The sequence below is a fragment of the Nymphaea colorata genome, chromosome 1, assembly GCF_008831285.2.
Source record: "Nymphaea colorata isolate Beijing-Zhang1983 chromosome 1, ASM883128v2, whole genome shotgun sequence".
NCBI classification, from domain to species: domain Eukaryota; kingdom Viridiplantae; phylum Streptophyta; class Magnoliopsida; order Nymphaeales; family Nymphaeaceae; genus Nymphaea; species Nymphaea colorata.
This window is the reverse complement of record NC_045138.2, coordinates 22,472,224-22,544,312: the sequence shown is the minus strand read 5'-3', so window position 1 is coordinate 22,544,312 and position 72,089 is coordinate 22,472,224. Positions and strand designations below refer to the sequence as shown.

The 72,089-nt window shown below is 37.5% G+C and overlaps 2 protein-coding genes across 2 annotated transcripts; both read left to right on the top strand.

Moving 5' to 3' along the window:
- The first annotated feature begins 9,112 nt into the window (after window positions 1-9,112).
- Window positions 9,113-16,045, top strand: LOC116256300 (uncharacterized). The gene is made up of 7 exons (XM_031632636.1): window positions 9,113-12,007; window positions 12,100-12,258; window positions 12,358-12,537; window positions 12,629-12,823; window positions 14,627-14,725; window positions 14,811-15,422; window positions 15,540-16,045. Exons 1-7 carry the CDS (start codon window positions 9,557-9,559, stop codon window positions 15,873-15,875), a joined length of 4,032 nt encoding a protein of 1,343 aa, XP_031488496.1. The 5' UTR covers window positions 9,113-9,556; the 3' UTR covers window positions 15,876-16,045.
- A 23,954-nt stretch (window positions 16,046-39,999) lies between these two features.
- Window positions 40,000-44,348, top strand: LOC116248784 (subtilisin-like serine-protease S). Its single transcript, XM_031621792.2, has 11 exons — window positions 40,000-40,450; window positions 40,566-40,660; window positions 40,760-40,857; window positions 40,953-41,111; window positions 41,454-41,565; window positions 41,651-42,200; window positions 42,284-42,378; window positions 42,473-42,715; window positions 42,811-42,925; window positions 43,213-43,399; window positions 43,526-44,348. Exons 1-11 carry the CDS (start codon window positions 40,376-40,378, stop codon window positions 44,089-44,091), a joined length of 2,295 nt encoding a protein of 764 aa, XP_031477652.1. The 5' UTR covers window positions 40,000-40,375; the 3' UTR covers window positions 44,092-44,348.
- The last annotated feature ends 27,741 nt before the right edge of the window (window positions 44,349-72,089 follow it).

The window sequence follows — 72,089 nt, the reverse complement described above, 5'->3', positions numbered from 1 at the left end:
TTGTCTAAATGCTTGCATCACACCACATGTGATGCTTATTAGCTGTTGGGGAGTTGGAGACGCGGCGTGTTTTGTTGTGAACAGTTCATCTACTCAACCCTTCTTACGCCAATTCCATCCTGACCAAGAAAAGAAGAAAAAGTTGACCAAGCCAAAGTCTGGCCACGCGTAATTAATTGGACCTAGTCGTCGTACCTTTATGGGCTGTTTAGTAACAGTAACATTATGTTATTGAGCCCACACGCTAAACTCAAAAGTTGATTAAATTCATCGGACACTTCAATAAAAAAATGTTTTATGAGTGTGCCTATTTTTTTTTAGAGTAGATTCATGGAACATTGATAATGCGTTAACTGAAGAGGTCATTTTGCAATTGGAACACTATGTGACTGTTTTATGAATCTGTCCCAAAGATTGAAATAAATTAATGAAAGAATTAGATATCCATGAATCTGCCCTATAAATTTTAAGACAGATTCATAAAACACACACAAAGTGTAACGTTTGCCAAACAACCAAAGGTCCGTTTGGCATCAGTGACAAGCTGTTGCTGTTCTATGAGTCAGCCCCAAAGATTAGAGCACATTCATAGGATACTATGTTGCCATAGTCCATGAATCTGCCTCAATCTTTATAGTAGATCGACAGTAACAATTTGTTAGTGTTACCACACATGCTCTTAATATATTTAGCACCTGTTTTCACGGCTGGTTTTCCCTTATCTAAGATGCTAAGAGGTTGGTTGGTACTTTAGTTTCTGATATCATTAATGATGCTCCCTTCAAGGGCTTTTATTTAGCATCAGAGTTCGCACCAGTAGTAGTAATCCCTGTCTTCAATTGGCATATCCCTCTATTGCTTAAATTTTTTTAAATTAGGAGATATTAATTTTTTAAAAAAATCAGTTTGAGCCTGATCTTAGATCCAAGTATTATAAAAGCAGGACTGACGGTTGATGACAAAATTCTGATCCTTGCTTTCCTAGTGTCATTTTACCTACTTGTTTTGCACATGCAATCAGCAATTTCAAGAGGATAAATAGTAGGTTTACTTCCTTTGATTTTTCACATAGGCTGCACAATGAGTCGAGCCAGCTAGAACTTGACTCAAACTCGCTCATCAAAACTTGATACAAGCTCAAGTCGTTTATGAACGAATCAAGCTCGAATTCAAATGTATGCACGAAAGGTTAAACAAGTCAAGTTTGAGTTTTAAGAACTCGACTTGTTTAAACTCAACACAGCTGAAGTACATGATAAATGTTGAATTATAATGAAAAAATAGTTAAATGAGACAAATTAACGAGTTAAAATAGTTAAAAGAAATGAGACACGCTTAATTAAATGTGTTAAACAAGCTGAGTTCGAGCTTGATGTTGTATTGTCGAGTCAAGCTTTAGCTCATTCTATCGACCTTGACTAGGCTCGTATGCAGACCTACACACACACACACGTGTGTGTGTGTGTGTATATATATATATATATATATATATATATTGAAATGGCTGTCAGATGTTGTCAAATTGCTAATTTTTTAAAAGCTAGCTGAAAGTAAATGCAACATAAACTGTCTCTAAAAACAGTATAAACTGTTATTTTACCATAAGCCATTGTTTGTTCTTCTATCGCATTGGCGTTTTTAACGATGATTTTTAAATATTTTGTCATAAACAGTATAAACTGTTCTTTTACCATAAGGCATTGTTTGTTCTTCCATTGCATTGGTGTTTTTGACGATGATTTTTAAATATTGTGTCATCTACTAACATCCGGCAGCCGGTTGGTTTCAATTCTTCTTCTTCTTCTTCTCTCTCTCTCTCTCTCCCTCTTTCTCTACGAATGATTGAAATTTGCTGAATGCTTCTTAAAAACTGTGTCTAAATACAATATGAAAGCACACACTAACGCGCACATATATAAATTGAAAACAGCCAGCCACCTTTGTTGCCGGATGACATTTTTAAATTTTGTGATGCAAAAACCATTGCAAAAAAGTACATTCCGTCAATAAAAACTGAGGCCAGGAAAGTGTCATCCCAGATATATTTTGGGATGGTTTTTACCGACACTATATAGTGACCGTTTTTTAAGGGCATTTTTTTTGATCTGCATCATTTTTGCTCTTGTAGGGAGAGTCTTCTATTAAGCTAATAAGGGTATTTTTTGTCTTTTCCATCCCATAACAGTGGTCCCTTGTTATGAGGCATAATATCACTTGCTCCGGTCCCCCCTCTCACCCCAAAACGATTTCTGCGTTATGTTCTAAGACAGAAAACCTCCATTTACTCATTAGCAGCATTTTGGATATTTTAATTCATTACACATGGTCCTTTATTATGCTTAGTTCTTCATCAAATATCGGTTTGTCACAAAATGCTTATGTTGCCTTGAGTTTTTTATTTTGCAAGTCTACAAAAATTCTTCGAATCCAATAGCTTGACATGCAGTTGCAGTTGCAACAACATATTCTACTTTATAAGATAATAGAGCCACAGTTGTTTTTTTTTTTTTACTACAAATAAAAATATCATCATTAGTCTGTTTAATTTGAGGTCTAAGAAAATAAAGGAATAATCTCAGATCTGACATCTGACATTTCGAATTCACACATCATGCATGTCTTTTTAGTGAGACTACTAGATGAACATATATCATTGACATCATCTACATAGGCACATACTATTAGAACATCATTATATGTTTTCTTCACACATAATGTGGGTTCACTTTCACTTTTGTAAAAATCATTGTAAAATATGTGTCTAATATCTTGTGTCAAGGTCATGTACATCTTTTCCTCTTGTCCATTAGTAACAAATTCTTGTGGTTGGCAAACATAAGTTTGTTTTTCTTAAAATCCATTAAAGAATGTTGACTATACATCAAATTAAAAAATTGACCATTTCATATGCTAATAACAAAAATAATTCTAACAGTTTCAAACGTGCAGTAGGGATAAAAATCTAACCCATATTCTTGAGCATACCCTTTCACAATAAGTTTTACTTTGTATTTTTGCATGCACCAATCAACATTATACTTTACTTTATAAACACATTTAATACTGATAACATTTTGGACATTTGGTAGGCCTACAAGTTGTTAAGCGTCATTCCTTTCAATGACTATGATTTTTTCTTCTATAGATTTGTCACATTTTTGTTGTTCACAAGCATCAATTCTGAGACCATCAAAACAAGTGCACCATTATAAATATCATCGATTCTTTTAAACATTCGTGGAGGACTAGCGCTGTCCATAGTAGATCTAACATCCTGGTCCCATATTGAATTTTCAATGAAAGTGATGTCCTTGGTGGAGGTTGAGATACATCTCATTTTTTAGACTCATTTATCTCATTTGTGTCGTTCTCGATGACCAAATGTTCATCTTTATTATCTCATTTTCAAAAACTACTTTTATAAAAAATAAAATTTTGTCAAATATTAAGGTTTTGGTGTCAGGGTTATACAATTGATATCCTTTTGTAATATCTCAATATTCCACAAATATACATTTTATACTTATTTATCCAACTTAGTATGCTCACTTGAATCAATTAAACATAGAAAATACACCAAAAAACTTGTAAATTGCTTACATCATGTTTGTGTTTCCATCAAGTCTCATAAGATGTTCGATTGCGAACTACTTTTAGTGAGATGTTAAGAAAATAAATTGCAGTAGTCATTGCTTCTACTCAAAAGTCATTTGAAAGATGGTTTTCACTCAACATGCTTCTAGCCATTTCTACAATGGTTCTATTTTTTCACTCAGCTACACCATTTTACTAAGACATCTTCTTTATTGTTAAATGTTCGAGAATTCCACTTTTTGTAAAAAGCATCAAAATCATTAGTAAAAAAATTCTCCTATTCTATCTATGTGCATATGACATGATTCCTGACTTTTTCTAACAAAACCTTGAACTCTTGAAAATTTTCAGGAGTTTGTGACTTTTAGGTAAAAGAAAATCTATGCAATTCATATGAGTAAAATCATTAATAAATAACAGAAGCTATCTGTTCAAGAAAAGAGGAATTTCATGGGCCCACAGTTGCATGGATTAGTTCAAGAGGTTTCTTGACCCTTCATGCCTTTTCGATAGAAAAAGACATATAATGTTGCTTTTCATATAGGCATCTTTCACAAATCTCATCACTACATGTGATGTGGGGTAAACCTAAAACCATGTCCTTATTTTCTTAATAATTTTAGCCCATATAACATAAATGTCCATATCTTAAATGTCAAAACTGAAAGACTTTGTCAACATTAATTACTAAAGCAACTTCACATATATGCGAAAAATCAAGAGGAACCATTCTTTTTGGAGTCATTTTCACGGTAATGAAAGACTTACCATCTCATTTTTCTTTTGATTTCACATGTTCTACAATGAAAATTAGGTATAATAGCCATTTTTAAGAAATTGTTCAACAGTAAATCAATTGTAATTAAACTAGGTATATAATAAACATCATTGATTAACTTCTTACTACCTAATTTAATCTTAACTTCAATAGCTTTTTTGCCTTCACTTTGCATTTGTTTGTTATTTTAAAATGGTACATATACTTGCACAGACTCATCAATATGGTGGAAAAGATTTTTTTTTTTTTCATTTGTTATGTGGTTATTACAACCATTATCTAGAAGCCACACATGATCAAGCTTAGCTCCCAAATTGAGAATGAAAAGGCTACCATGATTACTTTTTTTTTTAGTAATATTGACTTGTTTTTTTGCCTTCTCCCAGCACTTTGCTTCGATGAACCCATTTTTTTTTTAAAAATAACATTGTTTGTCCTTATAATTTGACCTTTGATTACTTCTATTGTCAGCATTTTGCTAATCTCCACCAAATCTCCTATGGCCATGACCATGACCATGATATACACCTTTGCCTCTTCGTGTACCTGCATATTTGCTCTCTAATGTACCTTTGCAATCTTTTTTCTTGTTACAAATTTTTGCCTTAGCTTGAAATGCATGCTTAACTTTTCTTTTTTTGGATGATATGCTTATCTTGGTTTCATGTGTTAAAAGAGAACTCATCAATTCATTAGTAGAATAAACATTCATATTCTTAGATTCCTCTATATCCATTACAACATGATCAAACCTTGACTACAAACTTTGCAAGATTTTCTCTACTACCCTTTTTATCTTCTGTTGTTTCTCTAAAGGGTTTCATTTAATTTATAATAATAGACATTTCTAGAGAAGAAAATTTAAATAGATTGATTTTCCTTCATTTCAGTGTCTCAAGTTCTCTATGTAGAGTTTGAAGTTTTATTGTCATTACCTTGTTATCCCCATGATAAGCTTTTTTCAAAGTGTTCTAAGCTTCACTTGACTTGGTCGCTGTTGTGGCGTAAGCGATGATGCTTTTAGTCACAACTTACTGCAAAACAAGGAGAGTGTTTGCATCCTTTTTGTGTGTTTTCTTTGCTTCATTTGAAGATATTTCCACATCATTTTCAACTAAATCCTAAAAATCTTGTGATATGAAAAATGTATTTATTTTAATGCTTTAAAATTCACAATTTTTTTCGTTAAAAATATGTACCGAAGTGTGTGAAAGGTTGAAAGTATTATCCAAATCCCTATCATTGGATGAGATAATTCAACTAGGTGTTTACGAACAACCTTAAAAAAATTTGCTTCATCAATAATTTGCATGACATACAAATGCATCCTAACGAATACACCCAACTTGATCGAGCCTAAGCTCTGATATCACAATGTTGAAAGAAATAATAAAAGAAACACTTAGCAGATGTTGTACACGATGGAATTGTAAACAATTTTTGTATCTGAGCAGAAAGGCAACACTCAAGCAACTCACAGACACCAACAAACTCTATCTTAGTACACACTACACTTGGCTCACTTGACATCTATTTACAGGACCTCAATATGACCTATAACCTCCATCATAAGGATGGCATAACTCATGACTTGAATTCCAATACATTCATGACATTTAAGAAAACATTAAAACATGTTATAAAAACTGCAATGGCCATTTACCATAACATTAAAATCATTCATAGCATGGTCATTAAAATTAAAAAAAAAATTGTCACATGACATCACCACCACCTCATGCATTTATGGCATATGCTTTTGGACTTCTCACATTTGCATCACATTTTTCTGATCAGGAATGCCATTGAAAGTTGCTGCATTATTGGCTGTAGGCAATGGCAAAAATGGAGTTTGGGAATGGGGCTTTTGTGAAAGGGACTGGCCTCCTCCATAGGATGGATGTGGTAGAGCAGAAGCTCCTTTTGGCTGTGTTTTTTTGTAAATGAATCTTTGTTTTTCGGCTTTCTGTAACGCATATCCTGTGAATAGGACCCCATTCGTTCATTTTGTAAGTGTGTGTGTCTTATATATACATATATATATATATATATATATATATATATATATATATATATATATTATCAATAATATTGTGGTGATCCCCTTCTGATGAGTTTTCCTAATAGTTAAAGGCTGACTGAGATAATGGTAATTCCAAAGTTCTTTTTTTCGGAGGAAAAATAGAGATGTCTCCTAAGCTATACTGTAATATATGAAAAAAAAGTATCAACATAATACCATAGTCATTCGGTGAAGAATAGTAAGTCAGGTGGAAAGAATGAGAGACCTAAAATATAACAAATTGTAGGAAGAGTGATCGGGCATATTAGTTTGAGTTCTTATTTGTTCACTCATTTAAACTTCATCTTGCAGTTACAAATTAGATTAATTTGACTAAGTTACATCGAGGTACTAGTCAAATGGTTGCGAATTAATTTATCAATATACATTCAACAGTTGAACATGTTTCTGAAAATACTGACAGGTACTGACATTGTCAAAGGCTGCCTCTTCGTAAGTTGAACACGATTTTGGCCTCAAAAGCTACCAATGGAAGTCAGCTTTACAAGCACATGACCTTTTAATACTATGGTTTTATGAAGCACTGCTTTTGTGCATAATAGGACTTTCTCTCGGGCACCAAATCTGTCTAGCTGACTGACATGTAAGCCCACGTTCTTAGTTTGATTCTTGAAGGACACTATCCTGATGGTATTAAGGAGAGTTAACTTGGGGTGAGAGTTGCAGATTGGTAGATAATGTGCAGCGTTCGAGCTCAATGACATGTAAGCCCACGTTCTTAGTTTGATTCTTGAAGGGCGCTATCCTGATGGTATTCAGGAGTGTTAACTTAGGTTGAGAGTTGCGGATTGGTGGCCGATGTGTGGTGTTCTCTCCGCTTTTCTCATCCTTGAACAAATACCAATAAAATTACCTTGTAACTCCTTTTGTTTTTTGCAATAAGAAGGTTATTAACGAGATTGAGCTAATCCCAAAAGCATCCTAATTTGAGAAAAAAAAATGTTCAACCGCCCTAGTCTCTCTCTCTCAACCCAAACAATCAAACCATATCCACGCGGGGCCATAGATATTCTTTTGGGAATTTTTTAATGAGATTTCAAATCCAACAATCATGTGGGGCTCCCTCCTCTTCTTGAATATCCTTTTAAAGCTTTGACCTTCTTTTTAAGAGATCGACTTCACATTATAAGCAAAAGAGATTAAATTAGAGAGCTCAACCCACGTTGTGGAGTCTCCATAAAGCTACCAACAATCTCATAGTCAATGGTGTGAATGCGCCAATTCCGCCTCAACCCCGAGGGTCACGCGTCCGTGGGAAACCATGCTGAAACGCGACCAACTTCACGAACTTGGGAACTCCACGACGCGAAGCTCGACCAAGTTCAAGATCGATCGAGTTCTCGAACTTGGTCGCGCTTCCGCGTGCAAAACCCGTCAATTGAAGCGGGGCGGGGTTCGCGAGTTCGGATTTGATCCTGTGGATCCGTTATCGGTGCTGGGGAGGAGGAGGACCACGATTCAGAGGCTTTTGGCGCATGCCCTTCCTTCCGTCGTCCCCAAACGTGGGAAAAAGCTGTGTGCGCCCCAAAGCCGGAGAACGTGGAAACCCTCATAAGCACTGGGGCTCTTGATAGCCGCTGGTCCCACGAACTCCAATGAAAACTCTGCTCTGCGGCGGTAAAGGAGTCCCACCTACCTGCAAGCCAAACCGACACAAACAAAAACAAAATTGGATCTCAAAAAAAATTTTACAACCAACAAACATCATCATGCAAATGCTTAGATTCGCTTCCATTCAATTCAATTAAGCATGGTCTAGTTGGTTCGATCGAAGAATCGATGAAAGCATCGTCATCAGTTTGATTTTCATGAGCATTATTTCGTTGAAGTGTGCCGCTTTCAAGAAGCTCTCGCTTGTTTTAGAGTACTGGTTTTTAATTAATTCTTTTTAAATATGTCAAATTCATTTAAGTTTTTAATTAGTTATATATATATATATATATATTATTTAAAATGTAACTATTTTTTAGCTTATTTACAGCCAGCCGAATGCATGAACCGGCCGTTTCAACAAGTGGGCTATATATATATATATTACCTTCTTAAGGCCTCTTTTCACAATAGCAGCATAAAATTACGGGTCGCAAAGAAAAGATCATCTCGACTGTTCAAACCTCCAGCTTTGTCACGGGCCTCATGGCTTGCCGCATTACGCAGAAACCCCCAAAATCCAACCAAAATTCGAAGCACCCCACCGACAATTCATTGAAAAGAAAGACTCGTGGTTAAGAGTGGAATGGGAATACCAAAGCAGAGATTCCTAGTTACTATTACTTGTAATTAAATAAATAATTCATGTTTCTGCGTGAAATCAACTTCGGAAAGGTTTGCAAGCAACATTGTTTTAAAAAATTGCTTTATATGTTTAAGAAATGAATGAAGGATAACATCTCTTTCCGTGAAAGAAGGAGAGAAATGCGATCGGAAAAGGAAAAACAAGTAAGACATTTGCAGTAGGAATTTATCTTGTGCGACATTTTAGAATTTGTATGTTCCTGCTTCCAATTAGAAAGCCGAATCGATTTAAGGCATGTTTTTTGAAAAGTTTTGATTGCGGTAACAACCGTAAAAACAAGTCTGTACTGGTACTCCATATTTAGACAAATGAAATAAATTCGAACGAAATTTCAAAAAAAAAAAAAAAAAAAAAAAAAAAACTGAGTTACAGGGAGAGAGAGAGAGAAGGCGGGGCGAGGGAAGGCTTACCTTCTCTGGTTCTCTATTTCCTCGGTTTCCCGCTGCCTCTCACCCTCCTCCTATTTGCTTCTCTGCTTTCGCCATTACCTTGATTCGTCCGTCCGGCCACCGGAATTTCGGATGATCAACCGTGTCGTCGACTCAATCCGGCTTCTCCGACGGTGATCTGGTTGCGCGATCGCGCCTCCCCGGCGTCTCGGCCGTTGGATCAGATCTCTTGCGAGCCGTGCGGGCTAGGGGGTTTTCGCTTCTCCGGTGAGTCGTTCGCTGCTTTCAACGGCTGTTCACTTGCAAATAGGATAGATCTACCGTATTAGCGAGTGTCTTCTCTTTTCCGGCTTCTCCCTACTTTTGCGTCCTTCTTTTTGGGCTCCATTGTTATCGTTCTACTGTGCGGAGTTCATATGACGGCCGATTTTCGCGAGATGGATGCGGGTAAAGTTGAATTTGAGGGCAAACGGGAGTCTACCGAGGGCCATAAATCTGCCGGTGGTGGTGACCGTATTGTTGTGGGTGAGGAGGAGGAGCTGATGGACGATTCATACGTTTATGTTGACAAAGAGCTGCAAGAGCAGTCGGAAATTGTGGCTTCCGGCGAAAAGGTGGACAGTGATCGAATCTCCGAGTGCCCGGTGGAGCCGATCAAGAATGCGGAGCTTGAGGGCGTGGTAGGAGATGGTGAAGATCTGAATTCAGATGTTGCGGGCGACGCAGTGAGTGAGGTTGCGGACGCGACGCATGTAGATCGTGTTTCAGCCTTGAATGCAGGAGGAGGGGATTCGAATTCTGATGGTCAGGTTCATGAAGTGACGGTGATTGAATCTTCATTGACAGTGGAACATGGGTTGGAAACCGATGCCGTTGATGGCAGTTTGAATTCCAACGATCGAGTATTTGAGAGGAAGGACCATGAGTCTCCTGCATCAGCTCACATTTGTTTGGATTCAAAAAATGAGGGGGTAGAAGAGAAGTTTGAGGTTCGGGCGAGCGAGACGAAGTGTAATGAACTTCCTGGGCTTGTGGATCATATTCCGCATCCTAGAGACGGGGGAATGAGTTTGGATGATACGAAAGAGAGTGAATCTCCTGTCCTTCTAGATCATGGTCTGAATGCGGAATCGGATGGTGAGATCATTGGTTATAGTTCAGAGGAGAGAAAGGATCTCGGATCTTCAGTATCCACAGACGACAATACGGTAGTAAATTCCGAGAGTGGAGGGAAGAATTCTGGCGATGGGATGGACGAGGTGAAGGACGTTAAATCCTCGCTGGTGAACCAAGAATCAAACTGTGAGGTCGGGGTTCCCTGTTTCGTTGGAAAAGAGAGTGAACTGGTGGAGATTGAATCTGTGGAACATGCGGCCGAAGTTCAGGAAATTCATGCTGACCCTGAGATTCTGGATGCAGACGTTCCACCAGATGCCACGAACGCTACTGAGTTCATTGAAACTTTTGAGTCCCGTTCTGAAACCAGAGATTTGGATCTCGATGATTGCACCATTAGTAAAGAGATTGTGTCTCTTGATCTCGTGGACGGAGTTTTAAAATCAGATGTACTCACGGAAGATAAAGTTAGTGGGGCTGACGATGGTAAATCAGTTCCAGCAGACGACGTTTCCGCATCCATGCTTGAGCCTCATTTAGCGGAGCCAGAACAGGTTGAGGAGAACAATCAAATTGAGCAGGGTGGTGATACACATGTGCACGGCGTGCTTGGCCCAGGATTGAATGTTGAGAAACCAATTAGCGAGCAGATTGAAGAGCCTCTTTACGAGAATATGGAAGATGTGACAATTTTTAAGGTTCCTCATCATGCCTCTGAGAAACGGGATTGCTCTCTGGAAATTAAGTTGGAAAAAGAATCGCAAGAAAAGTCTTTCACCGTCGAGTTGGAAAAAGAAGCGGAAGAAAATTCTTTCATCGTCGAAGGATCTGAACATGTTGAACGTGCTCAGTTGGTCCATAACTCAAAAGCTCTCCCGAGTAGCGGTAGCACAATTGCGGTGGAATCAGCATCTACATCTGGTCCACCCAGCAATGTAGTGGTTAATTCTCTTGACGACCATGATAAAGAACCAGTAGATGTTGATGCAGAAGGGGATCGGCGTATGGAAAGAGAGAGAAAACAAGATTTGAATGTCACTGAGGAATCGGCATGCAAAGGGACCATGCTACCCTGTTCTGCTTCTGTTTCTTCGTCTGAACTACATGAAGGGAAGCCCACATCACCTGTTGGTAACTGCAACTGTCCGTCTGACATATCTGTTGCTACTAACGTCAATGATGGTTCAACTTTCAATCCCGAGGAAGCTGAAAGTTTGGTTTCATCATCCCAAGTTGGTAAAAACATAGACAAAAATACTGCAAGAATATCCATGCCACATGATTCTGTTTCTGCTGTTTCCTCAAACAAGTCAGGTGAAGAGGTTCAAGTAAATGGTGTCTTGCCATATATTCCTGAATGCTCTGTTATTTTTGGTTCCTTCTCTCATTTAGGTGGAGCAGTTACTATTAATGGTATATCACCTCAGCCTGAAAGGTCCAGCACTTCCAGCTTGTCCGGACAGTCAGATGAAGGGGCTCATTCTAGTGGAACTGCTTCCAATGTTGATGCTGATGTTTGTAATTGCTCCCCATCTTCATCTCATTTGGTTGACGAAACTACTACTACTAGCACTGCGTCAGATGGACAGAAACTTGATTCTCAGCCAGGAAGGAAGCCAGTGTATGCAATTATTAGAATTCCAAGACCTGTTGATAACAAGCTCAAGGAACAAATAAGACAAGCACAATTGCAGGTCGATGACCTAACTCAAAAGAGAGATGCTATAAATGCATTGGTGCATTCAAAACAGGTAAATATTTTCATATTACTGTCTACTTTGGCATTCTTATCAATGATCATAGGTATATTGTCTAATTGACTATAAACTTTTCTTGTTTTGAGGGAGCGCGTCATGAAATCTGGGAAAAATTACGGGCAGCAAGATCTGAACTTAGAGCTGCAAGGGATTCACAACAAGCCAAACGTAAGGAAATGGAATCTATTCAATCAGTAATGAGCAGAATGAAGACCGCAACTTCAGTTGAAGAGTATGATGAGAGGGTAAAAATAGTCCCTAATTTTTCAGTTATTTTTGTCTGCCTAAATTTTGTAAACTATGGAACTTATTTTGTGGTAATGATCTGTGGGATCTGGGAACAGATATTCTCTATGCAACACAGGTTGGAACATGAAACTGTGCCTTTGAAAGAGGAAAAACAACTAATACGTGAGATCAAGCAGTTGAAGCTCGCCCGCGATAAACTTAGCATAGATATGGGAGGGCAGTCTGAACTTGATGAGGCATTTGATCGCAAAGATGAGATTGAAGGAAATCTTAAGGTATTTTTTACTCTAAGTCTAAGGGATGACACTTTATGTGATTCCCTTCTTGTTGTTTTGTCAAATTACTGATCCACACTGTTGTATTTAGCTCCTGGAACAGGAATTTGACACTATCAGAAAGGAGCTAGCACGAACTGATGCACAGACCAAAGCCATTGAGAAAGAATTGCATAGTTTGGATGAAGAAGTTAATCAATTGCGGGCTCAAGTTGCTTCTGCAAATGATGTCCGGCAAGAGGCATATCTTAGCCTGAGGAATCTCAAGAAGCAAGAGTATGAAAAAGTATGTAGAAGAAAACAATTTAGAGTTTTTTGTTTTATTTGGCTAAATTGAGTTTTCATTACTGGTAGGCTTGATTTGGCAGTTTCTTATTCTCATTAAATATTCTTCTAGAGTTTATCATGAAAATACTTTTTTGTGTTTATAAGAAGAATTTCAAAGGCTTCATGTTTGAGTCCTTTCATCTTTTTGCATGAAGGAAGGTTATTTTCACTGTGCTGGTGCAATTTGACTACTGCTTTGACTATTGGGATCACATTCTTTCTCTGCAATAGCCTTACTTGTTTCTTTCTTTTTCAGAACACATACGTATTTGAACCTATGAGAATTCATGTTTATTGTTAGTGTATGTTAGCTAATCCAGCTGAGAAGCTTGACATGGTCACACGTGTTTGACATAACCACCATTGTCTGAAATTCCTTAATACTTCCCTCGCAGAGCTTCTCCACTTTTCTCAGAGGACCATATGTGGGTCAGATCTATTGTTGAATTAGTATTGGCCCTGCTCTAGGTTGAACTAAACATATCCATTGAGAGAGGTCTCTATTACTGAGAAGAACAGTTCCATTTGTTCTTTGCATGTGATCGGCCATTCGGTCAAGAAGCTTTGAAAAGAAGATAAAATTGCCAAAAATCAAAGTGGTCCTGCTGTATTCTGCTTTTTTTCCTATGTACTGTTGAGTTGGTGACAAAATGTCACTGGACATTATGCATTGACTGCTAAGTGGCTGCAGGAAGCACAAGAATGCTTTCTCCCTTGACAAACTTGTGTATCTGATGATTTTCTGTTATGTTTCATAAAATATAGGGATAGTTCAACTTCAACATTTTTCCGGACTTACATGCGGCTGACATCCATTCCCTACCTTGTTGTAATTAACATCCGTGATGCTTGCACCTCTAGGATCTGTCATTTTGTTACATGAACAATTTAACCATGGCAACTTATAATGGATGCATATTTATCCAAGCGGGTTTATGTGTGAAAGATACTGCATATCATTTTACTTTCTCATTCCTCCTCCTTTTTATTGGTGATTGTGTCATTCAATTGAATAAAAAAGCAATTTGAGTTGAATAATTTGCCCTTTCTAGTGAAACCTTTCTGAGATCATTATCTGTGTCCTTAATTTTTTACTCTGATATGTGGAAAATATTTGGCATAACCAGACAAAACCAATGGTTAATCTGGAATAGTTGAGTGAAAGGCAGGGATTGACTGGACTAGCAATATATAGGTTTGAATTTGTCAATTGTCTATTCGTCAAAGATGAATTTAAAGAAAAATATAAAAATAAATTTTTTAAAACCATGTTTCAACATTGTAAATGTTCTTTTACAGGTAGAAGTAGCTCTGTGCTTTTCTCCTCATAGTTGATTTGGCAGTTCTATGGAATTACTGTCAGAGTCTCTAGTCTTTGATTTTGATATGTTGTCAAATATTTGCAAGTTTAAATGTAAATATTCCATGCTGTTGGTTTGTCATGTTTTCATTGTCCTCATCAACGCGATAGTTTGTAACTAATGGTTCTCCCTGAACAGACTCTCTCTCTCTCTCTCTCTCTCTCTTTGTGTCTGTAATTCACTTGATGCTCACTGCTACATTGTGGTTTTTCCATGACCTGAACAATATGATTGTAACCTCGGTATTAAATTGAGGTGGATTTCTGTTTTCTTGGGGAACTACAAGCACCTTCAATAATCCATTCCTTAATAAGATAAAAGTGTATTCTCAAAGTGCATTTTCAATACTAAAGACATTCTGAATCCGTCTTTTGACTTCTCTAATTTACATGTCCGTGCAGAATACTCTGTTTTATCAGAACAGAACAGATATCCAGATTGCTCACCAACATGCCAATATGAAGGACCGGGAAGCAGTTGCATCACATTGTCTTGATCAGGTGAATAATTTGACTTTCTTTTTTGTTACTTCTGAAAGCCCCCTGGCTTGTTCTTGTGTGACAGATGTCTCATTAAATAATTCAGGTGGAACGAATGATGGACCTGTGGAATAACAATGATGATTTCCGAAGAGAGTACATAAAAAACAATGAGTTCAGCACTTTGAGAAGGCTCGGGACTCCTGATGGGAGAGCACTGGGTCCTGACGAGGAGTCACTCTTACTGAAAAGGCGTACAGAAAATGAGAGCAGTGTCAACCAACTGACTCTTGCTGAGAAAGTTGCTGTTTTTCCTAGTACTGCAGCAGAAACATTGGTTGGAGGTGACAGGCATGCCACAGATATGAATACCGGTGCAGAAGTCCGTGAGGAGAAAGTAAATCAGAAGAATTCTTCGTCCAAAACCAGAAAGTCTAGCAAGTCAGCTCGTCCAGAAAGCATACCAACATTGTTGGTTGATGAACTGGAAGAGCAGCCAGAGAGAGAAGAGAAAAAACTGTCGGAGGAAGAATTGCAGCGGTTGAGACAAGAAGAAGAGCAGCGAAAGGAAGAGGCTGCTGCCAGATTGAAAGAACAACGTCGGCTGGAGGAGATTGCCAAAGCCAAGGAGGCAGAGACACGGAAACGTCGGAATGCCGAGAAGGCTAAGGCCAGGGCTGAAGCGAGAGCCCAAAAGGAGTCTGACCGCAGAGAAAAGGTAGTGCAACTTATTTCAAGTCTCAGCAAATTCTAAGTTTTAGAGTACTATTTTTCATTAAAATGAGATGCCGAACATGTGTGTGATTGATTGCCTCGTGATGTAAACAATGTCCAGGAGCGTGAGAAGAGAGCAAGGAAAAAGGCAACAGCTGCAGCAGCAACGGCCCATGGTGGTGCCAATGGTGAATGTGCAGAGTCCTTAGACAAACACGTCGCAGAAGGTAGCTCAGCTTTGGAATTCGACACGAAAGAGAGGCAAGAGTCCTCAGCTGTAGCAGCTAACAAGCCACCTAGATCATATACGATGTCGAAATCAAATAGACCGAAGACATTAGTTCCCCCTCCGTTGAGGAAGAATAGGAGAAAAATGCAACCATGGATGTATGCGCTTCTACTAGGAGGTCTAGTCACGTTTTTGTTTGCTTTTATGGTGCAGCGCCTTTACTTTTAAAATAGGGCTCTGCCATAATCAGCAGTAGTTATAGGCGGTTTGGGCGTGTTACGTCTCTTTCTTCCCTCTCTCTCATTTTAATAGTCTTATTTGATTGCTTATAGTGTAACGAACTGAACAATGGTTTTCCCTCAAAATTTAATAAAATAATTGCATTATTTTGCCAATGACGATTCGTGTCAGCTTCCAAGATAATGAGGGATTTCAAGTTCGCAGTGACGTTTGTTTTAACTCAAACCAGGGGATCTATTTTGCGCATTGCTGCATATGCTCTTCTCTAGCCTGCCATCTTACCTCAACATGGTGCCGAGGGGGTTAGATGGTCATCCATTCGACTACCATCCCTCATATGGATGGATCTTCTTTTCTGAGCTTCCATTGTACTCCAGAAAAGGAAAATCGTAGTTGAAAATTCTTCGCTTGATCCAAATTATGAGATGTGAATATCATTGATTACTTGAAGAAGCTTATATCAGTTGGAACTGTTCTTGGTGTCAACCTGCGTTTTTTTCCAAAATGTCAACATCTATAGTTGCATCAATGAAGAACTCTAGTCCTTTAGTAAAATGATTCAAGCTAACACATATTTAGCAAATAAATAAACAGGAAACAAGTATAACGGTCTAGATTGAGCTGAAAACCCTTTTGCACTTTCTTGGTGGTGTGGTCGACGGGTAATGGTGAATTTCCACCGGCGTCATGATTCCTTCCATTCTGGCCGTCAACATGAGCCCGCTTGTTTGTCACCAGGAAGAATCCATCGACCTGACCAAATGCTGCTTCTTCTTTGGACCAGAGCATGCCGCTGGGTGCCCAGAGCTATGGGCGGACTTGTCTCGTCCCCTCGTTCACTTTCTGTAAACACATGAAACGGAAACCTGCAAGAACGATGAAGAAAACAAGAAAATACAGGCACCTGACAAAACTTGACTCCATTGCTGCTTGACAACGGGGCTGTATTATAATTGTATATAGCTTCTCATGCGCCAATAAAAGTTTATAATTATGACCTTTTACAAAGGTCCACTCTATCATAATGACGGGTGTATTAAATTATATTTATCCCCACTATTGGCCACATTCAGTACTCCATTTCTCTCCACCCTTTACCCATAAACATGACACCACTGCTCTTAATCATTACTACCATTTCATAAAGACACATGACCATGTTAACACAAACTAAGAATATCAAGAGACTATTCAACTCTTGAATAAACCATATTTTTGATGGAAATATGAGTCTAATCAGCTATACCATGCCCAAAATGCTTATTTCAAGCCATACATGGCTTTCTTCAACTTGTATACTTTTTTCTTTTCTTGCGAGCAACAACAAAACCTTGGGATTGATCAATATAACAATTTCATTTAAATAACAATTTAAAAAATCTGATTTAACATCAAACTGAAAAAACTTGCCAACCCTTTTGTGCAACCATTGCAAGAGCCAATCTAACAATTTCAAATCTGGTCACAAAAGAACACGTTTCAAAAAAATCAACTTCCTATTTTTAAACATATCATGTCGCTGCGAACCTAGATTTATATTTTTTTACATTTCCACCTTGTCATATTTTACTTTATAAACCCATTTTAAACCAATGGGAAATTTTCCAGGTTGTAAATATGTTAGTTTTCATGTATCAATTTCCTCAATGGCATGTAGCAAATGCACATTTATAAATATCTTATAGAAAACGTATCTTTTTGGTGGTGTTTCCTCATTGCTTGATTCTTCACCATCATTGCCTGGTGACCTTGTAGAGCTAGATGAGGGTTGTTCCTATTAGGGCTGAACACGAGCCGAGTCGAGCCCGAGCTTGGCCAGCTCGAACTCGGCTCGACTAAGTAAGACCTCGAGCTCGAAAATAGCTCGACTACACTAGCTCGAACTTGACTCGATAGTCATGTGTCGAGCTCGAGCTCGACTCGACTAAGCTCGATAAACTCGTTTGAGACTACTCATCCTTCCTTGTTGAACTCGAGCTCGATTAAGGCTCGATAAACTCGTTTGGGACTACTCATCCTTATCGAGCTTGATTAAGGCTCGATTAACTCGTTACCAAGGAACACAAAACAAAAACTTATCTATTGCAACAGAAACAAGATTTTGGTAACAAAGGAAAACAAAAACTAAACTTATCACATCCATGACAATTTACAGAATCACATTCCAGCCCCCCAACACTTACAAAGACATATAAATCAACTATTTATTGGCAGGCGTGTAAAAGATGATCTAGCGGAGTCTTCCCTTCCTGCAAAAACATTGTCATATTCGTATCTCCTACAAAACAAAACCAACTGGCAAAATTTCCTTCTTAAAAGTAGTAGGTCATACATTATCAGTAGCACTGCAATTGTAAGTGAGCAACACCTCCACAGTTGCAAAGTCTTTAGATTGAAGAGAATGCCAAACAGCTAGATGCATGTAGGCCCTTCCCAATCCATAAACCTCCAGCTTTTTTCGCTATTCCAATTAAACTTGCACGAATTTGTCCAATTTTGTTCTATTTGCTCCAGAATGAAATCCTCATTCTATGAACAAGATTCTTTCACTGAAACATCATACATAAGTCCCCTTCACTTTTTCATGCAATTTCTTTTGCCCGACTTTTCTCTTCTACTCCTTGTATTCACAACCTAAAGAACATTTTTGTTACCTTAATATGCCATGAGACATATCATCAAATCCTTGACCTCCTTCAGCTTGACAGCTAAAATGGCTTCCCAGCCAGGAGTACAGTGCAACTGACAGTGTTTCAGAAGACTTGAACTAAATGGAGAAATGGATAAGAATTGGACCCAGGGTTTATAAATTGGGACCCAGGGTATATAAATAGGAACTTCCTATTTACCTTGAAAAAATGTTTTTTCATCAAATAACAATTGCTTAGAATCATTTTTGCTTTATTTTCATTTACTACTTTCATAAAAAGCTAAATCACAACAGACGATTGACTTTTTTGAAACGGGATTCTATAAGAGATGACCTTTAGATTCATCGCTATAACTAACAAAAATACATTTTTTGTTCTTTTTGTCTAACTTAGAGTATTTATATGCATTAATCAATGCATAAGTAGTGCAATAAAAAATGTTCAAATTACTTACAAGAGGTTTTCTCATGATCCATGCAACATATGAGGTTTTGTTTTGTACCACATTTATTTGTAAGATATTCAACAAATAAACTGAGGTAGCTACAACTTTTACCTAAAAATTCAAAGGAAGATACTTGACAAACATCCTATGAGCCACTTTCATAACTGTTATATTATTTCTTTCAGTGACAGCATTTTGTTTAGATGTCTTTCTAATCGTCAGTTACAAACCTTTTTTTTTACAAAAATATTAGAATTATCAGATAATAATTCTCACCCACACATAAAATTTTGATATTGTGATCAATTTGTTTTTCAAGAAGAGCTTTGAACTTTTTAAAATTTTAGAAAGTTTCATATCCGTGGAGAGAGAAAATAAACCCATCTCATGCGAGAAGAGTCATCAGTGAATAACAAAATATATTTATTATTATTATTATTCATTGATCACATCCTCATTAAACTAATTCTAATGGTTGACAAGGTCTTCAAGCCTAGCAACTTAAAAATGACAATTGATGTTGCTTCCCATACACACAACCTTCACAAACTTTATTACGTTGTACAATAAAAGGCAACATCAAAACCAATTTTTTAATAAGTAATTTCAATCCATTAAAATGCAAATGTTCATTCTTAGGTGCCAAAGAGTAGACATCTCATCATCTTTAGCAACTAAAGTGTGATTGTCAAAACAGTAAGGTTCGAGAGGAAACATACAATTTTGCGCCATATCAATTTTAGCAATTATTTCTTCAGCCTCTCTTATCTCACATGCACTATCTTTGAGAATAACTAAACGACTACTTTGTATAAGTAGTACTTCGCTTAGCAATTTTTTGTGCTAAGCCGGTTACATAATGCACATCTTCCATGAGTTTTCTTTCACCAGATTCAAATGTTGCATCAACAATGTATTTTCTCATAATCTGAATTTCACAAACTCATTAATACTTCTAAATGAACTTTTCCAACAAGTTATGTGGTTACTAAAACTACTGTCCAAAAACCACACATTTTAGATACTGATGTTTAATTTTGTACTTGTGAGAAAGAGATTTACTTTCTTCTTTCACAAAATTTGCATGTTGTTTGACTTTTTCAAAACAGTTTGCTTCCAAGTGACTAATTTTTTTACAAAAATAACATTGTTTACCTTTTGAATTTTGGTAGCTTGAATTGTTTCTCTCACCCTGATTGTAATTTTGATAGTTTGACCTTTTGTGGCCTCTTTCTAGTCTACACAACCACCTCAATAGCGTCCACATCTATGGCTTTGTTCACTGCAATTAGCTTTTAATGAAAAAACGTGTTCAGTCATGCTTTCCATACTTCTATTCAACCGTTGTTCATGTGCCAACAAGGAGCCCATTAGTGTGTTCAAAGTACAAGAAAAAAGGTCTTTAAATTCTTATACGACTGTAAGGATATGATCAAATTTTGGTGGCAAACTTCTCAAGACTTTATTGACTACCTTTTGATCAGTGATAGTTTTCCTAAATGTCCTCTTTTGATTAACAATGATAGCAAGTCTAGAAATTGAAGTTGAAATAGACTCACCACCTTTCATAGAGAATGTTTCAAATTCTGTCAATGGAGATTAAAACTTTACTATAGTGATTTTTTTGTCACCTTAAAATTCTTGCCTTAATATAGTCCATGCTTCATTCCATTTAGTCACATTTGCAATCCATGGAATTATGGAATCTGATTGTAGCACCAACAATGCCTTGATATCTTTTCTTTTCGTTGTTCTCTAACATCACTTAGTTTTGTACCCTTTCCTTATGATTTGGAGGATTCTACTTCTACATATCAAGTCTCAACAAGATCCTGTAATTCTTGTGAAATGAAAAAGGTTTTCATTTTTATACTCCAAAATTCATAATTCTTCTCACACTACAAGAACTTAGGGGTATAGTAACATTGGTTTTTAAAGAGTCATTATTTCAAAAAAAAAACATCTCACATTATTAAAAGTGGGCGCCGGAAATGAAATTTTCCTAACCCTGCCCATCTATTTTCTTTCTCATTTCAAGTTCGTCTCCTCGCCCTCCAAACTCGTCTCCTCTCTCAATCTCTCTCTGTCTTTGCGTGTGTCTCTCTCTCTCTCCATTCCCGCCTCTCTCTGTCTCCCTCTCTCTTGTCTTGTCCTACCTCTTTGGTCCTTATTGCTTCTCTCTCTCTCTCTCTCTCTCTCAATCGTTTCCTTCACCTCTCCATTTTGCTCCTCTTTCTCACTGATAGATTGCATATTTCTTCACCAATGGAACTCAAGGCCTTCATACCATTAGGATGTGCAGATGATGTGGAAGATTTCTGACTTTGGTATGGTTGGAATCTTTAGTGGAGATAATGGCCAAGAGCCACCAATATCATTGTTGGAACTCAGTATGTATAAGATTGGTGTCGGTTCAATTCCACAATTTTCATCTTTTGGTCGGTTAAAGTTCTATAAAATGTCAGTAGATAATCCAGTTTCACCTAGGCAAACTTAACTGTTCATTGGGTTCTATTTAGAATTTTTAACTTCCTGCAAAGTCTTGCGTTCTTGTTCAATTGATCATACTCTAGTCCAATTTCTTTTTTCTCGTTATGTATTTTCTGTTGTCCAGATAAACATTTCAATTCTGAGCATATCAAGGTTAGCCATATATATATATATATATATATATATAATATAATATATATATATATAAGCACCTTTCCAGTCTAGAAAATGTAATTAAAGTTAAGCATTGTGAGATTCTGTTGCTAAGATCTAACGGTAGAAAAGAGTATCAGCAGCAACTAACTGTCGTGTAGGTACAGAAAAGAGACCATCACATGTTTAGATTCTAGGCTTGGAAGTCAATGGAACCACCTTATTGGAGGTTGTCCTTCATACGCTTCATTCAATAGAACAAAGAAAACGTATACGCAAAAAGAGAGCAAAACAAAGAATAAGAGAAATCAAACAGAGCAAGAGCCTCTTGGTTCTAAAGCATTAATCAATAAAATTTTAATTTTAATGTAAACCTGAAGACAATGAAGATCTAAATTTAGTTTTACTGTTGCATTTTTTCTTTTTATGGGCAATTTCTTTTGTGCCACTAAAGGCGTTTCTTTGTATTATACTCTAGGTAAAATGGTTATTCCTCCTGGGGATCGACGTGTAGTGAATTATGGTTCTTTTCTTCGCAAAGTGTTCTGCTCCAGACACCAGTAATGGATGCGATAATTGTTTCTCCTTATGGCACGGAACAGTTCCAACACTTGGAGAAAGGGCAGCCAGTGTGGTTTCTATCTTATGCCAGGCAAACAATTCCACCAGTAAATTATATCTTTTGTTTGTATGCAGACACAACGACGAGATTGACCTGAGTTGATAAGATGAAATCAGGGAATCCATAGTAGAGAATTTCCAACCAATTTGGTGCACTGATCACTATCTTCTGATTTTTCCAACACTTTTTTCACGTCGTCGTACCATTTACTATGAGTTTAACATAATAAATTCTGTCCTTAATCATAATTATATTTCTAATTATTGTGCAATTACGCTAAAGATTTTAGGACTTATGATGCTCTCTGTAATTGCTGATCTTTGTTTGATGCTACTGTAGACTTTTCTTTGGGCTTCTAAGGCTAACTAGAGTTTGTTGTCGCTATTTCATGGGTCATCATTTTAGTATACACTAGAGTTATCATTGACACTTACTGATCAAGTTTGAAAGTGTAGATGGAGGTGTATGTATTATCTTCATTTACTCAATTCTTGATATGTAAAATATGACTACTCTCTTTCTATTTATTTGTATACTCTTAGCATTTTCGTGGTTGATTAGTGTCATTTACCTCAATACTTGATATGTGAACTGTGTATTTTTTATGTGTTAGGAATAATTGGTATTGATATTGTTATTTAAAAAAATAATAATTTATTTCGTAACGCGGTGAGAGCCTTACTTATGATCAAGCTGCACGTTACGCCTTCCAGGAGACATGACTTGTCCTTCTGTAATGCAGATCCTGATAATTTGTAACGTTGCATGTTACAAAGTGTATCGTCAGTAACGTTGTCAGTTTTTGTTATCAAAGGAATCCAAAACATAATGTTCGGTAGCGCACATGGTAACGTTAAGGCTGCCTTACGAAATACAATTACATGTCTTCAACAACACTAAATGTTAAATTTCTTGTAATGCCATTAACAATGGGCAAAAGGGACTGCAACAAATTCAACATATTGAGATTTGTGGCCATTAGATTACATGGATGGGCTTCAACTTTCTCAACATAAGTAACTCACTTCAATAGAACTTCCCAAAGAAATTAAAGGTATTTGATGAGTGTCCCCACCAAAAAAAAAAAATTCTGGCTCTCCTAGTGCTTCAAACCTTTAGATCCGAACCTGACAACACTGATACCAAAGATTGTTGGACTTCCTTAAACATATTAAATTTTAACCTGCAAGAAAGATAAAACAAAATGAGAAGAATAGAAAAGAGAGAAGCATGTAACAAGACTTCACTTCATTGGTGATTGTTGACTGACAAGTGGAGTACATATAGCATCCCATGCACTCACCTTACAAGGAATAAAATGTTTACAATTACGACCTTTTACAACGGCCCAATTCCTCATAATGATGAGCCAATTGAATTACATTTATCACCACTACTCTAAAACGAATGAGCACATTCGATACTCCATCTCTCTCTATCCTCTACCCATAAACATGACAGCACCACTCTTAATCACTATCACTATTCTATAAAGACACTTGTCTACGGTAACCATACCTAAGAATATCAACAGACTTTTTAACTCTTGCATGAACCATTACTAACATTACCACAACACTATAAACACGTATATATTACAACCACCATGTTTTAAATGTCCACTAACATCATAACGGCGCATGCCCTTCATGTTCAACACATCAACTCACACTTTCCGAATGTTCAAATTTTGAGAGGAGATTTTAACTGCCTGCTCTCATGTGATGATGCTAATCCCCCTACACAGTCAAGCCCATCTAAATTCCAGGAGTTCGTGCAGGCCAATCAGCTCCACCCGCTCCCCACATATGGTACACAGTACTCTTGGTGGAACAATAGGACCGCTCTTTCAAAGAAGTTGTTAGACAGGGCGTTTATCTCCATTGGGGCATTGGATTTATTTCCTTTCATTGTAGCAATATTATCTGCTAGGTCCATTTTTGGATCATGCAATGCTCATCATCTCATGGAAACTGACTCCTAGGCCTGCATGTCAGTTCATGTTTGAATAGTGGTGGCTACGCATGCGAGGGTTTAAGGAGCTCTACTAGCAAACATTGTCCTCTTTGCTCCGTGATTGGCGGGTGAGCTCTCCAATGTTGTAAAGGTCATTGTGGCCTACTTAACCCAATACCAGGCCAACAAGTTCGGTCAGATCAATGCTTGGGAGCAGGAGGTGGCACAGCTATTTAGGTCCCAGGAGTCCTCTTTAGACCTTGATTCAGATGAGGTGTTGGCCATGGCACGGCATATCACTGATCTTTCCATCCTTATTTCTGAATGGAGGATGAAGGATGAAATTAGATGGAAGGCAAGATCAAGTCTCACTCGGCTATATGTCAGGGACAGAGATAACAAATTCGTTTACAAAATGGCTACATCTAATCTTTCTAAGAATTGCATTCAGGCAATTTTCATGGACGGGTGTCAGTGGGAAGGAGCTCTAGCATTACGGCCATCACACAATATTTTATGAATCAAAGCATGTGGCATATGGTGAATGTTAAGTGCCGGCCCCTGGAGTTGATGGCAGGCCATTAAATCGAATTTCTTGCAGCTCTACCGGAAGGCCATGTTTTCGACAAAACTGAACATTGATAATTTAATCCTTATTACCAAGAAGGTTGGTTCTATAGATATATTCTTCCTTCCGGCCTGTCTTTGTGTTGGGAGTGTTTTACCGAGTTGTTAGCAAGGTTCTTGCTAATAGACTGTTGCAGTTGATGCCCAGGCTTATTGGGTCCATGCAATTCGCCTTCATACGGTGCAGAGTAAAGAGGTGACAACTAAGTAAAGGAATGACAAAGAAAAGAAGTTGGAGGAGACAAGATCAATTACGTCGTTCGATTCCGATGAGGAACCTACGTCCATGGGGAAGGTTTATATAGTGTCATTTATGGTGAGCCAGCACACTGGCTTTTGGTGGTAGAAATACAGTCCTGCAACTTTTCTATTGCATTTGTATTCAGTAAAGAAGAAATTTTACGCTGCTCAATACACAAATCGGAACCTGTGCTTCTGTTGTGTATATTCTGAAAATTCTGCTTGTTGACTTCCTTTTTCTCAGATTCATGATGGCAGGCCTCTTTCTCATAGTCAGGTCTCCATTCTTGTGTGTTGCTATCTAAGGCAATAACGTAAACACAGAGGAATACAACTTAGTTGTGTCCTGATACCCGACCCATTTTCGCGTTAAAGATAGATTTCACTAAGAATTACGACACTGCTTGATGTAACATAGTATTTCAAATATTATAATACACGGACTTTGGTGATAGGTGACGCAGATGGGACTGACTCGGCTGTTCTTTAATCGTGATTCGGCTGATCAACTCCGTGACTTAGACCATGTTATGTTAACTATTTCTCTTTGAAGAAATAACAATGTATAACTTGTCTTCTACATATAGAAAGATAGTAAAATGATATCATTTTCCGCATATTATTCAAAAAGAAGTCAAATTAACATCAAGTGGAGTCACAAGACTTGCAACTAAGTTATATTTATTCATGTATTACTAAAAAGTAAAAACTGTGCAATTACAACATTGATCAAACTACTGTTGCCACTTTATAATCGCACACTTCAATATAATTGAATAATATCAACTATCAAATATCAATACATCGATTAACAACAATGTAACACAAGCATTAAAATCAATCTATTCAACATGCCATTATGTATATGCTCTAAAAATTGAAATAAATACATAAGCATACTTGAAATCCAGCATAATTAACTTTAATTTTACTCATAATATGTAAATTTAATAAGTGAACAATAATGCTAAATTTTTGTGTTCGAATAGAATAGGTAGAAGCATAGAATCATAAAAGATTCACATTTCACATCAATAATTAAGTAACAATATTGAACTGGGTCAAATTGATATACAAAAATCAATTTTCAAACTAATATTGCAAGACAATATCTCAAAGGTCAAAACTGAAATCGCTATCCATCACTAGTTAAGAATCAGTATCCAAATTGTCTTCAAACTTGAACCACAATCTCCAATGATTAACTTGTGGACTTCATTTCATGACTTGACAATGGAGGTAAATAGCACAATTGGAGTTGAAGTAGTTAGCTCAATTTTTTGTTGCATTTTCACTTCCACACTCATCATCACCTTCGTCATCAACAGCATTGACTTTATCAATGTTCTCAACCTCCATCTCTAATTCCCTTAATAAGTCCTTCATTCAATAAAAATGACATGTAGTTAAAAAAAATTAAAAGGACACAATAAAAGATATACAGTATATAATTCATAATCAATAAACACTAGTCAAATTTTGAAATAAACTTTGATAAGTTATACATCATATATATCTAAGACTTCTTGTTCAATAACCCATTCATTTATTGGTGTATGCAAATATATTGTCCAAAGAAATTGGATCGGGACAAGTTGTTTTAAGTTGCCTTTCATGCAAACGTAGATTGTAATGGACAAATACTAGGTCATTCAATATCTTTCGAAACAATCTATTCCTCCTCTTGATGTGAATTTGGTCAAAGCTACTCCTTTCATTCACATTCAGACGAAGAACATGTTTGACTCGATATACTAATGACAATTTTTTGAAGATTAGGAGCACATATCCAATGCATCTTTCACCACATGACTGCAACAAGATACATCACAATTCAATGTCCACATGGAAACTTTAAGCAAAAAATACATATATAATAACATATGCACATTTAAACACCTATTACCTAGCAAGTGTTCTTCTCTAGCTAAATACATATAAAATAACACATCATAGGCATTTTTATTCTCTACAGCATCTCCTTCCTAACTTCTCAAGTTTCCCAATCGCACAAACCATGTTACAACCCCTCATATAATTTCCCAAGCATTTTTGACAATACTCTTATAGCCTTCCTTAATGACCAGCACCTTAAAAGCCGCAACAACCCCTTCTCTACAATATGTTCTGCTACGATAGAGACCTTGATCAACAATAAGGTGCTGTGATCAGAGATAGTTCTCAGGAAATCTTTAACAGAAAATAAATATTGCTGCGAGCTGCTGCTGCCAACGATCAATCCGATAATGAACATTCTCCTCCACAAATCTATTGTTGCATCATGTAAAATCACAGATTTCGATAACTAATGATCTTTAAACCAATAGAATCTGTAAAAGTCCACAAATTCAAAACAAGACACCGTATCCGGGTGCTTGCCTGTTTTATCACCGGGGCCTCCAACGGAGTTAAAATCCTCTATCAAAGCACAGGGAAGCTGGACATGCATGACGCACCATAAACTACAGATCATGAAACATACCTCTTTGCACCAATTTATTGGAATGGAGATAATCTCAAATTATAGAAAACTTGAAACCAAGCCACTTCAACACTCTGTCCACCCATGTACAGTACACATTATTTTCGATCACAATCACAATTATGATCCCTGGACAAGGGTTGAGAGTATTCACTTAGAACACCAGATATGTATACTCAGAGTCCTTTCTTGACAACCATGGTCGCTAACCACTTCATAGAACCCCTTTCGGACAAAGACCTCCAAGCTTGCCAGTTGCCATTACCATTCAGAAGAGGATCAGACTGCAACTTCACAAAGCCCTCAGCTAAAGAAATCAGCTCTCTTTTTTCATCTTGCCATTACCATTCAGAAGAGGATGAGATTGCAACTTCACAAAGCCCTCAGCTAAAGAAATCAGCTCTTTTTTCTCAACGGCCCCCTTCTGGGAGCTCCTTATTAGGTTTATCTTGGAGAGGTTCTAAAATTCTGTTTCTCCCCTTCTTCTGGTAAGGCCCGTATATAAGATTTGCTGGCCTTCAATCGACCATGTTTGACTTGCCAAATCAACTGGTTCATACATGCCACGCTATACTTTTACTGATTAACTACATCTGTTTTGTTATCTGCCGGAATCAATTGATTCATACATGCCCTTTTATACTTTTACTGATTAACTACATCTGTTTTGTTATCCCCCGATTCCTTTTAGAAAAGCTAGGAGGACTCCAATCGAAGCAGAGAAATCATCAGATTCATGGATTCCTTTAAAGCTCAGAATCAAGAAATTCCTGGGAGCCATACAGTTCTTCTCATTACAATCAAGAAATACATTAGAAATAACAGGCGTTCCTGCCTTTTTCATGAACAAACGTTTAGAACCTAGTAAAGAAGGTGCATATAAAGCAAAAAGATAAGAAGCAAGAATGGCATCAATCAAAAGTCGAAACAATAGTTACAACGACGACAAGCGAGTAACGCTTCCCATTTTCCAGTTCTTTTTTTTTTTTTTTTTTTGCTAAGTAGAAAACGGGGAAAACCTTTAGAAAAAAAAAAGCACATATAAATGGTGAAAAAGTAAAAAATGGCATTTCCATTGAAGACAATATAAACATCTAGGATAGATGTGCAAATATGAGAGCTAGAATAGTACCGCTTTATTATTTTGTCACATTTCAGTGAGAATTTTGGAGTACTTGAGAAAGAAAGGAAAGGAAGGAAAGAGATTAGAAGGGGGCACTCACAGCCTTGTCATGAAAACTTGAAACTTGTCCTAAAAACTGACAGAACACTTACCCCTTAACCTCCCATGCTGACCGGAGGCTAATGTCCACAAGATTGGAACCTGAGACAACTTATCCAACCGACTACGCTACAAACCGGTTGGTGAAAATTCTGGAGTATGTGAGAAAGAAAAACAAGTGATTTGACAAGAAAAACCATTTATGTGGCCCCCATAATGCTAGGATGAATTCATTTTTGCCTTTTTTTTCAAGAATGAGTTGAGTGCACTTCTCCAAATTGAGTTGTATGCACATTTCTATGCACACAACAACTATACACCAAAGGAGATGAGGGTATTTTTTATTTTTTTAAATAATAAACATTTTAGAATTTTTACGATTTTTTTAACCTTTTAAAAAAGTTTTCTTTTTAATTTTAACAAGAGTGTGTACATTTCGTTCTTTTCCCTAGATTCGTCTATTGCAAGGGGTTGTTAAACCGAACAGAAAAAAAACCGAATGAGAATTCCGCTGCACAAAATTTCAAGGAAAGTATTTTTGAAAAAAAAAAAATAAAAGTATAAAAGTTAGTCAAAATAAAGAACGCCACGTTTAATTATTTTTCATTAATTTTTAAATTTCTTAAGAGTTTTTCATTTTAAATTAGACTTCAAATATATACTTTTTAAAAATATAGCATTTGGCTATTTTTGCTGATGCAAACGGCCGAATCAGCCGGCCGCTCACTAAATCGTCAGCTTGGATATTCTACTTAGAAACCAATTTTCACAACACAGCCACCTTCTTTTGCTGTAGCGAACTCTGATATTATATTTCTTCGCCGTGTTTTTGTGAATGAGATATAAGATGGTTAGTATGGGTTGGATGATTGGATCTCTTTAATTTCTAACAAAAGTATCTCCCAAAATGATTAAACATCACATATATATCACAATTTCTTTGCCCACTTCAATTTCTCGTTTATATAATCTTTGTCTTTTCTTCACATGATCATTTTTATATTAGAAATGCATAAGACAATATTGTACTGCCAATTCTCTTTCTTCTAACTCAAATATATTTCTGTTTTTTTAGGATTTAATATATCGTTCAATTTCCCCACCTTTTTATATTGAAAACTTTGGTTTTTTAGGATCATTTCTATATATTGTACTCTCATGTATGAAATGTTTAGTGCACTGGCTGGATATCACATTCGTAACCTCAACATATGAATTTCGAAAATTTGCGTAGCTATAGGAAAAGTTTACATAGTCGTTTTTTTTTCTAGTGAATGATGAATAACGACATTGCCAAAAATTATATATATATATAATATGACATTTTTATTTATTTGGAGACTGGTTTTCCTAATTTGTTCTTTTCTAAAGGTTTTTGTGAAAAAAGACTCATGTGATGCGTTTTGAACGTTTCAAAACTTATACATCAGCAAGAATATCGTGTCCTTTTGGACGTGAGACACGGGTTTTAGGAAGTAAGATAAATTTAGACAGTTTGTTTTATAAACTAATGGAATCTTATGCATGTTCATTTCGTTCACCGTCGGGAAATGTATATATTTAAAAAATATCAATTTTTATGTAATTCTAGTCTTCCTAAAAAAGAAAGAGTACCTCGACGTGTTAAAATTGAAAGGATGCAAAAAAAAATTAAAAACTTGAATAATAAAAGGAATGAAGATAATCTTATTGCCCAGTTAAGAGACCAAGCTTTTGATCTGTATTCATAAGGGTTTGTTTGGTAAATGAAACAATTTGTGAGTGTTCGATGAGTCTGGTTTAAAAAATGAAGAACATTTAGTTTTAGTGTTTCACGAATTTGCATCAATCATTTAAATAGATTTATAAAACACTCACATAATGTTTTATCTACCAAACAACCTTTAAAGTGCGGAGCTACATATAGGCTCGCGCATATTTTAGGATGCAGTTTTTTTAGGTTAGAAATTTAAAGTTTTAAAACAAATTCCATTTTCCTTTCTTTCCTTGTTCAAGGAATTTACATCCAGGTCGTGTGGGGCTTGGTAAGGCGCCATTTGGATCTCTGATCTTGTTCTCTAGTGCACAGAAGCAACTTGTATGGGCAACTCCTGTCAATACTCCTCTACGTTGCAGCATATCGGTGGACACCTTTCACATCAGCCACTTCCGGCCGATTAAATAAAGGGCTGGCAGACACAGGTTCACATTTTCTATTGTTGAATTACTTTCAAATTGAAAAAAATAAGGCAACGTTGAGCCAATATTCTGTTGCCATTATTGTATTATTTACAGCATCAGCATGAACTGTTTTTGATAAGACATTGATAGAGCCTTTGTAACAAGAACTCTGTGTTCATTGCTGTACTTGATGGGGCACAGGGAAGGCGTTTGAATAACAGGAAGAATGTTCCAAAGAATGCAGCACAAAGCTATCAAAAAACCTCTTAGCTAGCCTTACGGTCTCTTTAAATTGTGAGCACACCTACTCAAACTCTACGGGTGTTAAAAGTGAGATTCACATTTGGATACGAATGTATAAGATTTTGAATTCAGATTTAAATTCAAATATAACTTTTTTTATTTATATTTAAATCTAAATTTGAATTTAATTATATGAATATAAAAAGAAACATAAACAATATATCTGATTTGAATCTGATTTGTTGATATCCCGACTCAAACTGAGCACACCGTAGCCAGCAATATGCCTCCATCAACTCTCCCCTGTTTTGCATCAAACTTGATGCAGTGGGTGTTTTCTTTTTGGTTGTTGAGGTGACATAGCCAAATTGACATTATGATGCATATTTCCAAGGAGATCGTTTGTTTTTGGAAGCGTTACATTTATGGCTCCCGATATTAACGCAAAAAAAAGGAGGAAATGTACAATGTTTTTGTTCTCCTATGGGCGCCGGCGTGGGTTGGTGAAATGAGAACATGCACAGAATTTGGCTGCGTTCCGAAAGGTTAGTTGAGGGGAGTGGGACGTCCGTTCGGCTCTTCACATGTCACTGTGTCGAAGGACATCTTAGTCTTTGTGTAGAAAAAAGACTTTCTGTTTTTTTAATTTTTCATTTTTGTTCTCATGCAATCTGTTTTTACTTTTTTTTTCAGAGAGACCATTAACTTTAACTGGTTCGGATTTGAAATCAATGGATAATGTGGTAAAGTATTCGTGGTGATTGAAACATTTTAGATCAGACCTAAGATCCACACATGAAATCCTTTTTTTATCTTTTTGAATTAAAAAAATGTTTGATATATATTTTTTTTAGACGATAGTCTGATTTTAAAACCATGGTTTTCAAATGATCCTGAAGCAATCAAACGTCCATGTTTCTATAAAGGGTATTATTTTGGTCATTTTAATATTCACAAGGTTTTGACTGCTTGGGACCTGAGGATTCAACCTCTCTCAGGCAAAGGAAGTGGTTAAACGAGTCAGATTCCAAAATTTCAGATCCAAACAAGGGAAGGGACACTTTCCTTGGTTCATCTTCTGTTCCCACATAAGCACATCGTGATAAAAACTTGTGCACTTATAATGAGGACTCCCCCAAACAATTCCTTCTTAATTGTGCACTTTAAATGTCAATGAGGGTTTAATTACAACTTTTCATGAGGTGATATACTTTGATCATGTGAAGGTTTTAGAAATGCTAATGCCTACAAAATAATGACCTCCCTTATATTATGCCTTTGCTCATCCAAATGACGACCGTCTTATCTTCAAAAATAGGATACAACGTCTGCTATCTTAGTCCTATGCATTTTAAGGACAACGAGCCAAAGCTTTCAACTTCCTGCTTGCTCACAGAGTCTATAGTTGTCAGCATGTGTAGACAGGGAATTGTGAGTGAGATCTGACTGACTGAAGGAGGGCAGAGGCCCTTTCACCCCTTCCCTTGCCCGGCTGCCCCTTAGGTCCATGGCTACTGTTTCGGGAGCTGGGTGGATCAACGGTACACTCATCAACTAAAGTGTCGTACTACTACCATTTGCAGTAGATTTGATGTTGATGGTAGACGGTGAAAGTTGCAACTTTTGGTGGTGATCATCTGACATCCTAAATATGCATGTGTTTACAAATTTCATCTTCAAAGAAGATCAAATGGAACATAGTTAACAAGCCATAGCATTTGCCCTTCATGACAGCAAGCAAACGAGTGCTTTAAAGACAGTTTGGCAATAGTAACAAATTGTTACTGTCCACTAAAACAAAAATTGAAGCAGATACTTGAAACCCTGTAACATAGTGTTTCCTGAATCTACCTCAAATTTTGGAGCACCATTAACAAGATGCCAACAACCCTTTAAGGGGCATAATATTGTGTTTTTGGAATACATGTTTCTAAGTATATTCTAAGAGCACCATGTTGTTCATTCAGGACCTGGAGTAAATCATAGATGTTGTTATCAAATAAAAATTCAACTAGGATTCATGATCACATCATGTTCGACAACAGCATGGTGCTCTTGGAACCCACATTAATTCTAACATGTGTTCCATTGTTCTTATTATTACTGAACACCCTCCCAGGAAGATTTGTTCTTCAGACCAATCCTGTTTCTATTAGATGAGAGCATTCGTTTATTTGGATTCTAAAGCAGATCCTAGCTAAACTTGCTTCCAGATAATTTTCATCGATCCAACAAGCATGATCCTAGAACAAAATCTTATGAAACTGAAAAATGTGGTACACATGTTGAATCTATTTTTAATTTATATTAGACTTAGGCCTGAGCTTATATTGAATTAAAATGCACGCTGAATCTATTTTTAATTTATACTAGGCTTAGATCTGGGCTTATAATGAGTTAAAATGCACTATTGAATAGAAGGTACACAATGGGAAATGCAATTGCAGTTTATATAGTGGTTGATGTTTGAGAACATTGATGCTATTTAAGAACGGATTATAGATACCACTTGTATTGCAATTCCTTCCTCTCTTCAACCATCTTCAAATGGTAGTATATAACTGGCAGCACAACGTTTGGTTCTGTAGCATGATTTTTCTACCAATGGAGCTGGAATCCGTCACTCAGCCTCTTCCTTTTGGCGTTACTAGAGCAACTTGGAAATCAAAGGACCTTCCAAATAATTGTGGTGTTTGCACTTCTATAGATTTGAAGGATATTAGTAGATAAAATAATTTCTGTCACTTCTGAATCTCAAGCAATTCTATGAGTTAGTACATAAAGATTTGGAGTCATTTCTTCAATCTTCTCTCTACTTGTAAGTTCATAGTCATCATCGATATTACCTATCAAACAAAAGGCCCAGGAAACTTTAGAAAAGCAAAGCTTGAAATGCCAATGTATATATTTTTTGGGGGGCAATTCTTCCTTTTCCAACGCAGTATACAACCCTCCTCATGCTGAGCTCTCCACAAGTGGTTTTTGAATGGCAAATCTTTGTGAAATAACTCCGATAAGAAGAAAATGCCGTGTTTCAAATGAATGCATGGCTTCAAAACAAACCTCATGCTCAAGCTAGCGTTTATGTTTAACCCATAGTGCATAAGTAGTGCATTTTAGCTGAATGTGGAGCAGTTAGCAGCCCTACGCTTTCATGAAATAATTTATTCGCAAATTCGAGTTATTACTAGTTAATGCGAGAGACATCTAACATGTGGGAATTTTTTCATCCATTGCCCTGCCTTTTGATTGTAATCCAAAAGACAACATACCGACTTTTCAGACAATTCCTAAATAAATCATAAAAATTAACATTGACAAAAGAAAGTACATCATTAATGTATCGTTTATTATCTCAACTCATATTATAACTAATCTTCGACATCTCATATTATAACTAAAGGGCAATGTTGCTTATAGACACTTCTTTGGAAGTTAATTGGAAGCAAAAAAGTGTGGCTTGTATAAGGTAAAGCAGGAGCAAGAAGCCATAATTTTCTCAAAAACACATGATTTCACTACTTGCCCAACTCACTTCGTGATTTCAATCGAGCTCCTTAGGAACAAACTTCCGCAGCACAACCATGTCGGTTTAGCTTGTCGCTTTCTTTTAAAGCGCCCAGGCATTATCGTTCTGGTTCAGTTCACACACTATAGAGAGAGAATTTCGTATCCAGCATGAATCTGTATGCGCTGCTAGGCGACATGGTTACAGCTTGAAAGAGATGTAGACCTCTGAAGCTACGCCGCAAAAGGGCGATGGAAGCGGTCTCTGGTTTCCTAGAAGACAAATCCTGAGAATGCTCGTGACTCTTAGGCCCCTCCACGCTGCATCTTCACACAGTTATCCTTTCCTCTGCAATTCCCTTATCGAGCCATACCAGTGAGTGGCGCCGGCGGAGCCACATGAGGGGGCGCTGGTGTGGGCAACTCACGAAATTTTATTTTTACATCACTGGCTTGAAATATTTGATTGTTTATATATGCAGACGCCCCCTTAATAGTGCTTCTCCAGTCAAAACTTCCGGCTCCGCTAGTGCCATTGCATGATGAAGGGTAGGGTGTCACACTGTCTAACATCAATCATATTGTTGCATAAAGCACTGCGGGGCCATATCAAAAGTGATAATTAGTGGCACGAGCGCTGCCCCACTAATCCTCAACTGGCTCTTTGCTGGTTGACCTTTGTTACAAGTGTTGTTTAAAGAGTTGTTTGGCAGGAAAGGAACTTTGTAAGTGTTTCATGAATTTACCTTGAAGATTAAATTTGTGCAAGTTCATTGGACATTAGAACTATTGTCGTATAAACCTACTCTAATGTTTGAGGTAAATTCACGAGACACTCACAAAGTGTTCTTATAGTCAAATTATCCCTAAAAGAGTGTTTGGTAAAGAGAACATTTTGTTCTTTGAAATGCAGCATTCAATGAATGTATTTTTAAAAAAATGAACAATTCATAAAACACTAGATTTGGATGATAGTCCAATTACCAAGCCATAAAAAAGGAATGGTTGAAACATACCTATGCTTGGCATTGGGTCAGCCCAGCCCAGCACCTAAAACCCAGGCCCAAACTTGGCTTGACACCTAAAACCCGGGCCCGAGTTCGGCTCGGGCCTTGCCCGATTAAATTTAAAAAAGCATATATTTTTAATATAAAGTAATATACAAATATAATTAATCCTAATAAATTGTTATAGAATGAGCTGAGCTAGTTGAGAGGAGAATGAGTTCCAGGCAGCATTGTTCTTGAATGGTAGGACAGACAGGCCGGTCCCGCCACTAACCCTTGTGCTTATGATCCTACAGAAACGTGAGGTGGATTCGTCCCGACCTTGCTTTGTTGGTGGGAGGTAAGCCCAGACAAGGTTATCTGTTTCACCTTGAAGCTTTTTCATTATGAAGCTCACAAATTGTTGGTCGCCCCATCCAAATCATTGAGGCTCTCTCCCTCTCTTTCTGAAAAGGGCAAATTGGAGGAGAGTGGAGCAGAAGATGATGAAGACCGGACGGAGCAAACATTTCACCCGTTTTGTGTTCTTGTTATCATAAAGAATTTGGTTGAGACAGGGCGGGAAGAAGACAACCTTCATTCCCGGCCGTGAAAATGAACGTTTTGTCCTTGATTTTGGTTTCCTCTGTGAGGATGGCGTGGCCTTGACCGATAAATCTTGGTTGGTGTCAGCTCCTTGTTTTTCACCAGCAGGAGGAAAGGTTGGACGTAGATCTTTGAAGCCCATACCAATGGTATAGTTTAACTGTAGACCATCCACTGGAGGCCTCTAGATATGTCTCATAGGCAGGTACTTAACAAAACGTAGAAGGGTCGCCAAGAGTTCATTATGAAAAGAAATCTTGGAAGCGAGACATGCTTTTCTGTTCGTTGATAATTTAATACTAAAAGCTAGCAAGAGTAAGAGTTACAGGCGAGAGTTTTTCAGGTGAGCCGGAGAGAACCTTCCTCGCCAGATCTGCATTGAGAACTCGTGAATTCACGGTTCCTAGGTGCGTTATCAACCTAGTCTTGAGTCCAGTAATTCAGATTAACATGGTGCCAATAATTGGATTAGATAGCCAATTCAAGGGTGCCATACGTTTTCTTTAATTGTGTTTTTAACGTATCCAAAAAAAATTTCTTATTTCCAATTGTTTTATAAATATTAATACTAACCTTAAAAAAATATTATAATTTTTTTTTTCTGGCTCACAAATCAGACGAACCATCGAATCTGCAGCTCGGTCGACTTGATTTTAAACTGATCCTGACAAGTTTGGGCTAGGCCAGAATATGTATCATGTACTGAAGGTGCAGCTGACCCCCTAAGTCAAGTTAGAAGCAAGTTAGAAGCAGCCTTTATTTATGCATCATGTAAGGCCAACTTGAAAGCCGTCACATACGGGAAACAAATCCTTTATTTTATTTGAAGAGACTTTTCTTTGGCTCTCAGCCTGGTGAAAAAACCTGTACTAGGAAAAGTAAGAGCTATTCAAAAGTCTTTTAAGTGATCTGTTTGTCCTGTGGAGGTCGGCTCAACAGCTTGGAGTGGGGGCTGGTAGGCGGCCTGTTTTCATTTCCGAATGTCAAGAGCATTAATCTCTTCTTGTACTATAACAAGGGTCACTCATGCACAAGTTATAAAGCACAGCAATGGTGGCATCCTAAGATAGTAAAAGCAAAGCATGTATACTAAGGACAAGAGAAGGAATTGAATGAAAACTTTGGCTCTCTACAGAACGATGAGTCTCTCATGTTCACCCAAAAACGAACCTACTTAACTACCAAGAGAATGAATAGAGCTCTTACTAATGGTGTGAGCAGAATGTGGAAAATAAGGGCAGGTTTGGATGGAGGGAAAAAGAGGGAAAGGTAGTCAATCATATGGTTGGTTGTTGAAGTAACAAGGAAGAAAAGGAAATGAGAAAAAAAACATGTTTAGTTGCAATGAAAAAGAAACGAAAAGAATGAAAATGAAAAAATAACTTAATGTAAATTCAATCCCTTTTCTCAAAAATTGGAGGGATGGAGATGGAAAGGAAAAGGGTTGTCCATTTCTTTTCATTTCGTTCATATCCAAATAAGCTTTATTATTATCATCCCTTTTCTTCCATTTTCTTTTCTCTCCTCATTCTCTTCCCCATCTTTTCATTTTCTTTCCTTTTCATTCCTCCCTTTCCTTCCTTCCTTCCTGTCTTTTAGCTCCATCAAAACAAACAGGCCATAAAGAGATTTGAACGAAAGAAGAGGAACAAGTCTTTTTGAAATATAAAAAATAACGCTAAAAAAATGTTTCCGGTCAGTGGTCCGAATAGATCCAGTGGAGCAAGACCAATGCCTCTTCACGGTTTATAAACAATTGGGCAATCTTCAAGAAAAAAGTTTTTCCTGACCCTGCAAATCTGCAGAAGACAGAGAAATGGGTAAAAATAAAAGTATTGGATCGGCATGACCCAGGCAACCCGGCCTCTTTCCGGGGAAGCGCGATTCCATCCCCACTTCATGGCAAAGTGACAAAAAAAGACAAGCTGGCTCCTTTCCCCTCACGCTAATCAGAAGGCGAAAAAGGCAAGGAAATAATTGGCAGGTTACAGAGATCTCTTGATCCGACAGGCCACGAGCCCTTTTATATTTTTACTCCCTCAGGCTTGCATTCATGTGAAGGCAGTGCTCCCAACGTGACCAACATTCTTCTTCTTCTTCACAGTTACATTACCGAACAACTTACCATCGCTAGAAAAAAACCTCTCCTGGCCCTCTTTTTTCTTTCTTTATCTCTTAACCCCATAACTTGCATTTTGTTGTTGGCCATATTAAAATATACATAAGACACTAATTGTCATGTTTGTAATAACGCGTGCAAGGAACCACAAGCACATCTAACTCATTCCTTTTTATGCTTAGACAAAACTCACGCAACTACCAATAGAAAATTTCCGATATAATATATATATATATATATATATAATGAGAGAGAGATATTGCTAACTATCTTGGGGATGAATAGAATGATGATGGATAGAGTTTTTGTCCATCCAATCCATACACGCCCCAAAAATGTATAGGTGAATTTTTTAGAGCATTAATGTTCGAAAATATTGAGGCTATATTGGGATAGGGTTTTCTTAGGGGACCATATGATTTCTATAAGGGCCAAGTGAATCATGCAATGTTTATAGTCAATTTTAATTTTGAAAACTCGCATCCGGAGGGTGGGGGTTGGGGAATATGGTGCCTCCCAGCGTCCCTTCATTTCGTCCCTAGCCTCCCTTAACTTTGCCCTTAGTGATTTATGATCATTGAGGATTTCAGATATAAGGATTTGAGTTCAGTTGGCTCTGAACTCATGTGTGAGACTTTTGCTGCTTAATGTGAATTGGAAATCTACTTTCATTTAGACAGTCAGTCCCACAAATTGCGGGCTTTCAATAATCCACCAATTAACTCTTATGCACTTTGTCACAGAGATGGTCTTAATCATCCTAAACAATGTTTTTGGCCACTTGTTAGATTTAGGGCCGCTTGGCAATAGAAAAAAGTGTGAATTTTCCACGAATCTCAATTTTTAGATTTATAAAATACTTGAACAAGTATCACATAAATATACTCCAATTTTAAAGTAGATTTATGAAACATTCACATACTATCGCTAATGTAAAGTGCCCCTTAGAGTTGAATGACCAAAAGCAGGATCAAGTATAAAGGGAGGCAACCTTCTCTAACCAAATTGTACTAAACTTTCAACCTGTCGTTCTTATTTTTACCTTTTCGATAGTATAAAAATTTTGTGGTAAAAACTTTGTGAACCCCACCAATCTCCACCTGAGCAAATATGACAAAACAATCTCACACGAAGCTGCAATGACTGCACTGAGGTTTCTCTACCTTGTGTTGACCCTTGTGGTACAAGAGACATCTCTCTCTCTCTCTCTCTCTCTCTCTCTCTCTCTCTATGCACAATCTTGACAATACTATATGAATTTACAGCAAGCAGCAAGCTACATAGAAATTTACATATGAAATACTGCACCTGCAAATATTTACAGCCAGCAGCAATCTACATAAAGCGCTATAGATCAATGCAGGAGCAGTCTTTTATCTAGATCATGCATCAAAGTTTCTTTATGTACCACATTTGCAGATGCAATATTTGAGAATGTCATTATCCCTTTTTTAGATTTGCCCATTTGTTTTGATGTTTTCACATGGTCTCGACTCTGCTATGTTCATTGTGCCTTGAAATGCCGGATGTTTTTACATTAATGGCAGAAAAAATACACAGCATAGACGAATAAATGCTACCAGTCCAGGAAAGAGAGGGAGGGAGAGAGTTAATGTTCAGGGACTTCATTGATGTTGGGGGTCAGTCAATGCCGATAACGAACTCACCCGGATTTGGTGGGAACCAAGACTGCCTGGAACATCCCGTCCTAAATCTCCTTTTCTTAAAGTAAGGAAGCGGGAATGACTGCGCATGCTATATGTCACTCCGTTGCCCGTTTTCCTCTTGTTCCCTGCGACTCATTAAGACTCCATACGCCCTTTTCTCATACATATAAACGTACCTGAAGACTGAACCGTCCCCTCCCACTCTCGTCGTTTGCCTACAAGAAACATCACTCTGCTTGCCTTCCACTCTTCCTCACCAACTCCCCCTTTTCCCCCGTCTCTCTCTCTTTCTCTCCCCCCGTGTACAGAACAATGAGTTTCAGGGAAACATTGGCAATAATCTTTACTGTTGTAATGGTAGAAATATGCTTCAGCCATTGTTCTCAGGTAGAATTTGGAGTGGAGTTTGATAGTTTCCATTTTCATTTCGATTTGTTGGAATGAAAATTTTTTGCCTGTTTTGGTTGATTGGTTGGCTTTATTTGATAATGGGTATTTGCAGGTTTATGTTGTTTATATGGGCCGTAGAACAGGGAGCGATCCAGGTGAGATTTTGGAGAGGAATCATCAGGTGCTTGCCAGTGTTCATGACGGAAGGTTGGTTGAGATATGAATGAATTCCAAAACGCGTTCACTTTGACTATTTTTCTGTATCCAATAGTATTTTGTGTTCCATACTTTCCGTCCGATGTTTAGCTTGGAGAAGGCAAGAGCTGCACATGTTTATAGCTACAAGCATGGGTTTAGCGGGTTTGCAGCCAAACTAACGGAAGGTCAAGCTTCCTTACTATCAAGTACGTCTTCCTCTTCTTCTTCCCCTCTTCTTGCTTGATTTCTCTCAAGATCGTTTAGGTGGTCCTAAATTTAATGTACATGATTTGTAAAACAGAGATGCCTGGGGTAGTCTCCGTCTTTCCTAACCAAAAGAGGAAGCTCCACACAACTCATTCATGGGATTTTATGGGTTTGCTGAGCGACGAAGCCATGGAAGTCCCTGGATTCTCCACCAGGAATCAGGACAACGTCATCATTGGCTTTATTGACACTGGTAAGTATATTTATTGGACTGGACAATGACTATCTTTTGGGAACTTACCTTGTAAAGCATTTGAGAGGACTATACTTTTACATTTTCTCGCGCATCCTTCATGTATCTTATTCATATTCGCGTGGATTGATATATTGCGTCTTTCTTGAGGGAGAATTGTATTCTATTTTATTGTGGATATCGACAGAGAGATTTTCTGTTTTTCATGGTTTATAGATTTCTTCAGGAAAATTATCATGAACCAATTTCTAAATATGCGACCTTTCGAACTCAGGATAGGGTACTACTTTAAAGATGAGTCTCAAAAGATCCATTTCATGTATTTCATATTTATATGTTCAGGTTTATGGCCGGAAAGTCCTAGTTTTAGTGACGGTCAGATGCCCCCTGTGCCTCCAAGATGGAAAGGACATTGCCAAGAAGGAGAAGCATTCAACTCTTCAATCTGCAATAGGTTTGACTGAAACTCGACCCCTGCTCTATCCTTACTGAATTCCAGCAAGAGTGGAAAATTAGAACTTTGGTATTTCTGAATGCAGGAAAGTGATTGGGGCGAGATATTACTTCAGTGGCTTTGAAGCTGAAGAAGGGGCGCATACTATCAAACATGATTTAGACAAACCTCAAAACTATAACTCTGCAAGAGATGCTTCTGGTCATGGTAGTCATACGGCATCCATTGCTGCTGGTCGATACGTCTGGAACATGAATTTTAATGGACTGGGAGCAGGAGGGGCAAGGGGAGGTGCTCCTCTAGCTAGAATTGCAGTTTACAAGAGCTGCTGGGACTCTGGGTGCTATGACGCTGACTTGCTTGCTGCATTCGATGATGCAATCAAGGATGGAGTTGACATTGTATCCCTCTCCCTTGGTCCCAATTATCCTCAGGGCGACTATTTTCTAGATGCCATCTCAATTGGATCTTTCCATGCCGTGACCCATGGAATCGCCGTTGTCACCTCAGTTGGAAATGAAGCCGTTCAAGGCTCTGCGACAAATATTGCTCCTTGGATGATCACTGTTGCTGCTGGTGCAACAGACAGAGACTTCACATCCAACATCGTGCTTGGTGATGGCAGAGTCATTGAGGTGAACCTTCCTTCCATTCTGGCTTCTGTAAATTAGCACTGGTTTAGCTTGTAAACAACTTTCTTTTCCTTTCCAATAAGCAGGGTGAGAGCATCTGTGTCGAAAGCATGAATGCACCTGCAATGGTTATGTCAGCATCAGATGCGTTTGCAGGTTACTTTACTCCTTACCAGGCCAGGTGACTTGGGCAATATAATCCAAGAAGTTGATGGTTGCTCATTTGTATCATGTTTTCAAGGTGCTTTATATTTACTTAGCTTAATCTGCTGCAGCTATTGTTTAGATAGTTCACTGAACAGTTCCAAGGTTAGTGGTAAGGTTCTGGTTTGTCGACACGCTGATAGTTCCGCAGACTCAAAATTAGCTAAGAGTGTTGTGGTCAAAGCAGCTGGTGGCGTTGGGATGATTTTGGTTGATGAACAAGATAAGGATGTTGCTATTCCTTTTGTCATCCCTGCAGCAACTGTTGGCACCAAAGCAGGGAACATGATCCTTTCATACATTAACAACACAAGGTTTATTCCTCATTCATTGAGCTGATTCTTTGGCCTTTAAATGGTTAGAATAGACTGTGATGTTTACTTGAGTTTATTGTGGTTGACATTTCCAGCAACCCGAAGTCGTTGATACTTCCTCCAAAAACAGTATTAGGGTCTAAACGAGCTCCTAGAGTTGCAGCATTTTCTTCAAAAGGTCCTAGCAGCTTGTCCCCACAAATACTAAAGGTCTGATAATCTCCTTTCTGAAAAGAGAATCTGTTTGCTTCTTATTTTTCTCATTAGGATTGTATCAAGTGCTTGATGGAAATAATGTGTACTAGAAACTGACTTATTCAGTTACTCAGGAGTCATGGTATTTCCCATGATTTCTTCAGTGTTCAGATATTTAAACTTGATTATCAGGAAACCCATCTGTTTGTAGCATTTAATTTGTCTTCAAGAGAATTTAGACTGCAAGATACTGTCATTCATCGGAGAACTCATTGGTTATCTTAATTCATCTGCTATTGAAGCCCGACATTACAGCTCCAGGCCTCAACATTCTAGCTGCTTGGTCACCGGCCGATAAGAATAAGACCTTCAACATCCTTTCTGGAACTTCCATGGCCTGTCCCCATGTGACAGGGATAGCAGCCTTGGTTAAAGCAGTCCACCCATTGTGGTCCCCTGCAGCTATCAAGTCTGCAATCATGACAACTGGTATGTGTGAGATCTAACACTCATACTAGTATGCTCATTTAAAGTCTTCATCTTCTTCTGCTGCTGCTTTTGTTCTCCTCTCTTTAGGATAGTATGCTTATTCATATCTATGAAATTATTTTGCAGCTACTGTCATTGATAAGGATGGGAATTTCATAACAGTTGATCCAGAAGGAAGAGTAGCAAATCCATTTGATTATGGGGCAGGATTTGTAAACCCAATGCGGGTCCTAAATCCTGGACTTCTTTATGATGCTTCGGCAGCAGATTACAGAACTTTTCTTTGCTCCCTTGGTTATGACCAGAGAACTGTAAGGCTAGTTACAGGGGACAATAGTTCTTGTCCTTCTCCTGGAGTGTCATCAAATTTCGATCTAAATTACCCATCAATTGCTATACCAAATTTGAAAACCAAACATTCAGTCACTCGAACAGTCACTAATGTTGGGAAACCTGTGAGTGTTTATCGAGCAATAGTTTCAGCACCACCTGGAATTGAAGTAACTGTAGTCCCCAGGTTTCTAAATTTTAGTAGCTGGGGCCAGAAGATGAGATTCACTGTCACATTCAAAGTGGTTGCACCAACCAATGGCTATGTATTTGGCTCGTTAACATGGAGGAAGAGGCATGTGCAGGTACACAGCCCTCTGGTGGTCAGGTACTTGTCTGGAAAGCCAGGACATGCGACATAAAGATTGAAAAAACACATTACATAGCAGAGATCACATCAAGTATTACTTGTAAGCATTTAAGGCAATTCTTTGCTTCTGATATTGTCAAATCTGTGCTAGAAGAAAATTGACAGTCTGAATACTTCAAAATTTTCGTTTGGTGTAAACCACTGACAAGGCATTCAATTTCGTTGTTTCAGAAATATATTGCTGTATCTTTCATACTTTTCTATTTTGTTTAGTTTTTTGCAGAAGGATAAAGGCCTTGTCATGAGTAATTCTTTGTCTTCCAATAAAGTTTTAGTAGAAAAATAAAGGCTATCTGAACCTTTAATGGGTTGACAATTTAAAATTCTGTGTCCTTTTGCCGCAGAGCCCATGTTTCAAAACGCATGCTCTGTCACTTCTCCGGGAATTGTTAAAAATCATTTTATAGCAGGAAATATTTGACGTCCATAAACTGTGTCCTTTAGTTTTCTGTAAAACTTTTCCCATGTCTCGCAACAGCAGAAGAAAGCAAGTTGTTAGAAAACTGGAAAGCAAAGCAACTTTCCCTAGCTTGAAAGTTAACGGAAGGGGCCCGTATTAGCTTAATTCGGCAAGAATGCGGAAAAAAGCTTCCTTGTAATCAGGCTGACTCTCTTTCGTGAAGAACACAAAAGCCGTCCAGTTCTCAAATTGAAGCCACATGCCATCATGGCGTCAAATAATATACCAGTGGCTGAGAAAAAGGGAATGGAAAAGACGAATTCAATGGAGACGACTCTCTGCCATGGGGAACGAATGAATCCCACTTTGCGAAATAGAAATCTGTGGATTGGCGAAGCAATAAAAGAACTAAATGGTATCCATTTCAATGAATTAAATAACTAGAGAACTGTGGCTTCTGCAGAACTGAAGACCTTGTGAAAAGGGAACATTTGCCAGTAAGTACAAGTTTTCAAGGAGAGGATGATTGAGCGGTTTTGGCCTTGTTATTGCAATAAACAGCATTTACTATAGGAGAGAGGATTTAAGCAACTCAATAGAGCGTCGAATTCTTTCTTTGGCCTATGAAAACATTTTTTTTTGTCGTTGGTGGGCCTAACAGTACTTGAGACTCACCATAGGTTGCTTTGTTGCTGTCGTTCATATAATAGTTTCAAATAGAAGAGTAGTGTCCACCAGTCACCATAAGTGGGGTACAGGTTGGTTGTAACGCATGTGCATGCGCCTTAAAAGGAGTGAATTGAATGTCTCAATTTAAAAAGTTTAATGCTATATGTAAGATGGTGAGAAATGTTACGAAATTTATAAGGGGGTTACTTAATGATTGTAATCTTTTTAGAGCTGAAACCCAAGCTGTTAAGAGGTGGTTTGGGTTCTACCAATCAAGCTACGACATTGTTATGACAACCTAGCCTACTTCCACACTAGGTTCAAGGCCTCGGTCTGGCGGATCCTGGCCCACCCCCTAATAATAATAATACCAACCTTAAAAAGTCTATAAACAACCACAATCAACCATTTAACAACTTTATAAGTCCATCAAAATTCCTCATAATTTTAGATGTGAGGCTAGATGTGAGACTAAAATTTTCAAAACGTGACATTGCAACATGTATAACATGTATAAGACCCTAAGTCTAAGTGTTAAACCAGGTCCAATATTACTGTAACAATGCGGCTCATCTCACACTGGGTCCCAACCATCTCTAATAGTTTTGGTTGCAGTCTTACCCAAGACAGCTAACCATTTAACAACCACATCTAATATAAGTTCTTGAAGATTTCTCATAATTACACGAGACTAAGCTTTCCAAAGTATAGCATTAAACAGGTAGTCATCGGTGAGTTGTAACGGATGGATGTTCAGAGGTGAAGATCCTCAATCAAGCCCTTGGTACCCTCTTCCTTCTCTCTCATGGTGTCAGCAATTTACTTGGTCTGTTTTGGAAAAGTTTAAAGTCATCGTCACCCCACAACAAAAAAAAGAACAGCAAAGAAAAAGAGAAGAAAGAAAAAACTTGTGAAGAGCATGCTCTATGTCACATGGAACCAACAGAGTGTGTCCTGCTTGATGATTGCTTGAGCATCTGGCTTCCTGACTTGATCCTTTCGCCCGTCTACGCCCGTTCGATGCAGGAGAAGGGAGTACCCTTTCCCACGAAAAGGCTCCATTGTTTCTCATGGGTGAAAGCATGTTCGACAGAAGATGGCCCAGAGATGCCTTCGGTATGCAGTCTGTCTATCGATCAATAGGGCAAGTAGAACCTGTCAACACAAAAGTTTGGTGAGAACCTTCCAAACCGACACAAGGGGGTTTGGTGCACAAGGTGTGGGCTTTAGTCATCATAAAAGCATTTACAGTTCAAAGCAAATAGCGCTCCCTGCATAAGCCAAAATATGAATAGGCCCTAAAAGTAGGTTCATATTTGGATCGAATCCGTTGTTCTCATATCCAATTTGATCAGATATTTCTTAATCATAACCGAACTAGGATTTCAAATTTGGACGTTAAATTTTGAAACTGTGCCTGAACTAGATGATGTAGCCAATGGAAAATTGTTGGAGACGTCCTTGATAATGTCCTAATTGGTAGGTTTGTAGGTGTCGTTCGTCCGGGTAAAGGCAAATCCATTGCATCGGCCCTTACATTTCATAGACAATAACAATTTGTTACCATTGCCAAACGGCCCCTTCCTGTCTAGTGATTGCTAGGATTTAACAATAATGACTGTTTTTTCTTTGGTCTTATTAAGTATGGACGATCCCACCTTGGAGAAAAAAAACTACATAATTTTTGACTTTTTCTAATGATAGGTCACTCCATTGGTTAGAATGTCCTTTCGGGATTTGTTGTTTGTTTTAAAGCGTGACCACATTCTTCATTGAAGTGCTCTCGTTACCTACCATTTTTCAAACAGATTTCTGCATAGTTTAATCCTTTCCTTTGGAGATATGCAATAAAGAACGGAACAACATTTTGATAATTTATTAGAAAAATGTCTTTCATAATTTTTTTTATTTTCAATTTTGTTTTTACAAAAAGTTTTTTTTTTTAATGTGAACCAAGGGTATTTTAATCATTAACCATACTCCGCATACAAAAATTCATGCACTAGTATATACACAAGTTTGTTTACTATAGTATTTTGTTGGGTAATCCATGTAAGAGCGTATCATGCCCCCAATATTTAAGCGTGTTATTGATAGCTTCTGACCTTAGATCTACGATGTATAATAATAATAAAAAAAAAAAAGCTTAAACCGGTGTTTTCTTTCACCCGTATTACTACTGTTGATATATAAACCCTGACAATTAACGCCGGTGCAGTGACCGCTATAGCATCGGTATTACTAGTGATGATTATCACCGGCATAGCATGTACCGGTGACGATTGCCTACCTTCCCTGGTATGAGAGCCTCAATAACCTTTGTTGTCTCCGTTGTAGGATCTAAACCGGTGAAAAAGATGATTATAAACAAACATTGAATTCCACAACCATGTGAAAAAAAGGATTTGAGATTTTCGGTTCATGATTAAAACCTCATATTTACAGATCTGATAATCCTAATGATCTCAAATGGCCTCGGGTCTGACATCTAAGATTATCAAACGCCCAATATAAGTCGAAGCTACTCATTGAGTGGATGATGATGCTGCTAACAATGCAAAACTTTGCATGTGTTGCCATTTTTAAGGGCTGTTTGGGTGGCATGGCGTGCTGCTTTGCCTCTAAAATGCCATTTTAGAAATACTGAGGTGATTCCAAAATTGGATTGACAATTTCAAAATTGGGTTTGTTATAAATCTAGTTTTTAACGGAACTGCAGCTCCCCCTAAAGTTGTTTCACAAAAAAGTGGGTTTTACACCTCGGGTTTTCATAATAACAATGGATTTACTACGTCAACTTATTCATATGTCTATACAATAAACAAGTTTCAAAAAGTGTAAACGTAGATTTTGTTTTGACACTCAAACACATAAACCAGGTTTTTCAGAAACTGGTTAAAAATGTGGTTTTCATAAAACATCATTTTTCATAGTTTCATCAAAATGCAACATAGAAGATTACTTCCACGGTTCTCAACAGCTTCAAACACTTTACTGCTGCAGTTGTTCCATGAGATTATCTTCATCTTTTTTTTTAAAGAGTATTGCCACTTCAAAGATCAAATGTTGTTGCTCATCTTGATCCTTGCCAGTGTTTGGCCACGGTCTCATTAATATTGGACTTCCCACTCAGATTTAGATTCAAGCACCTGAACCATATACTAAATCAGAGTTGCTAGATTATGATTTGGGTCCATTTTGACGTGCTACATCTGCTGGTTTCAGGTTGGCAATCAGATCCTGTTGATCAAGACGTCCTCCAGAATGCATGTAAGAAGTAGACCGTACTAATGGAAAAATTTCAGAGAAATCCTTGCTAAAGTCCTCCTAATTGGTAAGTTTGTAGGTGGAGAGATACACAAAGAGGTCGAAGCCCTTCCATCATTTCCTGTGCCCTCAGAGTATAGGGCTGCTTCGGGATCTAAGTAGAGGATACACTCATCAAATAGAGTGTCGTGGATCCACTGTTCGCAATCCAGAGGAATAGTGCTTTTAAGAATCAAACGAACGATTAAACTTTTATTGCCCCACAAATTCTACCAGCTATGCTATGCCCCTCAAGGCATGATTGGTTTATAGGTGTGAATCATCCAGATCAAAGCAAATTCATTGCATCAGCCGTATCAAATCGGCCTTACTAGCCTGGCCTGTTTAATTTATTGCTAGGATTTAACAATAATGTCTTGTTTTTCTTTGATGTTTTGTCAGATGATCAATGTGAGCATTTGTTTGATAGCTTCTGATTTTAGATCTGAGGTTGATTGAAGATTCCTTTTATGTAGGACATATAGTATAAACAAACAAAAGATTGTATCACTATGAAAAGAGGATTCGAGATCCTCTGTTTATGGCCTGAACCTCATATTGGAAGTCAGATGGGAAGGAGGCCCCACATTTGATCTGGAGATCTGAGATTCCCAATTATCTCAAATCACATTGGATCTCAGTTCGAAGACCACCAAATGCCCACTGTAAGACTTAGATAGAAAAAGTCTACGCATGGAGTGGATGGTGGTGGTGCTCCTTAGATAGAAAAAGTCGACGCATGGAGTGGATGATGGTGGTGCTCCTTAGGCAAGACTTTGCATGTGTTGCCCTTTTCAAGGGCTTACATGGTGTGCTGTTTTGCCTCCAAAATGCTATTTTACACATCAAAATTGGATTTGCCATAAATCTAGTTTTAAAAGAACTAATTTTCCAAAGATGCGTGAAAAACTGGCTCCCCACTTCCCAATAAGGTTTTTCATCAAAAATCTGGGCTTTACTCCCCCAGGTTTCAATAATAATAAGCTCATTTTTGTATCAATACAATAAGTCAAAAGGTGAAAACATAGTTTTTGTTTTACCAGTTACCATCCAACCACATAAACCAGGTTCCGAAAACTGGTGTGAATTCATAGGACATCATTTTCTTTCATCAAAATGCAACGTAGATGATTACCTCCACGGTTCTCAACTGCTTCAAACTCTTTACTACTGCAGTTGATCAATGAAATTATTTTCGTGAATTTTTTAAAGAGTATTTCCACTTCAAAGATCAAAAGTTGTTGCTCATCTTGATCCAGGCAGGTGTTTGGCCACTACATCCTGTTCTTCAGATTCGGTGTAAGCAGCTTACGCCAACTACGGCAGATGGGCTTAGCTGTTGACAATGATGAAATTACGAGGAAGGAGAGAAGCAAGAGTTGGAAATTGAGGTACAAAAGTGAATAGATGGTGTCTTCCCCCTGTTTTTTTGTGCAATCTCGTGTGTGCTTTTTTAAAGATTTGTGTCCTTCATAACTGAAAAAAAAAAAAAAAAAAAAAAAAAAGTTTTTCACTCTTTCTAGACAAAAGATACATGCCACTTCACGAAAGATGAAGCCACCCTGCCTTTTGGGTCTAGGGTTTTATGATACAACATTCAACTCTAGTATCGTGCATGTCACCATTTGCAATCTATAAGAATAGTACATATAAAAATCAAATTGAAGATACATCTTCATTGGATTACTCAGGCCAACTAACTATGCTACACCCCTTCAAACTATAAAAAGACAAAGTGAGAAAATGAGGAAGAAAATTGGCGGAGTCTTTTAACGCCACGGGCCCGGGCCCGGGCCCGGGCCTTGACAAAAAGGTTTTCGGGCCAAATTTATCGGGCTCGGCCCGGCCCGGACCTGCCACTGTGATCGGTGGCGGCCCGATAAACCCGACATGGGTTTTTTTTTTCTTTAAAAAAAAAAAGAACTTAGAGAATTAGGAACTTAGGGTTATGGGTTAGATTTTCTTTTCCTCTTTTCGTTTCATTAAGAAATTTCATCGCCGCGAGCTCGAGACTGCCTCATCGGTCGTCGCCCCTTGGCTGCCTCCTCTGGTCCGCCCGTTAATAATCGGGTCGGGCCGGGCCTCGGGCATAAACCAAAGCCCGAGGCCCGATATTACATGGGCCCGGCCCGGCCCGTTTAGAAACGGGCCGGGCCTCGGGCCAGCCCGTTTTGAATGCCGGGCTTTGATTTTTTCATTTTTAACCGGCCGGGCTGGCCCGATGCCCAACCTTACTATTCATTATTGAAAAAGCCTGAGAAATTCCGTCACAATTTGTCATGCTATTCATTGTAGTTTTCCTTATAAGTGGTTTAATGTTTATTTTTCAAATTTATTATTATTATTTTTTTCCTTTTATGACAACGGTGAGTCCTGACTACCGAGCTTTAGTTACAACCAAACGCCATGGGAATACATAGAGGCAAAATGACAAGATCAAAACTTGATTGAGGGGCATTTTCATACCCCATTCCTCTCTTCACCAATTATGCTGTTTGTCTAGTGCCCTGAAAATCAGAAATTTAATCAAGTAGGCCAAGCTGTCAATTCAATAATTCAATTAATTCAAAATTTCAACTAAATTAATTTTCAGTTGGTCATAAAATGTGTTATTAGCTGCATCATTTTTTAAAAATAAATAAATGCATAAAATAATCATAAATAATAAAAACATAAAAGGATGTTAACTTGCCCTTAGTTTTCTTTCTTTTTTTTCCCTTTAGTATAACCGCTCATATGTTGAGATGGTTAATGTTTCATAAATGAAAATATCCAAGTGGGCAACGGGCTGAATGGAGTCGATTCAACTACAACATTAGGTGACCTTTGGGAGATATGGAGAACTGGTAGATAGAGAAGGAGAGGCCATATTTTTTGGGTTGAGTTCCTTTCACATGACACACAAAGAAAACAAATCAAATTTTAATGTTGCACTGCTGCTTGTGGCAGTGGATTCCTCTTTACTCCATTCCAGGAAAACTTTTCCAGTCCTTTTTTTTTCCCTTGATTTGGGAACATGGAGAAACCCAGAGTCTAGAAGTAACCGAATCAGTTGCCCACAATTTCTGAGATAGCAGAAGCTTGAACCCGACCCAACTTGAGGGCCTACGCCCAAAGAGCTTTGCAAAGAAGATAAAATTAAGTTTCCTCTTCTGATGCGATTAGTTGATCTAGAACTGCCAGTTTGGGAGAAACCTTACCTATCCTAAAGAGGCCATTTCAAGTTTGTTTTTTCCCCTAAGGAAGAACCTATAGAATTGAACATAAGATTTTCATTTTAGACGTTAAAAAGTTCCGACATTCTGCAAGCTTCACATCGCTAAACAATTTAGGGCCTCATTTCATGATCACAAGCATGAAAAGTAACAACTGTTGGAACTATGCAAGGATTTAACTTATTCCCAATGTGAAATAGGCCCTTAGGATAAGATCCCATTAGCAACTAAATTCATAATCTAAATCCCATGATGAGAAGGAAGTTGTCTCATTAGGGTTCAAGTACATGGAGAAGCCTCTCATGTAAAAAGATAGACGACCCAAAAACCATAAATACAGATTTCATATTATTATTCCTTGTAAAGGAAATGTGGAAGTTGATCTGGTAAAAGATGCACTATTATGGATGAAAAACTTATTGTGGACAATGCCAAAGAGGAAGAATAAGGTACACAGGTTTTAAATGAACCAATAGAATAACTTGTATGGGAAAGTACAAAAATCCATCCTCATGGATGGTTAAGAGAAAAACAAAGAGAAAAAGGTGATGGGTATTTTCATCATGGTGTTATATTGGTTCAACCTTTTTCTCTCATTTTTCTATCAATTATCTATCACAATATATCAGGTGACCCTCATGAGTGATTAGTTGGGTGACTCTGAGAGGTACCACTTCCTCTCTTTTCTCTCTCTCTCTCTCTCTCTCTCTCTCTCTCTATATATATATATATATATATATATATATATATATATATATTTGAAAAGAGAAGCCATCTGACCTCTCATAGCACACAGCCTGAAAATCTCATATGGTGGAAGTTAAAGTGAAAAAAATATAAAGTTAATTGAATTTTTAGAAGACTGAAATGCCCCTCAAATGAGACAATAAATCTCAGTTAAAAAAACTCAATTGTTTCTTTTTTTAAGGGGTATTTTAGTCTCTTGAAAATATAATTTGACTTTTCATTTTTTTCAAATTAATTCAAAATATATGAGTATGGTAATTGAAATCTTCTCCCCATCTTGAGAATTGTCTAGAATGCTATAAGGGTCAATATCACCCCAAGCATAATGATAATACGTTTAAGATTTCGATACTTTATGTTCGCAACTTTTTGCTTACATCAAATCAAATAAGAATGCTAGCAGATGACTAATCAGTTTTTGCGGCCTCTCACTTTAAAATGAAAGGTATGAGTGAAGTAAAGGATATAATTGGCCTTTAAAAGGCCAAAAAGAATTAAGGCATTCAGATAAATGAGTGAGAAAATTGTTTCCTAGGTTGGCACTAATGGCAAAAGGAAGCGAGCCTTAAAAGACTATTCACGTGACGAAAATGAAATTTTCATGCATGCACATGAGCGATTGATATCTTGGATCAGTATATGCATGCTCATATTCAAGCTAACATTTTTTGCCCAATGGCAGTGCTTATAGATTTCATTAATCCAATCTAAGCATGACTCATTAGAAAGACTTTAAGAAAGGGTCATAGAATAATTGCAAGATAAAAGATTAGATATTACCATCGAGTGAATTCCCTCGGCTGTTTGGAAAATATGTTTTGATAGTAGAAGCTTATCTAGTACAAAACATATGTTCCTAATAACAGATATTGCTATCTCTTAAAAGTGAGAAGAGATCTACTAGTGTTGTAGGAACCATGAAATGTCACAATTATTTAGTTGAACAACTGTTCAGTTGAGTCAATTGGGAGGTCACTCAAGATTTATTATGATAATCGAGCCATAGCACCCTACAACCATCGTTTGTATATAAAATTAGAAGTGTTCTTGCTAAAGAATGATGGACAACCATCTCGTCTCGTGTGTGTTAAAAACATCGGAATCAGGGAGATGATGTCGATCCTCTCGCTCAACGTCTACACCGATATTGTATTTTGAACCTATAATGAAAATTAATTGAAATTATTTATTTTGATTTATTAATATGTACTGAATTTAAGGTAACCACATTTGTCACATGATTAATTTTTTGTGGCGGTTCATGTACTTTGCATATGGTTCTCTCATTTTCATGTGAAGTGTAACACCACCCAGCAAAATGCCAAAGCCCCCATCCAACCAAGCCCTATATATAATACAAGTTAGATTTCGGTGTCACCTCCTGTTGTGTTTCAACTTACACGTTATGTGGTCCCTTTTAAAGCAGTGAAGATTTACGCCTGGGGATTCAAAACGAAGACTGGCCACCTATCAGCCTTCACCCGTAGCGTTGCGCCAACCCTCTCGAGGATGATGCGTATGGTTCTCACATTATGATTTAGAAAAATGCCAAGCAAAGTTAATTTAGAAAATTATGGAGCAGATTCAAAGATCAATTCATTCATACGATAACCAAGTTACCTTTGGGTTTAAGGCAGCCTGCCGATATACATGGAGATGATGGATGTAAACACTTACAAAAATATAAAAAATCCAACATAGATTTATAAAACAAATTCTTTATTTGGGTTTCACTTCACATGACTTACCTTCATCATTGGGCCTTTGCTTATTGTAGGGTGAAGACCATCCATAAATAGACGCTTCTTTAACTGCATCTTTTGAGTGTCGTGACATGTGTAATGCCCCTGTCCTTCTTAAGTGTGAGACCCAGCAAAACTAACTCCCCAAATGGCTAACGTAGACCTAATCATAACAAGGACTACTGCGGTACTGCCCAGTTTGCTTCAACTTTTCATTGCCTTGCACATCAGAAAAGCAAGAAGACCCTCAAATGCTTCATTCGTAGTGACAAAGCAATTCTGCTTTTAACCAAGGGTATACACCTTAGGAAGGATGGCGGGCAAATGTTTCAGAGGTAGAAGGATGTCACATGGTTGTAACTTACAAGGGCATCCATTATTGATACATGTTCAAAAGTTGTGGCCGCATGGCACCTTTGGTAGAAAGGAAGCTTATGGAAAGAGCTTTACATTTTTCTCTGGAAATCATAAAGGAAAGAATCTTGAGATGGTTGGCGCAATAGAAGGAGTGGGGACTGGCAGGTAGTCAGTTTGAATTTCAAATTCACTTGGCATCAACTTTCTGGAAGCCAACGACACAGAAGTTGAAGCACGATGGAGCCAACATCTTGATGCACCGAAAGCCAACCTTGTACTTTAAGAGTTAGAAGGATGAGGTTTTGAGATGAGAATTCTGAGCGGTGTGTTTTCCCCACTTACCGGAAACTGTAAAGAAATGAAAGTTTCACTTATAATTGCCATGACAGTGATTATGTTTTGAAAGCATGATAGCGTCTAATTCATGCATGATTTGGAGGCAATTTATAAATTCACGGCTAGCTTATTATTTTCACAAATTTAACCTTAGATTATATCTACATATTCCAAGTTACCTTTCTGGGTTTGTTTTTTTGTTCTCGAGAACACCACTCCTGAGACTTAGTTGCGCCCTTAATTAGGACGCATAACACCTCATGCCCAGAACTTGTTTCGCTGTTAAGGCTTATGCTTTGCTTAGTTAGCCTACCATGGAGTGTGGTGTTTATGAGCTTTGAACTTAATTAATTGCCTACCTAACAAACAATAGGCAACTCTCATTTGGTACCACTCAAACGCCTGGGGACAACTGGTAGTAATATTTACTTTATCAATTAAAAGTGTTTCCCCTAATTATAGGGTAATAAAATTGTTAAAAAAAGAAAAAGATAAATTAATAAAATGACATGCAAGAAAATTTTCAAATGGCACACACACACAAATTCTTATACAATAGCAATACGCTTTTAATTGCCAACTATTCTTGCACTAGCAAAATAATTTTTTAATTCGCCTTAAAAATTCAAATGTCTAGATGGGTTTCACCAACTGCATTATATATTGTCAATTACAAAAGAAAATCTCCTGCTTTTCTGGGCATCACCCATAGAGCACAGGTATCTGAAGAAAATATGGTCATGTTTTTTACTATGACCGGCAGAAATGTGAACTCCTCAAACAACGCTATCGGCAGCTTTTCGGGCACAGATTCTTTTGTTGGGCGAAGGCACATGGACACCGGCAGGATTTCAGAGTGGATGCGGCAACTGCCGCAGATTCCGGCCAAGTGCTAGACGTGCACCATCCTGGCCTCGATCAAAAAAGGCCGGTTTTCGGCTTGACGGTCCCAGGAATGGAAGAAGAAGGATCAGAAGAAAGGAACCAATGATCTGACGGCAAAAAGGGAGTGACATGAATAGAAAAAGCAGCCACTTTGCACATATTGGTAGAAAGAGCAACATTTCTGAACTTTTTCTACAGTTCTTTTGGGGTGTGGTGAAGACGATTGTCCGAACTTCGAAGCATCTGGGGGTCCAGGTACGGACAAATCCATGGCACGGAAGAGGTGGGATCCAACCAAAATCTTTGATCCTGACGGGTCATATCATTTAGTTTGGTTGTGTGAGAATCAACCACTCTTTTTCACATCACAAACGCTTACTTTTTTGCATAACACTTTAGGAGAAAAGGTTGAGTGCGTCGTGGGCAAGAGGAACATATTTTGGTTATTTGTTAAAAAATATTTTGCATAGTTTTTTTTTTTACTTTCTTTTTATTTTCATTTTTATTTATATAATTCTTTTTTTAAAGTGAATTAAGGGTATTTTAGTTATTAATCATATTGACACACAAAAATTAGTGCTTCAGTATGACGTATATAACCAGGTTTGCTCTTTCAACTCGTAGGACTGTAAGGTGACCTACTCGCATCAAACAGCTGGTGCTTACTTCAATGTCATAGATAAAAGGAAAGTGTAGTTCTACCTTGACATGGACACAATTCTGAACCTTGAGGGCAAAGGCAAAAAGTCTACATGTTCTAACGGTGATGCTTTTGTTAGAGCACTGCCTAGCACTGTTTCAACCTTCTTTGACTCAAGGTCAATTTTTCTCTCCCCACCGTCGACTGGATGCAAAACCATCTTCCCTGTGATGGTGAAAATTTGATGCTCTCACCATGGGGTATTTTCATCGTCAGAGCTTATGGTGAGCCAATTAGAGCGGAGGCTTAGGAGTCGAGTAAATTCATAGGTTCTATAGCAAAGGATTCAAATGATAACAATTGACTTGCAAATATTATAGAGGTGCCAATTTCTTCAATGATGATTTGTAGAATCACATAAAGGTTTCTTTTTAATTATAACATTACATGTTGCAAACTTGTACTTGTACTTCTTAATTCTTTTTCACTAATGCTGCATAATTCTGTACTGAGTACTGTATAACATAGAAGAGGATTTGAATGATTAATTGGTATTAAAAGAATATAAAAAAGATATGAAAAATTTGAACATAAAACTTGAGGGCTATTTATAAACAACATGGCAATCTTGAAGAACATATCTAGCATGATTTCCACTTATCAATGGAAGCAACTAATGAAACAGTTTGACACACTTGAAGAAAAGGTAGTAGAAAGTATCAGACATTCCTTAAGTGCAATTAAATGTGTTATTAGCATTTTCTCAAAAGGTTAGATTTTCATTTTAGGCAAAAAGTGAATAAAATGGAATCAATTATTCATGTTTGAAGTAACCTTAATAAATGGGGCAAAGACCTTTGCGCGATTCTGTTAAAAAATTGTAAGCATTTTTTTTAATACAACTCTATCTTACATTATATTGTTCAAGCATACTTAACATTTTATTTCATGCTGACGTTTAATTATGGGCCCCAAATGGCAAACCAGAACTATCTCGAGCTAGAAAGTAGGTTATGGAGCTCGAAAGTAGGTTATGGCTAGCACAACATCCAATCCAAATTATCGTAATACAGATTCTAAAGCCATGATTGTAAGAGACTTATGTTTTCTTGATTCAATTTCGGTATGAACATAATTCATGTGCGATTTAAATATGGCTTTTTTTTTTTGCCTTTTAGGTATGAGAAAAGCAAATGGATGCCAGAGGGTTCTAGGGATAGTTCATGATGAGTTGATGTTGTTTCTCGAGCTTCAGGTGAGGACAAGAACAAACATGCTTGCATATATGGGGAAGATATTAAAACTCATTATATAGTTGTTAAAAGGCAAACTTGAAATGAGCTCTTAGTGAGTAATGCTACCCTTGCCAAGCACATAAAACATATGAATGACATGATCAGTGCGTTTCAAAGTAAAATGAATGAATTAGAAACCCAAATGAAGATGCTAATAGGACAGAACAACAGTCCAAAAGAACAAACTAGTTCACAAGTAAGATTTACTTTACAAGGTGTTGTAGGTTTAATTGTTATTGTACATACTTGTGTTGTTTAATTTAATGACTGTGCATCAACCTTTTTATTGCTATTATTGCTAGGTATTATTGTGGTAGAAAATAGTAAATGATAGAAGATTTTTCATTCAGGCAAATGAAGTTTGTTACAGTTGTTATTGGAGATATTTTGTGATTCTTGGACCATTTCTTTTGGTTCCTTTTGAAATGTTGTTTAGCTTTAATGGACTTCTTCAATATTTGTACAAGTCCATGTCTCTTTAGTTATGCATTTAGATTTTCAATCTCACTCTTTCTTTCTCTCTCTCTCTCTCGATATATATATATATATATATATATATACTTATTCCTTTAGCTAAGGAATGGATTATCAGCCTTTCAGTTAGTTCCATAACGCGTGGCATGATTCAGAGAGTGGCACCAGCATTGACTAGGGTATTTTAGTAGAAGTCTTCTATTCGATCTACCTTGTGATTCCTGTTTTAGCGTATACTCAGGGTGGGGAAAGGGTGGACAATTAGCTAGAGCAGCAGGTGCTAGAGTGAAAATGATTGCAAAAGAGGATAAATCAGCAACGCATATAATATATATAGTTTTGGTACATTCTAGGACTAAGCAAAGCATTATTTTGTGAAATATTCAAGAGAAACTAACTGTGCCGCTATGTTCCTCCACTCTACATGAAGGGTGGTGCCTTCGCCCAGGTTCAACTCGGATAGTTAATAGAGGGGAGTGTCGCTTAGTCTAACTACCCTGCCTCACATTTCTCTTGAATATTCTACAAATTGTTCAAGTTTCTTGATACCAAAAAATTACAAATATAGATATTAGAATATATTTGCACTAAAATTTTTCATCTGAAAAATATTATCGCCTTAATATTGACTATATAATTAGAACATTATAAGATCAATGGAAGACCTGTCAAGAGCCACCAATTTAGGCATATCACAGTGAGTTGTAATTTATTGTATTTTGAATTGGATATCAAAGTGTAACACTTGTTAATGATGAAGCAAAAAAGAAGAAAAGTCCATAAGACATTCTTGAGAGAAGAAATCCTCCAACATTTACTGGTGTTGTTGAGATGATATCCAAGGTAGAGTGATTATGCTCATCATAACCTAGAGGCGATTGTTAATGTCATCCTTATAGGTACTTTAGCTTTTTCTTCTTTTGTAGCAGCAGGATCAAACCAACCAACATCAGCCGAAATGGCAAACAATCTCCTTTAGTTAGCTGGGTTTAGTGGCCAGGAGATAGTTTGCTCTCCAAACAAAATAATAACAGAACACCAAGCCCTTGTGCCATTCAATTCCATGTGGGCAATCGACTGCAGAAGAAGAAGTGGGCGATTGAAGTGCGCTCATGTCCAACCACTGGAGCCACTTTGTAAAGTAAAGCTGGTGTTTCTTTCATGCATCTACTTCCAAAAATGAGCCAAATTCTTCTAGTGATAATCTATAGCACAAAACTTTGATACAAGTACCAAGGCATGTCATAGATAAGAAACTCATAACATTCCTATAAGAAAATACATGAGAAATCTAGATCGCATATAAATCTTTGTTTTCAGTACAACATATAAATCTTTATTGCACATGTTGATCTCTATAGAACAACATGTAAGTCTGTTTTGCCCAGGACATGGATTCTAACAAGCACAACATGTAAATCTTTACAGCGAAACATGTAAATTTCTGTAGCATAACACATAGATCTTCGTAGCACAACATATGGACTTCTTTAGCGTAGCATGTAAATCATACGGCAGAGCATGTGGATCTCTAGTACAGAATAACATGTGGATCCCTTTAGCACAACATGTGGATCGTTTTAGCGCAACATGTAAATCATATAATTGCATAACAGGTGGATCTTTATTGCACAACACGCGGATCTCTATAGTTTGTGGATCTCTTTAACACAACGTGTGGATCGCTGTAGCACAACATGTAAATCGCACTGCATGAAATGTGGATCCGCATAGCACAACAGATTAATCCTATCGCACAATATGTAGATCCTGTTGCATAACATGTAATCCTTATTGCACGGCATGTGGAACCAATGGCAGGGTAAGTAAATCCTATCGCACAATATATAATCGTTTTTGTACAATAATAGAGGCTTTTCATATGTACATACTCTTGATACTTCACGCGTGCAAGATCATCTTATATATATATATATATATATATATATATATATATATATATATATATATATATATATATAATATATATATATATTGAAATCAGCCGGCCGAAATCCATTGTTTGATTGCATTTATTTTAATTTGTGACAACAAAAACTATTGCAAATGGTGTATTCTGTGGTAAGAAACCATGGACAATGATTTGTCTTTGTGGAATGCACGATTTGAGACCCTTTTACCATGGCAAAATTTAGTTTTTACCCATCCGGCAAAGGACACTGGTTAGCTGATTTCAATTTATATATATATATATATATATATATATATATATATATATATATATATATAACACACTACATGTTCCGTACTTATACTTGAAAAATACATCAACCTGCATATTGCTTTCCTAGGTAGGAATATATCACTTACGTGGTCATCCGGCTAACGATGAGCACTTCTTAAAGCTCAAAATCTTTACTAGAATATGAGATTTCTGAAATACACTTACGAAGAAATCGCACCTTCCCCCTTTGGTTGTCGTTACAGTCTTGACCTCTCAATATGTCAAAACCTTTAGGTTTGGACCAAGAAAAAACCTTTTCCGAAAATTTTCAGAAATGCATTTGAATGAGAACTGATTTATTTCAAAATGAGCTCATGTGGATTGCTGTCCCATTTCTAAGGTTGACTGTATTCATGATTCGAACGAGCCAAAAGGTGTACTTATTTACTAAAAATCATGGCCAAGCACTCTCAAATGCACCTTTTTGTGATGGTTTTCAGCTACACAAAAAGAAATAATTATCGGACCCCAGAGGTAGCCAACTGATTTTATATATATATATATATATATATACAACATTTCCCATACATGTACATTTACATTTGCGAAAAATACATGAACTACATGTTTCACCAAGTAAGGACACTTTCCATACATATACATATCTACTTTCAAAAAAAAAAATACAATACTACATATTTTATCGTGTAACGACATTTCCCATATGACAATATTGACATTCCAGAAAAATACATTACCTAAACGTTCCACCAGGTAAGGACATTTCCCAATACATACATATTTTACCTTCTAGAAAAGTAAATGAACTACATATTCCACCATGTAAGTACAATTCTTATTCCTTGATTGTCGTTAGTCTGTCTCCAAATCCTTCACTACAGCACCGTTCACACTGTTTTCCATGATTCCCTTGGAGTGATACAAATCTTTAGTTCTTCTTGAAGAATATATATATATATATATATATATATATATATATATATATATATATATATATATATATATATTATAATGAAACCCCGTAACATGTTCACTTTACATTATGCTTTGTTCGAGAAAAAAATGCAGCCTATGCGATGTCTTCTCTCTCTCATTTCTATTGTCTTTTTCATAAAGCTCCGGTAGCAAAAAATTCCTTCTTTAAAATAAAAGATTGCTTGTCTTCATTCTCCAACATCTTGGTTTTGTTGTTTGATAATCTTTTTCATTCGTCTAATATTTCTAAATTTTAAGTCAATCACAGCTCCCCATTGATCAAGAAAATAAGCGAAGGATACTAAGCATTAAATGTTCACATAGTGATGCTCGTTCAATATTACTTTGTTCCTCATAATTGTCACTCTCTACAATTGCAATATAGAAAAATGAGTTTATTACCTGTTTTTCTTTGGCGACTACTATTTCCAGCCTATCTTCATCAAATTCATGGCCTTTGATTTCTATTTTTCTTTTTTTTTTTAACCAAACTGAACATATTCATGGATTTATTGCCAATGCATATTTTCACTAATATATTTATTTGTTTATTTTATGCAAAAAAAAAAAACGTATGTACATATTTAAAGATTTGATGATCATGGAAGCTTCACCTTACTTTTTTCTATAAAAGCTTATGTTTCTCTATAGTTAAGTACAGCAGATTACTGGTTTATTTCTGTGAAGTTAACTATTAAATTAGTGAAAATTACTCTGCAAACAAAGGCATGAAAAATATGCTTCATGTTATCATTAATACACCTAGAAATTAAATTTCTCTTCCAGTGAAATTAATAGTATAAAAAATATTTTTCGGGTAATGTTATATTGATTTAAATACTAACTAACCGGAATTTAGGTAAACACATCCTAATCGTGTTAAGTAGGTATACAACGAGTTGTTGCAAACTAATAACCCTGAAATTGTTTATCGTGAAGGTATATCTTTCAGTAACTTAAGTTCATTAGTCAAAATTAATTTAGTGATAACGTAAAGTTTGATAAAAATAGAGGATTATTTTTAATTGGGGATGCTAAACCTATGTTTTTAACAATATAGATAAGTTAGGCGTGGCCAGATTAATCAATGCGTAATAACAGTGGAATTAGGGAAAAAACGATTAATTTGTAAACCATGCAAGGCACAAAATTTGGCGGTATAGTATGCAAAAGGGGAAAAGATTAGAAAAGAGAGTCACACCAATCGAGCAACTCGTGCACGGACTTAGCCCATTTTCCAAAAGGCCAGCTCAAGCTACGAAGCTCAGGGCTCGTGTAATTGGGCTACGAACTGAGCACGCGCTAGATCGTGTGATAAAAAAATCATGCATGCTTTCCTGGGAAAGCATGTGTTTGTCTTTTGCTTTTAATTGTCACATATGAGCATTAAAATATAGTTATTGTACAATACTAAATGCTATATTATATATACGTGACCAGCTTATTGTGTTCTGCTTGTTTTACTTATGCAATTTAATTTTTTTTTATTGTATAATAGATTTGGGATGCTCCATTTGCTTTTATTGTGATCTAGATATGTATTTGCACGAGTTGAGGCTTATATATATTATCTGCTTTGATTAGGCTTTATAGGCGCAGATATTTGCTTAGATGTTTTAGTACTTAATTCGGGATCCATATCTTAATCCTTGCTTTGTTTTTGGTACGTTTAGATATTTGATATTTGATTTGATGAATATGAACAATGGATTTTTATCTGAAGTCAACTTTCAGTTCCTGGATTATGTTTTGGATACTTCTATACAATCAGACTTACATTTACTCATGCATCTAATTGATATGCAAGCATTATGAGAACGGATATGCTGGCCAGATTTTTTTATATGAGCATCATTGTTTAATGTGAAGCAATGTTGTAAAAGGCGATGAGGAAGGTGAGGCATTGAGTCTAGCTCTCATGAGGCAAGGTGAGGGGTTGGTTGAAGCGTTTGTCAGTAATATAACTTTTATAAAAATAATGTACAAACTGAAAAGACAACTAAATAAAAACCATGTCAATAAAGAGTAATCTAAAAAAAAATAACTAACTTTGTTAATCCTTTCACATACAGAGACTGCAAACCACCAATGACAAACAGGCAATGGCAAATATAACTATTGCTTATTTTGTCATCATAGGAGCTACTAACCTGTCCAATTTTGAAAGACATAATTTCCAATTTTTATAGCTAAATATAGACGGAAATATATATCTGAACTTTGCAACAGTTCACACAAATCTTTCCTCAAGAAAACTTGAGGAAATATTATGTCAGGAACCACAATGAATATAAAGCAGCCCGGATAAGAATTATTTTCTTTGTTATAGCACTGAGTTTCTTCACTCAGCAGAATCCATCCAAAGTAACTACTGAAGTGAAGAAACCAAAGGCTACAGAATGAGATAATCAATTAAGATTAGAAAAAAGAAATGTGTAGCCGGCGGTAAGACTACAGATTAAGATTAGAAAGAAGAAAACTGCCGGTTTTGGTTGAAACGGCTGCCGGTTTTGGTTGAAACGGAACATACTTGCATAGAAATCCGCAGGTAAAGGGTCAGCTTTTGAAGGTGAAACTTCTTTGTTTCTATTGTTATCAATTGTAAGACCCATCTAATCCATCCTTTGGTCGTATAAATCAAAGATGGCAGTCGAAAATTCCACAAATGTGACCCCAAATTGGCTGGTGTTGAATGTTACTCCATGTAACGGTTGAAGAAGATCGCCCAAAATCAAGGAATCAGAGATTGCCCAAAATCAAGAGGATGAGTTGTTAGACGTTGCAGATTGAGAAATCGCAACGAATTAGGAATGATAATCTTGTATGAGTAGAAATCAGGGATATGATCGTTTCTTGATTCTTATCCAATAGCCTCTATATATACCTTGTAAATGATCCATAGATACACAATGAGAAATACAGTTTCTTTCTTCTCATCATCGTTCATATTCCTCTTTCTTTAACATGGTATCAGAGCCAGGTTAGCAATCGTGAGGAATAGAAGAAAAATAAAAGGATCTACCGCCTACCTTCTTGCTGCCGCTAGAAGGTCGCCGTTCTTCTTCATCCGTTGGACCTGACTCCTTCTCTGTTGGTCATGGATGATCCTGCTCACAAGCAGCAGACGCGATCTTGATCCACTCTGTTTTTGGGGAAATCCCAACTTTTATCGGAGGAATAGAAGAGATCTGCTTGAGCCCTCTCCTACATCGTCCTCTTCGTTTTTAACCCTCTGCATCGTCCTCCTCGCTTCCCATCCATTCGAAAGTCCTGCTTGAGCCCTCTGCATCACCCGCTTGAACGTCCGCTCGAACTGCTCCTGCATCACCCGCTCGAGCGACCGCTCGAGCTGCTCCTGCATCACCCGCTCGAAGCGCCCTCTCCTGCATCACCCGCTTGAGCGCCCGCTCGAGCTGCACCTGCATCACCCACTCGAAGCGCCCGCTCGAAGCGCCCGCTCGAGCGCCCTCTCCTGCATCGCCGACGAGCACTCTCTCCTGCATTGCCCCTGCCCCCGCGAACGAGCGGCACAAGCGCCCTCTTCGTTTTTTTTTTTTAACCTTGTATTCCTCCGGTGGTGGGTGTGCAAACGAAACACCGACCCTGCACCCCTGTTCTTGCCTAAGCATACTTGCGCCTTCCTGAAAGACAAAATAGGGGCGCAATTTACAAGGAAGGCTCGATCGTTGTGAGATTTGGGGCGTCTACTCCATGCGGTGTCCTCTCACTAGAGACCTGTGAAGGGGATCTTCGTACAAGTGTCCGGTTAATTAATTTTGTGCCACATTATAGCAGATCTTCATGGAACGTCAGGTAATTCCATGTCATCAACCACTCAAGAAGATAGTCCATTCTTTCTTCATCATTCGGACAACCCTGGTATGTATCTTGTATCCCAACAGCTCACTAAAGATAATTATAAAACGTGGAGAAGAGCCATGACCATGGCTCTTTTAGCCAAAAATAAGATGGCTTTTGTTGATGGTTCTATTCCGAAACCCACGGGCCCTCACTCTCTCATTGTTTCTTGGGAGATATCCAACAACATGGTACTTTCTTGGCTGCTGAATTCTCTTCACAAGGCCTTGACTTCAACAGTCGTTTATGCCACAAACGCTGCGGACGTTTGACATGAATTAAAGGCTAGATTTTCCCGGTCAAATGCTCCATGTCTTTACCAAATCCAACAACAGATTATTATCTGCAAGCAAGGACAGTCTTCCATTAGTGCGTATTACACTCAAATCAAAGGCCGTTGGGATGAGTATGATTCGGTGGTCACTCTTCCCACCTGTGAATGTGGAGCCATGAGGAAAGCGCATGACATTCAAGAACATGACAGACTAATTCAGTTCTTGATGGGGCTGAATGAAAGCTATGGAGCGATTCGTAGCCAGATCTTACTCATGGATCCCGTCCCCAACACGTCCAAAGCTTACGCCCTGCTGATTCAAGAGGAATGCTAACATGATCTTCACATTCCCCTACAATCTGACAACATTTCAGCGGCTATTGTGAAGAAACAGAATCATGACAACAACCGATTTAAGGGTCGAACCAGACCTCAATGCGGACATTGTGGACGACTTGGGCATATTAAGGCTCGCTGCTACCTTCTTCACAGCTTTCCCAAGAAGAGCACTTCTAATGGTCAACGACAGCAGCCTCAAGCAAACCTTCATTCTACCAATGATGCATTGTCAATTCCTCCATCCACAAAGTCTCAAGAGCAGTCACCTCCCCTCACACCAGAACTATACCATCAGTTTATGGAATTCATAAATTCTAAAACACCCAAGGTCAACCTGGCAGGTATGTTACAGTCACCCATTGTCTGTTTAGCTTCCTCTCAAGTATGGATAATCGATACCGGAGCTACACACCATATTACTAATTGCTTGTGTAACCACGTTTCCCCTTCTTTAGCTCAATCTAATCCCGTTAAGCTCCCTAATGGTTCCACCACTCCAGTCACCCATGTTGGTCAGTTGTATTTAAATTTTTCTATCATGTTACATCATGTCTTATGTGTTCCCACCTTTTCTTTTAACCTTTTATCTGTGTCCAAATTGGTTGCTCAAAACAATTGTCAAGTTATCTTTGATACTCATTCTTGTATCATTCAGGACCGATGCTCGATGAAGACGATTGGAAAGGGTAGAATGCAGAATGGCTTGTATATCCTTGAGAATGAAGAACCACGCGCCGCCGCTGCCTCTCCAAACCAATCTATTCTATGGCATGTTAGACTCGGTCACCCTTCATTTGTTCGCTTAAAGTCTTTGTTTAGTTTTATTAATTCCTTTTATATTAATGAGCACTGCTCCATATGTTATCTTGCCAAACAAACTCGTTTACCTTCCTAATAGTTCAATATCCACCACTAGCATATTTCAATTGATTCATTGTGATATTTGGGGAGGTTACAATACACCTTCACTGTCTGGCGCTCATTATTTTCTCACTGTTGTGGATAATTTCTCACGTTGCACATAGGTTTTTCTCATGCGTTATAAATCTGAAGCATTCTTTTATATTCAAAAATTTATCAATTTAGTGGAAAATCAATTTCAAACATCCATTAAAAAAATCCGAAGTGATAATGGAGCTGAATTTTTTTTTGCAAATATGGAAAAAAATTTACATCATAAAGGCATCGAGCGTCAACATTCTTGTGTTGCCACATCTCAGCAAAATGGAGTGGTTGAACGCAAACACAAAGATATCTTAAATATTGCTCGCGTCCTTCGTTTTCAAGCATGCTTGCCTATAAAATTTTAGGGGGAATGTGTTTTAACTGCTGCTTATTTACTCAATCGTTTGTCTACTCATCCATTACAAGAAAAACCTCATATGAAGTTCTTTATGGACAAACTCCCAAATATGATCATATTCGTGTTTTTGGTTGCCTGTGTTATGCATATAACATTGGCAAAACTCATAAATTTGACTCACGATCACGTAAATGTGTCTTTGTCGGATACCCTTTTGGTCAAAATGCCTATAAACTCTATGATCTTGACATCAATGAAATTTTCACTAGTCGAGATGTTAAGTTTATAGAAAATACATTTCCTTTTCAAAACCACCAAGTCCAAGATAGTGACGTTATTATACCTCTACCATCTCAAGAATCACTTGAATATGTACCCCAACCTTCCCCAACCAGCCCACCGCAACCTCCTCCACCTCAATCACCTACACCCTCACCACCGACACCACCATCGGATCACCACCAACCTCACATCGTTGACACTATTACCCCCCACCTTGATTCCTCTGACACTCAATTGCGGCGATCAACTAGACGGCGCGTTCCACCTTCACACCTTAAGGAATATCAATGTCATTCCATCGCTCAGTCCACATCTTCTAAATCGATGTCGGCACATATGCAACCTAAAGGAACGAGGTACCCCCTGTGTCACTACCTTCATTTAGACAAGTTTTCTCCTACTTATCAAGCTTTCCTTACATCTATTCTCAATCACCATGAGCCGTCCACCTTTCAAGAGGCAATGCAACATAAAGAATGGAGAGACGCTATGGCAGCTGAAATTCGGGCACTAGAGGCCAACTCAACTTAGGATATTGTTTCTCTCCCACCAGGCAAACACCCTATTGGCTGCCGATGGGTGTATAAAATCAAGTATCATGCCAATGGTACTATTGAACGTTATAAGGCTCGACTCGTTGCTAAAGGGTATACTCAAACTGAAGACATTGATTACACAGAGACATTTTCTCCAGTTGCTAAAATCACCACTATTCGATGTCTTCTATCAGTTGTAGCTATCAAAGGTTGGAGTCTTTTTCAAATTGATGTCAACAATGCTTTCTTCCATGGTGATCTACATGAAGAAGTCTACATGACACTGCCTCCCGGGTTTACCCGACAGGGGGAGAACCAGGTGCGTCGGCTAAACAAATCCTTATATGGTCTCAAACAGTCATCTCGCAACTGGTTTGTTAAACTATCAAAGACTCTCAAACACCTTGGCTTCTCTCAATCTAAGGCTGATTATTCATTGTTCTTCAATATCAATAAACAATGCAGCATTTTCATCATTGTGTATGTTGATGATATAATCATTGCGGGAGACAATCGTAATGCCATCGAGAAACTGAAAGTCATCCTCAATAACAAATTTCAATTGAAAGATTTGAGAGATTTAAAATATTTTTTGGGTATTGAAGTAGCCCGATCCAAGAAAGGGATTTTTTTATCCCAAAAGAAGTACACGCTGGATATCTTACATGAAGCTGGATATAGTGGAGCCAAACCTAGTGAAACACCCATGGAGCAACATTTAAAGTTGGATGATGAAAAAATGCAACTATTACAAGATCCCACTTTTTTCAGAAAAATAATTGGTCGTTTGGTCTATCTAACCATTACACGACCCGATAGTATGCACAGTGTTCACATGTTGAGTCAGTTCATGTCACAGCCAAGAACAACACACTTAGAGGCAGCTTTCAGGATCTTTCGCTACATCAAACCTACAGCAAGTTATGGGGTCTTCTCATCATCCCATAGTGACATGATAATCAAAGTCTTTTGTGATTCAGATTGGGCATCTTGCCCAATGACAAGGAGATCCACTTCAGGTTTTTACATTTTCATTGGAGAAAGTCCAATATCTTGGAAAGTTAAGAAACAAACAACTGTTTCAAGGTCTTCAGCAGAAGCCGAATATAAAGCAATGGCGTTGACTTCTTGTGAGATGACTTGGATAAAGCACATTCTTAATGATTTTGGAATTATTCATCATCAACCAATGGAATTGCATTGTGACAATCAAGCAGCAATACACATATCAACAAATCTGGTGTTTCATGAAAGAACGAAACATATTGAAATCGACTGCCATGTCATTCGAGAGAAGATCCAAAGAAAGGAGATTTGTACTAAGCAAATTCACACTGAAAATCAAACTACAGACATTTTTACTTTGGCATTGGGAAAAGACTCGTTTGTAAAATTCAGATGCAAGTTGGGTCTAATCGATCCTGGAGCACCAACTTGAGGGGGAGTGTTGAACGTTACTCCATGTAACAGTTGAAGAAGATTGCCCAAAATCAAAGAATCAGAGATTCCCAAAATCAAGGAATCAGAGATCGCCCAAATCAAGAGGATGAGTTGTTAGACGTTGCAGATTGAGAAATCGCAACGAATTAGGAATGATAATCTTGTATGAGCAGAAATCAGGGATATGATCGTTTCTTGATTCTTATCCAATAGCCTCTATATATACCTTGTAAATGATCCATAGATACACAATGAGAAATACAGTTTCTTTCTTCTCATTGTCGTTCCTATTCCTCTTTCTTTAACAGGATCGTCTAGCAAAATAGGATGTCGTTGAATTGTTTTAACAGCTGGCGGCAAATGTGTTTTGGGTTAATTTCTTTCCATTGAATCCAGCTTGTTTTGGAATAGTTTTGAATGAAGCTCATGTGTTGTAGTTAGCTTTAGATGGTCTTTAATCATTTCATTTGTTTAAGCTATGAAAACTGTTTCTTAGTAGTATGAGATTGCCTGAAAGCCGAGAACCATATGAGTCGGGGGGGAAGAGATAGATACCGATTACATGCTTGTACCTTGGAAAATTCTATGTTCCTTTAATGGTTGTTTTCTTTATTGCAATTGTCATTCTCTACCATAGGCTTTGGACAAGCATTCTAATTGATCTGCATAAACTCCACTATCTATTCAGAAGGAAATCTGATTGTATGTCTTAGGCAAGCAATTTAATCTCTTCATTTTTCTTTTAAGTATGACGATTTATGTTTTCCATAATGCAACTACCGGACATTGATGCTCCCCCCCTTTACACATTTCAGTTAACAACTTATGACAATTTGTGATACTTTAGATTACAATAATGTTTGTCATTTGTAATAGTTTTGTGAACTTTGCTTTTTGGTGTGAAAAGTTGAAATAACAACATAATCAACCATTTTATTTCTGCTGAATTGATATGCAATTTTAGTGTGACATCAACCGTTGTTTTCTTGTGAAGTTTTTTGTTTGTCACTTGCCAACTATTGCTAAGTAATTTATGTATATGTATATTCTAGGTGAGTATGCAGCTTGTGGTGGAACTGTTATTTCTTCTTACTTGAAAAAAAAAAAACAAACAAACAAACAGAATTGTTGTCATAGCAACATCGTCTTCGCAGCTTAACTTCAGAGCATGCAGCAATCTTTTTTGCTGGGTACACGGTCCTCTCTTTGTCCCTCTGTCTTTGTGTCTTCTCTTTCTTTTCGGGTCTAACACTCTCCTTGTGCGCCCTTTTGCTTTGCAACTAACCCTCATGGCACCTTTTTCCTTTTTTTCATCTGCTTGCTTGCTTCTGAGTCTCTAGAGTTCATAACTTCGGTATATAAATAAAATAATAGATCGTGGACTGAAGCTAGGAAGAACTATGGATAGTAGTTTCTGCAATTCTTGGTTGATTCACTTTGTTCTTTACCTTTTGTTCAGTACACAAAAATATTTGTGCAATCTACCTTCTACTATATAAGATTAGTCTTAAATGAAGATTGTTATGCTTAAAGGATAGGACACAGAGATTACATATGTTATTATCTTCTCTAGGTTGATCCTCTTTGTCTAGCAACAACGTCATACTAGCAAATGTATAAAAACCTCAATGCGTTAGCATAATTTAACTCGATGTGCTGCTTGTCATCAGTTGCTCTATTATTATCATTCATCATTGTCTGTTCAATATGAGAACCAATTTCCATGAACCATGTCCACACAATTCTATTAAGCTCCAATGCAAATAGTTTCAGTTTCACACAAGTTCTTTGGCAGTTTCCAACACTTGGTATCACCATAAATTAGGTGATACAAATTTAAGATAGTATTGGCAATTAGCCCTTCTAGAAGAAAACATAAGCATTTCAATATTCTTGTTGGTCTCAGTCATAAGAAAACTCTAACTTTGCTCTTTCACTTTCACTCACCGTGGTGCTTTTGGAGCCACCCTGGCCAGCTGCATGTTCTGCCCTACATTGTAATGGTGGTTGCAGATACATTTCATTGTTCCACAATTCTAGGCAAATAGTTAAATTTGTGGGTAGTGTTTAGCTTATGGGCAGTACATATTTTAGCTGTTGCTCTTCAGCTTTTAGTGTCTTTATGATAAGAGAATCCATGACAACCAGGGAGAGGACGACAATCAATGAGAGGATAACACCAATGCTGCGTTATTCAAAACTGAAGGATCTTCTCTTGATAAGGCAAGATCCATTTCTAAAATAGTCTCCTATAATCTTGCCTAAGTCTATCCATATCCTAAAATCAAGGATCTCAATTGTACACAGTGACTATAAATATTTGTACTCTCTCTTGGTTAATTTATCGAAGAATAGAGAGAATAGTTGGTGTGGACGTAGGCTTGTTTAGTCGAACCACGTTATTTTGTGTGTCCTTCTCTTTCTCTCCTTCTCTCTTTCTCTTGTATGCTTTTAGTTTCTTAACTTGGTATCAGAGCTAAAAGAGCTTGGAGTTGCAGAATATTGGTATCCATCACAATAGCATCCAGGAACTACTAAACTGGGTAAATACAGACAGTTATCAGCAAGGCAAATCCACTGACGTTATCAACTCCAGTGACCCTTGTAGTCGAGCAGGGATTCATTTGAACCGTCTGCACTTGAAGATTAATTGGCGCTCAGCCAGAATCGTCGTCATTGCCGATCGGTATTGTTTTCATTGCCTGTCCCCT

Excerpts from the sequence above, each read along its gene's own strand:
- LOC116248784 (XM_031621792.2), top strand. The coding sequence starts at position 40,376 with ATGAGTTTCAGGGAAACATTGGCAATAATCTTTACTGTTGTAATGGTA. Across the intron at positions 42,926-43,212 it reads TGTCCCCACAAATACTAAAG|CCCGACATTACAGCTCCAGG; the intron begins GTCTGATAATCT and ends CTGCTATTGAAG. Across the intron at positions 43,400-43,525 it reads GTCTGCAATCATGACAACTG|CTACTGTCATTGATAAGGAT; the intron begins GTATGTGTGAGA and ends ATTATTTTGCAG.
- LOC116256300 (XM_031632636.1), top strand. The coding sequence starts at position 9,557 with ATGACGGCCGATTTTCGCGAGATGGATGCGGGTAAAGTTGAATTTGAG. Across the intron at positions 12,259-12,357 it reads TTGAAGAGTATGATGAGAGG|ATATTCTCTATGCAACACAG; the intron begins GTAAAAATAGTC and ends ATCTGGGAACAG. Across the intron at positions 12,824-14,626 it reads AGAAGCAAGAGTATGAAAAA|AATACTCTGTTTTATCAGAA; the intron begins GTATGTAGAAGA and ends ATGTCCGTGCAG.